Source organism: Osmia lignaria, chromosome 16 (assembly GCF_051020975.1).
Source record: "Osmia lignaria lignaria isolate PbOS001 chromosome 16, iyOsmLign1, whole genome shotgun sequence".
NCBI lineage: Eukaryota > Metazoa > Arthropoda > Insecta > Hymenoptera > Megachilidae > Osmia > Osmia lignaria.
Genome location: NC_135047.1, coordinates 3,682,408 through 3,734,673, shown reverse-complemented (window position 1 = coordinate 3,734,673; position 52,266 = coordinate 3,682,408). Strand labels below are relative to the sequence as shown.

Sequence of the window (52,266 nt, the reverse complement as noted above, 5' to 3'; positions counted from 1 at the left end):
CTGCATCCCTCACATCTATGCATGCCCTACATCGTTGCATTCCTTCAACCCTTCATTCTTTACAACTTTGTCACTCTCATATCCATGAATCGCATAGACATCTGTTTCCCTTATACCCCTGCATGTCTTACATGTCTGCATCCTTTACATCTCTGCACCCCTTACATCCCTGCATGTCTCACATTCCTGCAACCCTCACATCACTGAATTCATATCATCCCTACATTCTTTTCATCCCTGCATTCCTCACATCTCGTCATCCCTTATTTCCTGCATTACTTCTATCTCTACATTCCCTACGTATCTACATCCCTCACATCACAATATTCTTTACATCACTGCATGCCTAATATCCCTACATTCTTTTCATTGCCACATTCATTTCATCCCTACATTATTTTCATCCTAGATTCCTTACCTCTCTTCATCCCTTACATTATTGCATTCCTTATATCTCTACATTCCCTGCATCTCTACATCCTTTACATCTCTGTATCCCTTGCATCACTGCATGCCTAATATGCCTGCATTCTTGCCATCCCTACATTCTTTTCATTGCCACATTCATTTCATCCTTACATTCCTTATCTCTCTTCATCCCTTACATTATTGCATTCCTTATATCTTTACATTCTCCGCATCTCTACATCCTTTACATCTCTGTATCCCTTACATCACTGCATGCCTAATATTCCTGCATTCTTTTCATCCCTACATTCCTAACATCACTTCATCCCTTACATCCCTATATTCCTTACATCTCAACATTCCTTACATCTCTACATTCTTTTCATCCCTACATCTCTGCATCCCTTACATCACTGCATGGCTAATATCCCTGTATTCTTTTCATCCCTACATTCCTTACATCACTTCAGCCCTTACATCCCTGCATTCCTTACATCTCTACATTCCCTACATCTCTACATCCGTTTCATCTCTGCATCCCGTACATCACTGCATGCCTAATATGCCTGCATTCTTTCCATCCCTACATTATTTTTATTGCCACATCCATTCCATACCTACATTATTTTTATTGCCACATTCATTTCATCCCTACATTATTTTCATACCTACATTCCGTACCTCTCTTCATCCCTTACATTATTGCATTCCTTATATCTCTACATTCCCTGCATCTCCACATCCTTTACATCTTTGTATCCCTTACATCACTGCATGCCTAATATTCCAGCATTCTTTTCATACCTACATTCCTAACATCACTTCATCCCTTACATCCCTGTATTCCTTACATCTCAACATTCCCTACATCTCTACATTCTTTTCATCCCTCCATTCCTTACATCCCTGCATTCCTTATATCACTACATACCCTACATCTCTACATCCCTTACATCTGTGTATCCCTTACATCACTGCATGGCTAATATCCGTGTATTCTTTTCATCCCTACATTCCTTACATCACTTCAGCCCTTATATCCATGCATTCCTTACATCTCTACATCCGTTTCATCTCTGTATCCCGTACATCACTGCATGCCTAATATGCCTGCATTCTTTTCATCCCTACATTCCTAACATCACGTCATCACATTGATCCCTGCAGTCCATACATCTCTACATTCCCTACATCTCTACATTCTTTTCATCCCTACATTCCTTACATCTCCTGAACCTTACATCCCGGCATTCCTTACATTTATTTATTTCTTACAATTATTCATTTAATGTGCTTAATTTCATTAGCGAGCTGTTCATTTAAACATAAAATATATAAGAAAATAATTTTACAAGAATAATATAATATTTAAATAAAATAGCCAGCCTTGGAGGCAGTAAAATCGAACATCATGGACGATTGAGGATCGCTGTTAACCGTTCGATCTACAACAACGTCAGTCATCTCCAGACCGCCAAGCAGTGCGCATGTAGCTGCCGAACATACATTTACATCTGGGTTATTTTCTGTGCTTATATAATTTAATTGTTTTTGATATTTTTAATAAATTCACAAGAGTAATAAAATTTATAATTTCATACCTTTTACGCCTGCGCTAACCATCTAATTTATTTAGTATTTCTTTCTGTTCTATAAGCTTCTTAGAAATCAAACTTGTCTTTATAATCCTGCATCCCTTACATTTTTGTGTTCTTTACATTCCTGTGACTCTTACATTTCTCCATCCCTCACATCTATTCGTGCCTTACATCGATGCATTTCTTCAACCCTTCATTCTTTACAACTTTGTTACTCTCATATCCATGAAATCGCATAGACATCTGTTTCCCTTACACCCCTGCATGTCTTACATGTCTGCATCCTTTACCTCTCTGCATCCCTTACATCCCTGCATATCTTACATTCCTGCAACCTTTACACCCCTGCATGTCTTACCTACCTGCATCCCTTACATCACTGAATTCTTTTCATTCCTACATTCTTTTCATACCTACATTCGTTTCATTCCTACATTCGTGTCATCCCTACAATTTTTTCATCCCTGCATTCCTTATATCACTACATTCCCTACATCTCTACATCCCTTACATCTGTGTATCCCTTACATCATTGCTTGCTTAATATCCCTACATTCCTTTCAGCTCTTCATCGCTTATATCCCTGCATTCCTTACATCTCTACAACCCCTACATTTCAGTATCCTTTATATCACAGCATGCCTAATATCCCTGCATTCTTCCCATCCCTACATTCTTTTCATCCGTACATTCCTTTCATCCCTGCATTCTTTCCATCCCTACATTCGTTTCGTCCCTACATTCGTTTGATCCCTACATTCGTTTCATACCTACATTCCCTTCATCCCTACATTCCTTTCATCCCTACATTCGTTTCATCCCTACATCTGTTTCATCCATAGATTCGTTTCATACCTACATTCCTTTCATCCCTACATTCGTTTCATCCCTACATTTGTTTCATCCCTACATTCGTTTCATCCCTCCATTCCTTTCATCACTACATTTGTTTCATCCCTTCATTTCTTTCATCCCTACATTTGTTTCATCCCTACATTCGTTTCATCCCTTCATTCCTTTCATCCCTACATTCGTTTCATCCCATCATTCCTTTCATCACTACATTCGTTTCATCCCATCATTCCTTTCATCACTATATTCGTTTCATCCCTTCATTCCTTTCATCACTATATTCGTTTCATCCCTTCATCCCTTTCATTTCTACATTCGTTTCATACCTACATTCCCTCCATCCCTACATTCGTTTCATCCCTACATTCGTTTCATCCCTCCATTCCTTTCATCACTATATTCGTTTCATCCCTTTCATTCCTACAGTCGTTTCACCCCTACATTCCCTACATCTCTACATTCCTTATATCTCGGTATCCCTTACATCTTTGCATAATCCACACATTTCCAACATTTTTATGTATAATCGTGCAAAATTTAGTTCCTCTTTTCGCCGCCAGAGGGCGCTGATCGGACCTCGAAATTTTAGTTCGAATTTTTGCCGCTAGGGGGCGCTCTATTTTTGAGATTTTTCGCGAAAATCTCGAAAAAACAGCGCCCCCTAGCGGCCAAATTTGGAACTAAAATTTTCGAAATTTTTTTAGTTCGAATTTCTGCCACTAGGGGGCGCTCTTTTTTGCAAGGTTTTCGCGAAAATCTCGAAAAAAACAGCGCCCCCTAGCGGCAAAAATTCGAACTAAAAAAATTTCGAAAATTTTAGTTCCAAATTTGGCCGCTAGGGGGCGCTGTTTTTCGAGATTTTCGCGAAAAATCTCAAAAATAGAGCGCCCCCTAGCGGCAAAAATTCGAACTAAAATTTCGAGGTCCGATCAGTGCCCTCTGGCGGCGAAAAGATGAACTAAATTTTGCAAAATTTCTAAAACTAACTTACCTTTACTTACCTTTACTCGAAGCAGTCGTTATAATATAATTATTATAGGGTTTGCAGGGTTACAAGGGTTGTAGGAATATAAGGGATGTAGGGATGAAACGAATGTAGGGATGAAAAGAATGTAGGGATGAAACGAATGAAAGGAATGAAGGAGTGAAACGAATGTAGGGATGAAGGGAGTGAAGGGATGAAACGAATGTGGGAATGAAGGGATGAAACGAATGTAGGAATGAAGGAAATGAAGGGATGGAACTACTGTAGGGATGAAGGAAATGAAGGGATGAAACGAATGTAGGGATGATACGAATGTAGGGATGAAAGGAATGAAGGGGTGAAACGAATGTAGGGATGAAGGGAATGAAGGGATGAAACGAATGTAGGAATGAAGAGAATGAAGGGATGAAACGAATGTAGGGATGATACGAATGTAGGCATGAAACGAATGTAGGGATGAAGGGAATGAAGGGGTGAAACGAATGTAGGGATGAAGGGAATGAAGGGATGAAACGAATGTAGGAATGAAGGAAATGAAGGGATGAAACGACTGTAGGGATGAAGGAAATGAAGGGATGAAACGAATGTAGGGATGAAACGAATGTAGAGGCGAAACGAATGTGGGGATGAAACGAATGTAGGGATGAAACGAATGTAGTGATGAAAAGAATGTAGGGATGAAAAGAATGTGGGGATGAAAAGCATGTAGGGATGAAGAGAATGTAGGGATTAAAATAATACAGGAATATTAGGCTTGCAATGGTGTAAGAGATGCAGATATGTGAGTGATGCAGGAATATAAGGGTTACTGGAATGAATGGAATGCAGGTATGAAAAGAAGCAAGTCCGAAGCGGGGCCGCAGGGGACCAGGGCTGGGGCCCCGGTCTCCCCTGCCCGCGGCCCGAAGATTGCCAGCATCGGGTGTGGCCCCCGATGTCGGCGGAGGTTGGTACATAGGAGAGGGTCAAAGGTCAGGCCCTGCAGGCCACCGTGGTGGTTTTAGTGGGTAAAAATCCCACACTACCTCCTGCCCCTCCCCAGAGGGGCTGGAGGTGTCTTTCTGAAGATTTCCACCACGTAAAAAAAAAAAAAAAAAAAAAACCCGGACGTAAGGATTGCAGAAATGTAAAGGATGCAGGCATGTAGAGGATACTGCTACGTACGAAATGCAGGGATGTAAGTGATCCAGAAATATAAAGGGCGCAGAGATGTAACGGATTAAAAAATGTAAACGATCCCGGAGAATAAGGAATGCTCGGATATACAAGATGCAGGAATATAGGATATGCAGGTATGTACGGGATGCAAGAATGTAGAGGATGCAGATATGTAAGGGATGCAGAGATATAGGGTTGGGCCTCGTGAGGCCCTCAAGTGCAAAATAAAATAATAAATAACTGGAAAGGGTAGGCTTATACCCATGAAAAAGGATAAAACAATAAATATTTTTGCCTCTTACGGGCTTAGAAAACTCATAAAGTAAATTAAATAAATTTGATAGGTAGATCTGCACTCCTTGGCTGTTGCAGTAAGACTGACTTCGCTCAAAGTACAGTTGACTGTGGTGCCCGATTAGACGTGACGTTCCGCTTCTCAGCCGATGCAGCCAGCTACGTTTTCTCGAATTTTGTACTATTTTATTAAAATTTATTTAATTGAAACATTGTATTTTATAACTGTGGCATGAATAAATTATTGTCGCAGCTGTTAAATTTTGTTATTGTTATTACCTTTACACGTGAATATATTGCATAATTTTATTTAATTATTATTATTACGATTTATTGAATTATAATCTGTCAATTACAGTAATGTATTATTGTAGTAAATTATTACATCTATTAAAATTCAGTATTTTTATATCTTTTATGCATAAACCTTCTGCAAATTTGTATTAATAGTTTATCTTTTATACGATATTAAAAGGCAATCAGTAATTTTTAGTTTAGGTTTGATTTGTATGTATTTTATGATTATAATTTATTGAAGATCAAGTACTTGTTAAATGCTATATGAATAAATAACTGAGAAAAAAAGTCAGGTAAACTATCTAAATAACCTGGAAAGGAAATTTAGAAAATTAGATAATAACTCACTTCCTTTTGTGAAAATGATTTATTTACTAAGGTGCATAAGATGAATATAAGTTTTTAAACAATTATTTGAACAATATTTGTGCTGATTTTGAATGATTTCTAAAAAAAATAGGAATAAAAATCAAAAGAAATCAAAATTGTGTCTTCATTTGTGAATGCGATGCGTGGTACATCCGTCTGTGCTGCTTACATGCAGACTTGCTTCATCTGAAGGTGTTTTGCCCCCTTAAAACCATAACTCCTCGAGAACAAAGTCATGTCTATTCTTTCTGGATCTGTAGTCGCTGTTTGCGTTAAAGGGATGTTCCTTTTCCTGTGTCTCGTCTTCTACCTTGAGGGTGAAATTAGGGATGAGAAAAATTAGTACCAGTTTTTGGAATCGAAGTATCGACTGTTTATATAGAAATATAACAACTACGATACGGTGGACTTGGAAGAGAAGTTGAGAGATGGACAAACAGGAGGAATGGTGATCGGAAAAGAGACTTAAAAGAAATGATAAACAGAATGAAAAGATACTTTGAAAGAACAGAGTTAATACTAAACGCTGGAAAGTCGAAGATTATAATTTTCAATAAAGGAAGAAGTCAGAAGAAAAAGGAGAAATGGAAATGGAGAGAAAAAGAATTAGAAGAAGCAAAAGATTTCAAATACCTGGGGTATCACTTCCAGAAAAATGGAGGAACGGAGATGCACTGGAGAGAAACAGGGAAAAAGACGATGATTGCGATGAAGCAAACATGGGGAATAGGAGAAAGAAAGATAAAGATCTATAGAAGTTTGGTGAAAAGCATCATGATATCAGAGAGACTTAAAAAATTACATACAAAGTAAATAAAATGGATATTAGGCTTGGACTTCAATGCACCAACATATATAGTAATGGATGAAACAAAGGAGGACAAAATAAGAATAGAAGCAGGCAGGAGAGCAGTGAGGTGCGAAGAAAAAACAAGGGATGGACTTTCGAAAAAGGGTCACCCCCGATTTAGATAAAATTTTTATCAAACCTTATACCTAATTAGAGAATAAAATCCCTAAGAGGATTTTTGGCGACAAGGCCCCGTTTGCTCCCCACCCCCCTTCAAAGTTTGGAAAGTTTTTATTGTATATTTCTAAAAATATTGATTTTAGAGGAAAATGTTTCAAATAAAAAATAAAGCACTTAAAGAGCTCTACGAAAAAGGTTATATACATTTTTCTCGTAAAGTTATTATTTTTACTGTTATAACTCAAATTAACTTTTCATAGGTATATGTATATCGTGATACTTTACATTTATAGTTGGATTAAATTTGGGTTAGTATATATATAGTCGGATAGCTTGGAGGATGAGGATTACATACAGACAATAGAACACTTGTTAGAAGAATGCAGGGAAGTGAAAAGGGATAATGAATTAACAAGGCGGAATATTTTGCAGGATCAAAATATTTGCAGGGAAGAAAATGGATGAGGGAAATAATTCGAAGAAGGAAGGAAGGAAGGACAATATTGTATCATAATTTATAAAATATTGTAAAGGCAAGAAATAAAGTTATCTATCTATAACAATTATGAATTTATTTCGATGATTGCATGGTTCAGATATGGAAATGAAGAAAGAGGCAATAGATACTGGAAAAAGAAAGAGGACAACGTCTGTAGAATGTGTGGACTAGGATAGGAGACAATAGAACACTTGTTAGAAAAATGCAGAGAAATGAAAAGGGGTAATGAATTAACAAGGCGGAATATTTTGCAGGATCAAAATATTTGCAGGGAAGAAAATGGATGACGGAAATAATTCGAAGAAGGAAGGAAGGAAGGACAATATTGTATCATAATTTATAAAATATTGTAAAGGCAAGAAATAAAGTTATCTATCTATAACAATTATGAATTTATTTCGATGATTGCATGGTTCAGATATGGAAATGAAGAAAGAGGCAATAGATAATGGAAAAAGAAAGAGGACAACGTCTGTAGAATGTGTGGACTAGGAGAGAAGACAATAGAACACTTCTTAGAAGAATGCAGAGAAGTGGAAGGGGGTAATGAATTAACAAGGTGGAATATTTTGCAGGATTAAAATATTTGCAGGGGAGAAAATGGATAAGGGAAATAATTCAAAGAAGGAAAGAGATAGACCAGAGACAGAAGATCCGAAATTTACAGACAATATTGTATCATAATTTATAAAATATTGTAAAGGCAAGAAATAAAGTTATCTATCTATAATAACTATGAATTTATTTCGATAATGGTACCCATTAAATTACTCACCCTGTAGTAGAAACATTGCTGATCGTTGATCGTCACGTGTCCTGTAATCGATCTTCTATCAACGATTAATGTATCCAGCTCGTGTACGAAGTTGCCGTTCTGAAAAGAAGTGCCAAAGGGCGGAGAGAAAGAGAATTAACCCATGGGCAAAATGATTGATAGGATTAATAACGCTCGGCGGACAAACCCTTCGCCGGCCGATAAAACACCACCGAAGACGGAATACTTTAACCCCGGATTAATAGGCCTGTAAACGGCGCAATGATTTCCATTAATATTCATGGGCCACCGACGCGGAACGAGCGTATGATTTATGGTCTTTAATTTTCGCGCCTCGACACGCGCGTTCCCAATTTACTGCGAAACGCCTCGTTCGCTTTACGTAGATCCGTGAAAGATCGATAAAAATCGACTTGATTTCAACCGTACAAATCAACATGCCAAGTACGCAATGTTTGAAAAGAAAATAAAGGCTGATATACTGGTCGCTATTCTGAGGCGAGGGGAAACAGGCGACGACAGGGTGGGCTGCGTCGCGTCAACCCTTTTCCAGGTGCAGAAACAACCCACGACGTTAAACAAACATTTTCGAAAGACGCTGCTCGCAAAGCTACTTAAGAGGCGTCGTCGGCACCTTTGCGAAAGAGGACAAGATCCTTCCGCAAAGAAACCGCTACCCCTTTATAACAACCCTAGAAATACGATCTCCTGAAGTAGGAGATGGAAAAGTAGGTGAAAATTCGCGAAACATCTTAAAAGAAGCTTTTGTCTTACGTCTCAAATAATTCCCGTCATTTTTAATTCATGGGAAATAGGAGAAAGAAGATTAAAAACAACTGTGAAATAAGGATAAAGATCTATAGAAGTCTAGATAGATCTAGAGATCTATCGAGATCCAGAAAATCATAGAAATAACGGGTGAAAAGGGGTGATTCGAATTCCGCATTGCGCAGCCTCGGGCATTCTTTATCGCGTAACATTGTAAAGCGCGGATGACGGAGCGGGAAAACGGGGGGCGAATCGTGGTGGTAGAAAAGCGGGGGCGGTCGAGCAGGAGGGAGGATCGGGAATTCAAATAGCGCCGCCATTAAACTGAATAACGAGGAGTGCTGCCGTTCGAAATATGAACACGGCTATGATTTGCGGCCTCGTAAACCCGTTCATAACGAATAATAATGTCACCGTGCGCGACGCCGCGCGTCCCCTGCCCGAGGCTAGCGGGGGCGTGTTCTCTCGCTAGGAAATCCACCTACTACAATATCGCCAAGACTTTTTTCATGTCTCATAACGCGTACGAAGCTGAAATTAAATAATAAAACAAGAGAGGGGAGGCGGAAACGACGTTCGGGTCGTTAAATGGCACTTACGTTTCTTTTTAAAGAATTTCGCCGGATTTACCGTCAGGAAATTGTAAATTGTTGTCTTGGCTGAGAGTCCAAAGTAGAATGCGTCTTTTTAGAATTGGTACAAACGTAAAAGAGCTTCCTGAAACTAGTTCCTTCGACACAGAGCGCCTTTTTAAAGATATTTGCACCTTGTTTGATAAATCAAACCGGCATGTACCAGGTGCAACTAACGCGCGACGATATCGTTACTGTTAGATGTGAAATCTAGCTGTTAATAATTTTAAGAAAATTCCAACACAGGTTTAAGAATAGCCGACGAAGCTCACGGTCAGTGTCATTTGTTGAATAGTCGAGCGGAGACGATGATGCGTTGCGAAGCAGGTTTGTCTGCTTCGCAAGGTAACGAGAAACACTTTAACCGGAAGATAAGCGGGGCAGGTGCGTCGCGACGAATTGAATAAATATGCGACGCACCCAGGAACGTTCCGGGGATCGGGTAGGACCCTTCTGTGTATCTGGTTCGATCGGAAAACACGTAGCAATCGAATCGATAACGCGACCGCTCTGAAAATACAACATCTTTATCGAACGATTCCGCTCGCAAATTGGCGATTTTAATACACGCCCGGTCTGAATAACGTATAGTAATTACTTGCCGGGCTGGCACGCTAATATGAACCTCCTTTATCAGTTAATTATGCCGACGTGTCTGAAAAAAGACACGAGAGATCTGTAATTTTTCAATGATCACACCGTATCGATAAAGGAGGCGTATCCGTTTTCTGGATGTTGAAAGAATTTTAAGTAAGACTGTAATAGGGGAGGTGATATATTTTCAGATCCTTAAAATTAATAAGTTTATTACAAATTAAATTTAAATAGCGATCAAAGTTAGATAGGATTCGGCAAACATAAAAAATCGTATGATTCTACCCTTCGAGGATAAGTAAGTCTGTAATAGAAGAGGTAATATATTATAAGATCATTGAAAATCAATAAATTTATCACAAATTAAATTTAAATAGCGTTCAAAGTTAGATAGAATTGGACAAACTTAAAACACCGTATGATTGTACCCTTCGAAGTTAAATAGGCCTGTAATACAAGAGGTAATATATTTTCAGATCTTTAAAAATGGATAAGTTTATTACAAATTAAATTTAAATAGCGATCAAAGTCAGATAGGATTAGGCAAACATAAAAAATCGTATGATTCTACCCTTCGAAGATAAGTAAGTCTGTAATAGAAGAGGTAATATATTTTCAGATCTTTAAAAATTAATATGTTTATCACAAATTAAATTTAAATAGCGTTTAAAGTAGAATAGGATTAGGAAAACATAAAAAACCGTATCATTCTACCCTTCGAAGTTAAGTAAGTCTGTAATAGGGGAGGTAATATATTTTCAGATCATTAAAAATCAATAAATTTACCACAAATTAAATTTAAATAGCGTTCAAAGTTAGATAGAATTCGACAAACATAAAAAACCGTATGATTCTACTCATCGAAGCTAAGTAAGTCTGTAATAGGGGAGGTGATATATTTTCAGATCTATAAAAATTAATAAGTTTATCACAAATTAAATTTAAATAGCGTTTAAGGTAGGATAGGATTAGGAAAACATAAAAAACCGTATGATTTTACCCTTCGAAGTTAAGTAGGCCTGTAATAGAAGAGGTAATATAATTTCAGATCTTTAAAAATTAATAAGTTTATCACAAATTAAATTTAAATAGCGTTTAAAGTAGGATAGGATTAGAGAAACATAAAAAGTCGTATGATTTTACCCTTCGAAGTTAAGGAAAAAAAAAACGGATGTAATAAATGCAGAGATGTAAAGGGTGCAGGGATGTAGAGGATGCAGGTATGTAACAGATGCTGGGATGTAAGTGATACAGAAATATAAAGGGCGCAGAGATGTATGGGATTAAAAAATGTAAAGGATGCCGGAGTATAAGGAATGCTGAGATATACGAGATGCAGGAATATAGGGGATGCAGGTATGTAAGGGATGCAGGAATGTAGAGGATGCAAATATGTAAAGGATGCATAGATATAGGGGTGGACCTCGTGAGGCCCTGAACTGCAAAAAAAAAAATAATAACTGGGAAGTGTGAGCCTATAACCATGAAGAGGGATAAAATAATAAATATTACATCTCTTATGCGTTTAGAAAACTAATAAAGTAAATTAAATAAATTTGATACGTAGATCCGCACTCCTCGGCGGTTGCACTAAGACTGACTTTGCTCAAAGTCGAACGTTGACTGTGATGCCCGATTAGCCGTTACGTTCCGCTTCACAGCCGATGCAGTCAGCTACGTTTACCCGAATTTTGTATTATTTTAATGAAATTTATTTAATTGTATTTTATAACTATATATTGAATAAATTATTGTCACAGCTAATGAATTTTGTTATTATTAATACCTTTACACGTGAATATCTTACATAATTTTATTTAATTATTATTATTACGATTTATTGAATTATAATCTGTCAATTACAGTAATGTATTATTATAGTTAATTATTACATGTATTAAAATTCTTTATTTTTATATCTTTTATGCACAAATCTTCTGCAAATTTGTATTAATTTACACGATATTAAGAGGCAATCAGTAAGTTTTAGTTTACGTTTGATTTTACTGTATTTTATGCTTATAATTTATTGAAGATCAAGTACTTATGCAAACTTAAAAAACCGTATGATTCTACCCTTCGAAGCTAAGTAAGTCTGTAATAGTGGAGGTGATATATTTTCAGATCTTTAAAAATGAATAAGTTTATCACAAATTAAATTTAAATAACGTTTAAAGTTAGATAGGATTAAACAAACATAAAAAACCGTATGATTCTACCCTTCGAAGGGGGTAGTTTCGCCGACCTAGGCTTCTCTAGGGAAAATTTCAATCTAGAGGAAAAATTACCAGTCACACATTACACCTAGACACTATACTCTAATTAACTGACAAAGGGGTTAGAAGAATGTACCCTGTACCTATTTTGAGACACCCTGTAATTACTTGGCCCCGTGGTACGTTCACGCGACAGGGTAAATAGAAACGCTTTATCACAGCAAGTAAATTCTTACTAGACTGAAGGGAAGTTAAGTGGCTGAAAGTTGGTAGCCGTGATAACGCGACGGTAACGAGCTGGTAGCAGTCTCTGTTTACCAAGTTATTCCGTTTATAGAATAGCGGCTACTGCAAACGTCTGGTGTACGGGAGCTGACCCATCGGGGCCCTCTCTATATACACCTAATAATGAAGATGTTGTTTTAATTGCCGGCTCGCGTGAGCATCCCGCTAATTAACGCACTCGCCACCGGTGACTGCTACGGTCCACTCCTCGTGACTCCCTTTCGTTCTCTCTTCTCTCTTTGTCGAGCTACGAGTTACACGGCTACTTCGAACGGCTACATCGACGACTCTGATTGGCGTATAGCGCTTGCATAATCACTCGAACCATTAACACTTAGCTGCTCGTGTAATTTATTTTCGTTTTTTCATTTTCTTCTATTTTCGTTTTGACTGATCTTTGCACATTTATCTTTTCCCCGTTTCTATCTGGCTTTAAATAAACACGTTGTTAATGCAGAAATGATAACAAAGTTAGATGGAAGAATACTAAAATTAGTAGTTAAATAGAGGATGCGTGAACGAAAAGAATGTTTAATTATAATTAATGATGCTTGTCAGGCGTTAAATAAGATCCTGGTAATTCGAGCGATAAGATAAAATATTTTGTGTTGCAAATATTTCGTGAAAGAGGATAAAATCAGCTGCGAGTTTCTTGCAAATAACGCCTAGCCGCATTTTTTCCCCCGTGTCCGATGCGCGCAAGGGGTGCGATCGTTCCTTTTTTTTTTGTAATTAGCACGGTTTTCGCGTTGCTCTTTTATTCTTTTAATGAATTGCAGCGGCAGCCGCGTTGGAACGCTCGAGGAAAAAAGGAAGCAAGAAAAATATCGTTAGCGCTTCCCCTACGATGCTGGAATTGAGTGGTAATTTACGGCGACGCCGTTGTTAATGAAAACGCGGCGAGCGTGATATTACGCGGGCTATTTAAAAATAAATTAATCGAATACATAATTCCGCGTTTATTACCGTCGCTGCGGTGGCAAAAAAGAAAATATTGCATCAAGATAGCGTGTCAGGTTGTATCACCGGGCCGCCGGCAGATACATCTACATTTTTACATGCAATTACAGAAACCAACGAAATTAACGATCCGATCATTTCTACGACAATTTCGGTACACATTTTCTTTTCGAATAATGATTTCCCGTGTATCGGTGCGATATAATTGGTAAAATGTAATAAAGGGTGAAAGATGAAAGTGGAATTAAAAATCGAAGGAGAAAGCAATCTGAAACTAGAAGACGACGCGGCGTTCTCGGTCCCACGTCGCTGTCCATAAAATTTGTTTGCATTCTCCCGAAAAAAAGGGTTTCGCAGAAAAAGAAAGAAGGGAGAAAGAAGACCTGTTGGATCCAGGGAGAGGGAGTGGAACCGCGAAAAACAAAGGTGGGGCCGAAAACGTAGGTACGTTTCGGATCCAGCAGGACCCAACTCTCGCGAACGGAGCACTGGCATAAAAAGAGGGCAAAAAGAAGGAGGAGCAGTAAAGAAAGAGAGACAAGAAGAACGCGTCGAGGGCCGAGAGAGGGGCCCCGTTTGGCTAACGGATGATTTAATTAAGAGAGGCACAAATTACAGACCCGCTGGATGCTAATGCCCATCCATGCTCGACTCAGCCGAAGCTCCTTAATTAGACGGGCCTGATTCATTGAGAAATTAAGACTTGACGAATGATACCACTACCGCGACCCGTCTGTTTCTTTTGCGAGCGCGCGAGTTTCATTACGCTCGATCTTATTCCCCGTCGCCTCCTCTCGTTCCTTTTTCACCCTGCCCTCGGCTTTTTTCTCTACTCTCCTTTTTCTCGCATTAAGTAATGATATGTTTATTCCGTGAGAAGATGATCCCGAACTAATTGAAGAGTATGCTTGAAAAGGCGTGACGATTCAGCAAGAATGCGCGTATATTTTAACCATAACCTGATTATAATACGTATGTTCCTTTGAAAAATTCATACCGTTTACAATAAAGATTCTCAACCTGGAATGTATATATAATTTTCTACCTTTCATTCCTGCTACGATTCCCTCGCTAATTGTATTCTCTTTTCAACTTCGTTAACAACTTTCTTCGTTCCTCCTCTAAATCCTCTTTCCAGCCTGAACAACTCGCGTTTTGGACGTTTTGCGCAATTAACCACTCGGCCCGTCCCGTTGGTCCGCGCTGATCTTTAGTGCGCCGGGCATCCGTAAAATTCGCCGAATTTGCATCGGCGCGAGATACGAGATCTCTGGTCTACGCGGCTGCCGTTCGTGTCGATAATGGGAGCCGATCGGGAGATTACTGGCCCTATTACTTCATTAAGCTCACCGACGCGTAAATTCTTTCTCGCCGCCTGAAACGTTAACGAGCTAATACGATTTCAATAATTATTTTCAATTTTCTAACCACATTTTACGTAGAAAAAAAAACATTAATTGTTCTTTTAAGAAACGAGAAAAAATTTCCATCGACCATTCTCTGGTCCCGTTTTCATGTCGATTCGACAAGGAGCCTCGAAAGGGTCATCTTTGCGATCTTTTGCATCGATGCATACGGAGAAGAGGAAGGGAGCTGAAGGAGGACTCGATACGTTACAGAACCTTCCGCATATATCGAAGATCGGGACAAAAGTTAGCCAGGGACGCGGAGAAGACAGGCGGCAACAATGCCAAGGCCCCCCGCGCTTCGGACTCTAATATATTGCCATTGGACGCCGCGAGGGAAAAGTATTGGACCTTGTTAAGCCTACCTGTATAAGGGCCTCCGTTGGCCCATCCCTGCTCATTCTCGTACGCACAGCTCTTTCCCTGACTCGGGGAATTTTAATGCGAAAAATTGGTTCCGCCTGCGCCCCCGATGCGCCCCTTCTTTTTCGTTTCAACGCGGACAGCATGAATTTTCTGTACGAGAAAGAAAAGGGAGGACGGGACCACGTCCCCAGTTAAAATCCTTGTCTACGCGCTCTTCCGAGAACCATGAATTTTCGATCTTGATTGGACATCTTGATTCCAGATCCAATAAGCTAGCTGGATCGTCCCATGCCCATGGAAATTTTACGGAATACATTCGAGATAATTGGGCTTCCTGTTAATCCTTTCTTTTTTAATTTTTGATACTTTTAATAATTTCTACCGTAAAATAAATCTGTCTTTAATGAAAATGCAAGTGGTTTGATTCTTCAACCCTTCGAAAAGTGCACGTTTCAAAAAGGATCCACGAACTATCTTGATTATTTGGCAGACTCGGTGATCTATTAATCTTTATGAGCCTCACGTATCCCGCCGGATTCCCGTGAGGCTTAACATCCCTTGGCTAATAAAAATCCTGGCTAAATCTTCGAGCCGGCAACACGACGATAAATAAACTAATAAAGCCAACCCTCCACGGCCGAACGATTATTGGGGCCGGTAAACGCGTAACAGGGATATGATTTTTCGAAAGGAACGAAATTTCTCTGCCGGCTTTTTAATAAGCCCTGAGACACCCCTCGGTTAACCACCCTCGAAAAACGATCGAACGATTATTCTATTACCATGGCCGCCGGTGGGAAACGTATACAACGAAATCGTCGCGTGTAATCTCAGCCTGTAATAACATTCCCCCGATTTGCATACGGGCGGAGGTTAAGTCATGAATTTATTGCCACCCCGTGTGTGTTACGCGTGTACACGCGTGTGCGAGCAACAACCGCACGCGTATTAACCTGACACGCGTAATATGCGTGTCCGTTACTGTACACCTATATCTCGTGTCTGTCGGTCCGATTATTAATTTCTATGGACAGTGGGGAAGGGACCTCGGCGTTGAACAGGGGTGCTAGAATATTGGCTGATATTATATGATAATGAGACGTGGTTAATCGATAGGGGATTCGTTTGAATAACGCTCATCAACGGAGGGATTCTAAATGATCCTCTGGGGAGAAATATTCTTTAAGAATCTATACACGTTCTATAGGTTTCTGGATGAGGAGAAGATAATTTCATTTCGATATCTCTTAAGAATAATTGAATAAAAAGTAACCGATCAAAGTGTTGATATATCCTTTTAACGGGCACGAGGATTCCTCGAGGCGTTCCATTGATCGCGTCGACACCTCCGATTTCGCGATGAAATTTCAACGTCGTCGCACGCGTATCAGGCCTGTCAAATCGCGAGGCAAACAAAAGCCGAATCGACGCCGGTCCTGCCAAAAATACCGCGCCTATCGTTCGCCCAACAATAGGAGTCAATTGGTGGCCTTTTGGAGTACGGGTTTCTCCCTTTTCACCCTTCGTCCACCCCCTCCGATGAGCTTGACTCCTTAGTCGTGATCGTCGTGTTACATCGGTATCGTAGTTTTTCTATGGGATCGTTATTATCCTCGTGTCTCGTGGCATATGCTCACCCCTAGTCGAGGGGTTGAAAGAATCGGCCCACCATGAATCGCATTTCCCACCGCGGGGGATCTAAAGTGGCTGCAGAAGTTAATCCGCAGTTAAAGCCCCGGTAAACACGATTAAAACGTCGGATTTCGATACAACCGACCGGTCCTCTTACATCGTACATTCGGAGTCGTAAAAATCCTGCCCAATGTTTGCCTTTCGCACGATGGAAAATACTGTGCTTTCGAGGGGAATTTAGAAAACGACGGGATTTTTGGTGAGAAAACGATCGTTAAATATTATTCAAAGGTGTCCGAGAATAATACACGAGAAGCTAAGTTTTCTAATCTACTTTGAGCACGTACTTGGCACTGATTTACAGCAAGTGTGAAACGTTTCCGGTGTTGAAGAGCGGTGATAAATCGGTGAAAAATCACCGGGAACAACCACTCCAGGCAAAACGTCGATCCAGTTTTTCCGTTTCCACTCGAGGATCGAGGGAACCAAGTACGCGGACCGAGAGTGTCACTGGAAGAGGTCCTCGAACGGTCGTTAATTATTCCTCTTAACGGTAAGCCGATTTCACGCTTTGTACCGTGCCGACTCGCGAACGCGGGGCTCCCAATAACCGGAACGAAAGAGAGAAATTGAAAAACGACCTACGCTCGAGCCACGAAGAGTATTTATGCGCGTATCCGTTGCTCGGCCGCTTAAACGACATTCGAAAGCTAGATCTCTTCTTCTCACGTTGGATTACAAATCCGGCTGAACGTAAATTGTAACAGCCTCCTGGCTAATGTAACAAATACCAGAGGAAGTTGAATAAAATTAATTGCAATGGTAAAGAAAATGATTTACTCTTTCCTACCCCTAATTTCTATTAAAATCATTCAACTATCGTGAAGAATTTATTCGAATAAATGAAGGTGTGCGAAAATATTTAATAAAAATAAGCAGACGAGGGTAGAAGGGTTAAGAATGACTCGATGAGTTCTCTTCATAGCCGGGACAACGAATAGTGTGGGGAAGAAGAGCGAAGAAGAAGAATACGATGGTGAACACGAAGATACAGGTGGGGTTAATGCGGCTAATAAGAGAGAAAACAAAAGGCGAACCGAGACGAGGCCAAGAGAGCCGGCATGCGCGTCCGTACTAATTACGAGCAGCATTGGCGCGGGCCCTTCGGAAGAGAAAATTAAGTAGGCTTAATTAAACCGGCTCTAACAATATGTATTTAAATTGGCCGAGAACGTCTTCAGTTGCTCGATCCACGCAATGCGTTGACGATGCTGAATACAGTCCCCGTTGTTCCAATGAAATATCCTGAGGATGGGTTGACAATCGGACAGGGGAACAGAGACGACATTGTCTTTGATTAATCATCGATCGAGCTGGATCACCGTTCTAATTGATGTTTCTTTCTTTTGCCTTACGGATAAAATGAAGCCCCGAGATTATATTTATTGGACATCAGAATATTTCTATAGGAAGCATTTTAATTATTCCTGTATGATATTTAAGGGAGGTGATAAGAGGAGTTTAGTATTTTATAATTTTCATTTTTGGAAATACGCGTTCGAAAGATATCCAAGAGGCGGCTTTGGGCAAAAGTCTTGGCTAATAGAGTCGTAGCTGGTACAGTCGCTGTCAGAAGTAGCGGTCGACCGCCACAAATCATAAGATTAGAATTTTAAATTCGCCGCGGACCTAAGGCTCACCCGGCCACGTGGTGGGATCCGCGTCGTCGGATTCCCTCGAAATCTCGATCCACGATCTACCGTGGCGAGGAGAGACCCCTTCTCACGAAGTAAACTCCGAGCAGCCGAATAAAAATCGAACGAGCCGAGCGGAATTTGAATAACGACCATTGTACCAGAACGCAAACCCGACGACCATTCTGGACCGGTCCGTTTCCGAGCACCACGATCGATTGCCGATTCTCGATCGAAACGAGCCCCTCGAAATCTCCATTTTCGTAAAACAACGAAACATATACGCTGCGTCTAACACTTTGCCGTTAACATTACATTTTATCGAGTCGCTCCGTGTAATCGGCAACCTGTCCATGTACCGGCATCGCCTCGTATCTAAGCGCGGAAATCGTTTCCCAAGGAAACTCGCCTTTTCCGGTCATCGTTACCCGCCGCGGAGTCCGGCTAATTACGATATTAACATCGGGACCGATAGTTGAGGGAAAAGAGGGAAGGGGATAGAGGAAGGTAGTGCAGGTCAGCGCGAAGGAAAGCAGTCCGTAGCAGGCATGGTGCGTGTAACGATGGCATGCCCCACGTGTCCAATCAGCGTGTTTCTTTGGCCAGGCCACCACGGGCACCGCCGTTGCACCGTGGATCCCACAACGAGGGTAAAAGAAAAGCCTAATCAGCATGCGTCCCGTCCAGCCAATTAGAAATACTCTGTTTTACCGACTGTCACCGTGGATCGCGTATTGAGTTGTATCGGCCGAGTTATGTTCACTTCGTTAGTCAACGATCCTCGAGCTACCGGCTCGATCCCTTCTACTTACCCTCTTCATCCTTCTTCCACCCTATCGACCGCCTCTCTCCATCCCTCGCTCTGTGATACACACACATGGTTATCCACGTTACACCCACACGTACGAACGGCACACCAGAATCTCGTGTCTCTCCGTGTCTGTCCGTGAAGCGGATTCTGTATGGGCCGGTGCTTGATTTACGGCCAACGAGAGTCAGCTCGGGACTCTCGGTAGTAAGAGAGACTGCTAATAGTCCCTTCCATGGGCTCCGCTCAGCTTGGCCCGCAAATATTCCGCTCTCTAATTGGAATTGATTAGGAGGGCCCCGGTCTCGTTCGCGGAATAAAGACGGAATTGCTGACTGGCCAACCAACGATTCTCTTTCTGCTTCTCCCTTGTATCCGAGAAAAAATCCTACCAGACGGCGAACAGCGTACCGATCCGGAGGTCGTTGGCTACGTACCCGTCGCGGAGGAGCACGAGGGTGCGCGGACGGCACCCTATTAGCTCGAGTCGTCGCAAAAGTACTACCTAAGACAATCGTTCGCGTAGGAATTTGTTTATTTAATATTTAAAGAAATCTGTATATTTTAAATAAAGAAATAGTTACGTTTTAAATTTCATCTTTGAAGAACATCTGAGTCCGAAGGGGTTAAATTAGTTCCAATCGACACTTCTGGATTAATTCAGCACCCTTTTGATTTTCCCCTAAAACATCATAGAATTTATTTGAAATATTGATCGGTCTCTGTTCCACCGAATACGGTATTACCTATGGAACGAAGGGGAAGAATATCCAGCCCGAAGAAATATGCAAATGACGCAGCTCGAGCCTGATTGAGGTACTTCTGCCGTAAGCAGCGGAGAAGCGAGCCGGCTGGTGCTCTCGTCCTCTTTCATCTCGCGTGGCAGGCTGGTCTTTCGCCCGGGGAGCCGTCTCATTTTATTTTCGCGTGCGAGGCGCGCTCGTTTGCTATCTCGGTTCAACGCTAACGAGCCTGTTAGCGGCAATTATTCTAATTAATATCTCTAGCGGGCGACGAGAAACGGAGGGAGAACGCATCCTCTCGCGGGCAACCCTCCCGAACGGTTCGTTCCTTCTGCATCCCGGCTCGAACGTCGTCAGGTGGAACGAGGATGAAACGAAGAGAGCATAGCGAGCTTTACGACGCTCCTCGTCGTGGTTTTTGCGTTCGCCGCGTGATTGGCTATTACCGTCTCCTTCCTCGTCGGTTATATAGCAGCTCGGCTTGCCGCACCGCGCAGGATTGAGTCCTCTTCGCCTTCGTCTCCTCCTTTTGTCTCTTCCTACCGTTGCCACTCGAACGAAAAGGAACAGCATCGAGCACCTCGAAGTTTCGTCTTCTTCTTTTTCTTACGAAACGTAAAACACTCGGGCCGGGCCAACGCGAGGGGAGAAGAACAGGCAGAGCCGGAAGGGCTGCCTCTAATTGTGTTTGCTCTCGCGTTGAAGAATTCTTTTTTTTTTTCTCGACAGCGGTCGACTCCTTTTCGTTCGCGGCTCGACTCGTTATATGACTTGCCATGGGTTCAGCTTTGGGGTCGCGGCTCGTTCGTACCTCCTCTCCCTTCACCCCCTTTATTCCTCGTCTCTATTTCTCACGAAACGCAGGAGTGCATAGGCGCCACCTGTAAAAAAATATTTCTAATTAGTTGGGAATTTGAAACGCTACGCCAATGATCCTTATCGAAACTGGGTACCCGAACGGAAGCCCAATTGCATCGTGGACGAGGCACGCAGCCGATGCGATTGAAGCTAATTTGAAATTTTAAAGCGGCCGACTAAGGTCGGTGAAATAAAAGCGGGGGATGAGTTGAGCGCGGAGAAACGAAAAGGAGGAGCAGAGAAGAATGGCTCCGCGAGAGGACGAGGAACGAGCGTGAAGAGGCAGCCGGACAAAGACAGAGGAGACGTTGAGACGAGAAAAGGGAGGACGAAAGTGGGTGTAGGTTCGGAGACTGGACCTACAGGGGATACCAGAAGGACGAAGAGGAGGCTGCTGGCCGGGACAGAGAGGCAGACTGAATTATCGTGATATTTAAATTAACAAATGACATTCTGCATTACCATAGCCTGTCCGCGGCTCGCCCCCTATTGTAACAGTCTCGAATTCCCCGACCATGGCCAGGGACGGAGACGTCCAACGACTGCACCGACGACCCGCGTCTCTTTTCGTAGGATACGTTACCACGTGACAGTAAATCGCAAAGTGTCAACGTTTCTCTTTTTGTCCTGGCGTTACGGTGACGATTTAATGTCACAATCTGAAAAGATGATTGTCCAATAAGTTGAATAAAAGGTCTTGTTGAATCGTTAAGGTCTTTATCGAGATTACTATCGGGTCGATAAAGATTATACGCTACAAGTTGACGACATAGTGGGAGTCGATCCAGCTGGAAGGAATTCCAGGTAAAAGCAGGTCGATTTACAATCCGATCGGCGTTATTACGAGTAATTGGCCAGATAACTTTTACAGGGGAATCAATCGTTCCCGCTCCGACGATCATTCCGTTCGTTCGGAATTTTTCAACGAACCGATCGAACAGTAAATCCCTGTTAATGGAAAATAGGTCCAACCTGGAACGAAACAGTCAGGCAACCGGTCTCCGTGAGTGTTAATGTTCGCGCTGAACGGTAGCCAGCCCTGGTCAATAATTATTTTATCGCTGCCATTAAGAGCTCACGGTAGAAACCGACTTCGTCCTCGCACGGCTGTAATTACTTCATTCCGAACGAACGTTCGTCGGTTTTGCTGTTTCGACGACTTTGATGACCGTCCCGCGATGACGATTATTAGCTGTTTAGGGTTGTTGTCTCGAGATACGCGCTGCCAGCGAGGATCATTAAATCGGCCGAAAAAAGAACAGGTATCTTCCGGCAAGATCGGAGGGAAACATCGGTGCCGGTAGTAAACGACGTTCGGATACTGTTACGAAGACGGCGCGAAATTGATAACTACGCGTCAGATACATATTCTGTACGTACAGAATAAGTGGTTTGATCAATTAAATTAACACTTGCATATACGGCACGATACTTTGTACCCTGCAGCTGGAAACAAAATGTGGCCTTGCGTGCAGCGTAAGGAATTTTAAGCAGCAATTAAATTTTCCTTATCAGTAGGATATCGTTATCGGATCGGATGTAATAACATTACCAAGCAATAAATGCGGCAATTGATTAATTGCAACTGATTAAATTAGAATCTTTTCTGTTAAAAAATTACCTTATCTCTATCTTCCCTGATCCTTAAGAGGCACCCTCTCCGCAACAGCCCCGAATTCAATCAAAAAAAAACAGTACTCCCTGTAAGAGGATCAGGAATACCAAAAATAATCCGTCGCCGTAATTAACCTGGCAGAGACATAATCCAGCAGTGATCCAGGTGGACGTAACGACGGGCAGGCTTGGTCGACCAATCATCGTCGACGATCAACAAACGAACAAGCACCAGGAACGCTGTACCGGGCCAGCGCAGGATTAATTATTCTTTCTGCGTGAATCCCTTTTTAACAGCGGAGAAGAGATCGGCTCAGGGGTGGGCCGAGCAGTGAACGGATCATTCTGCCATCTTCGATATCGCGGCCCGATCGCATGGGCGGTCGCCTTTGACGCGGATGACTGGCTCTAATCCGCTAACTTAGACAAACAAATGACAATGGAGATCGTTTATCTGAAACGGAGGGTCGATGGTGTAGATAGGAGCCGAGGAAAGGACCTAAACCCGGGGTCCCGGCATCGTTCTACTTCTCGATATAAGCACCGTTTCGCTTTCGGACAGGTGGATCCAACGGATTGATCCTGAGTTTTAATGACTGATGGTACGCGCTAATTGGCGGCAATCCTGTTGGAATTTTCCCGGGGACGAAAGGGTGCTGTGCCTTGTATCAGACGGATAGCCGCGGCAGCATCGTTTCGTTAACCGGGCAGCGCTTTTATCTCCTGGGAAAATTGTGTTGACATCCCTTGCGGTATGTTTTAACTTCGACGACTAGATCGGGACAAGTTCGAAGGAGCTGGTATCGTAATTAAAAATTGAAATAAAGAAACCGACTCGGTGTTCTCGCGCGATCAGCTTCATCGACACGCTGCTACAAACGCGAAACATATTACCAGCCGCATCGTGCGCGAAATTAATTCTCATATCGACAGATTTACAGTAGAAATAAGGAGAGCAAAAGAGCGAGGATGAGGAGAGTAAGGGAGCAGCTGTGTACACCGGTCGATACTGACAAGCAGAACATATTAATTAACCGTTAGATATCGCGGTCTCGGTACGCGGTTGTACACCGTGGATCCGACGATTTATTCCGTTCGAACGGGGGCGCATTAAAAACCGCCGACATAGTCCGGGAAGCGTCGGCGTCAAGCAGCGTTTCAGGGCCCTCGTTTCTTCGTCACGATGGAACGACTTACGGTCCTCGCCGGCCTCTAACCGATCGTACATTTCCTTCGAATTCAAATGCGCCGCGATCTAGTGGCCGTAGGCCTGACTCCGATCCAGCATCGAAAGGGGAACACAGACAAGGAGAGAGGAAGCGAGTTCGCGAGCGTTCGTTTATTCACCGGCGATCGTAAATATGGTGCCTCGAAGGCATCATGGCCGATACAACGAACCGGGGATGTCTCAATCTTCAATTTTCCTTCCCGTACCGTCCAGATAGATTGATAACCACCTTTTGGTAGGCTGATGAGACACGATATCTCAATCGCAGAATATTTTTCCAATGATTCGACGAGGAAGAACGCGAGCTGACTTTCAGATTTATCCATGTCAGTTAGGGAAATGAATCATCTTCAGAGTTTCGATTCAATGATGCATGAAAATTTTAAGGTTTTAAGTCATTGTTTCTAAAAATATTCGAATATCTCACGTTTTCCTCGAATCCAAAAACCAGATTCCTGTTCATTGAACGCGATTGAATATGTGTCTATTATCGAACCAAGCGAGTTTCGGATGCCCCTCTTACCTAGGGACGACCTACGGTCCCCGGTGTCGTGTGGATCGTACTTTTTCTTCGAATTCAAATGCGCCGCGTTCTGCAGCGTCCGGCGAAGACGGAATGGAGGCGGAATAATAGAATGAAGAAGGATAGACGAAAGAAGGGAAGGCGGTGGACGGGCAAGCGCACGGTTACACGGCGTTACTCGTAAATACGGTGCTCCGAAAGCATCACGGCTGGTACAAAGAGGCCACAACGTCTCAATCCGAGGCTCCTTGGAGGGTCCGTGGAGCTACGTTAGCTGCAACACACTCCGCCTCCGCCACCAAGACCTCTTACCTCCTCCCTCGTTCTACCGTGTCTCTTGATCTCCTTCTCCGTCGTTGCTTTCGTTCGATGGCCCCTTTCGATCGCAGCCCCCTTTTGCGAAAGCGTGCAGCAGTTCGCGAAAGGGGTACCACACACCGGGCCTCACAGATCACCCCGCTATCTGAACGAGCAGATCTTTCAGTTCGGTATACAACCACGGTGTGGAGCACTCCGCTCTCTTCGACTCCCTTTTACCTTCTCTCTCTTCCATCTTCACCCTCTTCCGTTGTTCCCTGATCCCGTTCCCTTGCCTCCTCCGCTTCCATCCCGTCCTCCCTGTTGCAACGCAGAACCAAGCCTTCCCTCCCGAACGTCGCGAGGAACAGCGAACCGGGGCACGTCGCGGTGTCGGGTTTGTTTTGTCCTGGCGAATCCGTGATGAGAACGTATGTAGGTGTATCCCACCCTTTGTTCACGTGGCTGCTACGTGGGCAACCACGAGAGAACCACCCGTGTCCGAACGAAGGAACCCGGCCGAGTTTATGCGAACACGCTACCATCGCCAAGGACACGTTTCCTCGCTGAATCTACGAGCCATCGCGGCGTACAACTATTTTACCCTTTTCGTCCATCCTCCGTGGACCTTCCTCGTGGCAAACGATGGCTGCTCTTCCTTCGCCCTTCGGGGGCGGTGAAATTAGGGATGGATAGCGATCGATACATATTGATGATAAAAATTTTTACCAAATTTTGGATGACTGTACGAGTTGAATATCTTGCAGAGCTGAGACTCTGAATTCTTCCAGGTCACAGAGGTCACCGTCGTAAAGAGAAGTGTGCCAACCTGCAGAGAAATCGATGCAAACGAGGAAACGTCTAAAGCGTTGGCACGCGAATGGATCTTCCAGCGAGCAAACGCCACACGACTATGATATTAAATTACGAATCCAGCATGGCGAGCGTGAAACCATTCGAATGTGTATGAATCTTTTCAGAGGAATAGACTAGAGGCGTAAATTTGAAAGGTGCCATAAAGTATTATGCATCGTCTAGTTAGATCATAAATCTTCGATCGAAATTTAAGGGGTGAAGTGACCGTAGTAAAAAGATATTTCTATAGGATATAATATATATAAAACGGTGGGCATATCCGAGTTAATAGGATCAAACTAGAATTTATATTTCAACTCGGACGAAGTAGGAAGAGAACGTCCCGAACAAAGGGAATTATTTAAACGATGACAAACGACGCTCGGTCTCGTCTCGAGCCGAAAAAATTTAATTTTCCCGCTCCACCCCCTATGGCGAGGGAAAAAATACAAATTACCCGGTCGGGAATAAACGTCGTCGCATCGGGACGAGTTAAAAAACCATTTCTCTTCCCGCTGCCAACCATTGTCCAGTTCTAACCCCTCGTCCTACCTGCGTCCAAGACTGCCTAAGGAGCTAGTGAACGCGAAACCGGTCGTCCGGAAAATTTTTCCAGCCTCTAACAGCAGCTCCCACGCGAAGAAATGTCGTGGACACGATTTCATTAAACACTCTTCGAAATTCGACAGTTTCCCATGAATCCGAGCTCTGCTGGCTCTCTCGAGGCGTGTACAAAGACGCTGCAGGTCAACGGTGATGCGTCTTTTTTCCGAGGGTGAATCACCTGCTTGAATGTATTCTTCGAGAGTCTCGGGAATTCGAGCGCTTCATTTCCTTAATCGAGTGTAAAAGAGCCACTCGAGAGATGAAAAGAACCACTCGAGAACTCTGGAGGATGCCAATTTGATTTACTAGCGACACACGTGTCGTTTAGCCTCTCGATGATGATTCTACGGTGGCGAGTATAAAATTGATAATTTGTTTATATTAAATTTTAATAAGAATATTTTTGAACACCCTCTATCCTACCTTATCCGCGCCGCGAATAATATCCTCATAATTCTTCGAGGAAGAGGAACAGAAGAAACAGCAACTCTGAAGAATAAAAAGAAGCGGAAGGGAGAGGATGGCAAAGGTGTGTAGAAGAGAGGTGATCGCGGTTTGCGCCGCTTTCTCGTATTGAGCAATCAATAACAGGTCTGTATGACAGGCCACGCCACGCACACGGTCCGTTTCCGAGAGCGTGGCTTCGCGACGAAGATCGTGGGGTCCGAAGGTGGTGCAGGTGTTGGGTACCGGGAACAGGGCACCGCTCGCAGAGCCGACAAAGGGCCACGGCAATGGGCGAGTTGCATTCGGCATTTGTTTCTGGGGATACTTAGATCGTAATCTCGCCGGGGTTCTGACTTCGCTGGTAGTTATACGCGCCGACTACCCCCTCTTCGATTCACCAACGATCTCCCACCTCTATTCTTCCCTCGATTCTTTTATTCGCAGCTTCTTCTAAGAAGCTGATGTTTCGACGATAACGATCGAACAGCCTGATACCGAGGGTAAAATCGACATTGTAGACCAATGGACGTTCCGAGGGTGAATATTGAAAGGTTTCAAAATTTTAGCTGATTTTTTAAATTTACGTATCAGGTGATGATTATAATCGTTCCGACGAGTTTCGAGGTGAACAGGATCTAATTTTCGCGCGACTCGAGGTCATCCTCGCTTCACGAATCCGATCGAGTAGAGATAGAAACACGGCCGAGGTGAAATAGCCGCACACCGTCCGCAAGATTCACGGCCAGACCGTGCACCACTCATTAAGCATGGTAATGCTCGTTCACCTTGCAGATGTTGATCGGTAGGTACCTACTAATTACCCGAGGCTCGTTCTACCGGCGCTGAGGACGGTACGGAAACGACGATTTCGGGCCCACCAGCGTGCGAGATCGACTAATTAATTCTTCTGCGAGCGGATCGCCCTCTTCGTGCCACGAGCGAGCCTCGCCGTGTCTATCGAGAGGTTTCGATCAGCGTTCGGATTCGCGGATACTCATCCGATTCGCGTGGGTACTACGGGAACGCGCGCGAATTTCCTTACAATTACAGCATCGATATTTCAAGAGAAGGGAAGATTCGTCACGGGCGTCGATAATTGCCGAAAGGGTCAAGTGGCGAGCGCCGCGCGAGTCGGTGAACAGAGACGCGTTGATAATTGACGTGTCGGATCGTTCGTAGGAAAGGAAAGAGAAGAATGAGAAAGAGAAACGAGGCCCGACTCGACGAAACGGAGCTCGACTAAATAGCCGTGCGATGTTCGAGCGCGGCCTGAAAAGACATTCGTATCAATTATGGGAGGTAAAGTTTCAGTGCCCCGCTAAGGAGTCCGCCGCGGAGACAGAGCAGCGCCTTTCGAACCAACTGGCCCGCTATATATTAACCAGCAGGGGTCCATTTTACCCCCTCTCTCCTCTGCTGCCCTAACCTGCGCCCTCGACCAAGAACGCGGGCCTATTCTCCCTTCTACCTACTTCCCTGCACCCTTCCTCCTTCTCCCTCTCGCAACAATCCTCTTCTCTCCTTTCTCTCGTTAACCGACTCTTTCTCCTCGTCGGTTTCTAGTACAAATTAAATTAATTTTCGACCGTCCGACATTATTCTCTTATGAATTCCACGAGCCAAGGCCCTCGTGACCCGTGGAATGGAGATGTTTTCACGTCCCGCCACGTTCTGGGCCCAAGGGCTACGCACACCCCTCGTCTCGGGGCCATTAGTAAAGCCTCCTTTCTTCCCTCCCTTTGTTTATACCTTGTTCAATCCGCTCTATCTCCGCGTTCCATCTACTCTTTTATTCTTAGGTGTTCGAGCTTGCGGAGTAAGTATCGTGATTTATACTGTTAATTAGATTGGCTGGTGTGGAGCCTTTGATTCTGATTTCATTTTTTGTTAAATGAGGACGTAGATGAATTTGAAACTTCCTCTTTCCGGTTTCGTTAGACATACTCCAAGTTAAATATGATTTTTTCCTTTTAACATATTCGTAATCGGAGGCCCAGATTCTTCAACCATTAGCGCCTACGATTCTTCCCTCTTCTAATACTAATTTTCTTACGCTTTCAATTCCCGTCATACAATCGCTACCCCGTTATTTTGTAACGCCACGAGGCTGAAAGTTGACACGGCGTAAATATACGAGACAATAAATTACAGACCCAATTTCTTTTATCTTCCTTCGAAACGATTCCAATAACACCAGAAGCAAAATACTCGAATCTTATCCGGCGACCGCAATCTCGGCTCACCCCCTCGCGTCCCGGGAACGGGTCAAAGAACGTAACGAAAAAAACCGTCCCGAGAGTTCCACGAAAATTAATTTCAGCTCAATTTCCGATAGCTCGCGATCGTAGCGAGCGGAATCGTCAAGAAGTCTGGCGAGTCGAGATCTAGCTCGGAGTGGACGAGACGGGGTCAAGCGTCGCGATAAGACGATTCAACGAGCTGCCAACGCGGAGACGATAAGCAATTTGTAACGTTCGGGCTGAAACGAAAGAAAAAAAAAAAAAAGAAAAAGGAAAAATGGAGAGAAAGAAGAAGAAGGCCAGTTGGATGGAGGGAGCGAGAAAAAGAAATCGGTCGGTTTACAACGGACAGATATGGAGCGTCACGGTCCCGTCGGGTCTGGCTCCGTGATGAAACATAAATGTTTTACTCCCGCTTGTGTAATTCATGTCTAAACTATTTAGATAACGCGTTATCGCCTACAAACGAGCCACACAAACTCGAACCACCGTGCTGCCCCGTCCTTCGCCACCCATCCTGCCACTTTAACCCCTTTTCTGCCCTCTCTTATCCGCATTTACGTAATCGCGATCCCTGTTCAAAGCTTTCTACACCTCTCGTAAAACGTGTCGATGCTCTTCTTCCTTCGCTGTCGTCGCGATTCTTCGCTTTCTCTCGCATGAATCACCCTTTCGAAAAATGGGGGATGATCGGTGCGAAGTATTATTTAAGAGTTCGTTATTACCCAAGATCATCGTTATTTCGAGAGAGCGGTTGTTTGAGAGAGATAAAATTGAAATAAACTTCATCGTCATCCTTCACCAACACCACAACACTATGATGCAGATGCTAATTAAGACTTAATTTTATTATATCCGCCTCGTAGATGATGATTTATGTTCCATCTACGTCTTGTTCTGGACCGACGAAACGGAAACTCGATTAACTATTTAATAGGAAGAGAAAGGGGCGCGAGAGAGGGCTCGATGGATGAAGGAAATGCTTGTAACCGAGCGGCAAGAAAACCACGAAATGATGCGAATCAAATCTTACGGCTGGGTAGACGTTAATTACATAGTACGCGGACGAGCATGGGGAACGGCAAAAACAATCTCGACCGAGAGCCAACAGCGGTTTCCAGATTACGAACGCGAGCGAAACGAGTTCTTTGAGTCGATTAATCATAGATCGACTTCCTCCTTGCACCAGCGGGAAACGATACTTGGAAGAAACGGCGCGGAGCGTGAAGAAAAATCGAATTAGATATCGGGATCGATCGATCAAACCGCGTACGAACGTGATCTGCCGGTAATTGACGTCAAAACTTGCGCAGGTGGCAAGTTTGACCAGGAACATTGGTTAATTGACGATTATTAAGGTGAAGAAATTGATCCTTCGATTTCACATGGATCGTGGAATTATTTTATAAATTCAGAGGCGAGATTTTCAGGTTCTTTCACTGTCATTTTTATTTTAATTTTAATTTGAAAAATTATCTCAAGTGCAAAGGGTTAAACAGAATTCAATATAAAATTTACGATTCCCCGATAAAAGAGGAAACCTTGGAGAAGGAGAAAAGTATCACGTAAGACGTTAAACATAATTTATCTCTGTTAAGAATAATAAAATATTGTTTCTTGAAGAATCAGTGAACCATAAACGAGGGGTCAAGAAATGCCCGGCAGATAAGCTGAGAACGATCTGATTTTCATTCGAAAAGCAACATTAACGATCAACGATTTCCCAATCGTTTATAATTTTTCATAATTCATGCATCGTTTCGACTTTTCAAATTCATTCCCTCCCACACTCCCTCGTTAGAATGTCGTAATCGTTGTCTAAAAAAGTTTCTATACACCGACAAAGTGAATCGGTATCTAAAAAACAAGTCGAAGGAGGATGAGCGTTTCGTGGCTGTATTATTAAAGATGAGCTCGTAACAATATCGAACCGGCAGACAAATTGGACCACCCTGGGCCTACCCCCTGGTGCACACGACGCGCTGTCCAAAACAAAAAGCATCGCCGATGCTACCAGCTGAGATATCAAGATAATGACGATCCCGACAGAGGAGCCTGTCTTCTACCCGAGGAATTCGACGATTCGTTCATCCGCTCAACCCTTTTGAGAATTTCGTTTGAGTTTTTCATTCGTTCGAAAACGTGACGAGATGATTGAGCTATTTGGCAGATCATCGTTTCATTAGGAGCTCCTATCTTGATTGATTACGTATCATTTGGTGAATGAATTTGAAAAATTTGAAACGTGACAAATATTTGTGATGAATTTATAAATAATTAATGCTAATACACTTGAGAATGAAAAACATCGTAAGGGTTAAGCGGAGAATATTCAAAAGCGCCCCATCACCAAAGGGTTAATCACCTGAAAGACACCTTCATAAATTGCACAGGGGGTTTCTTAATTATTGAACAAAAGAAAGGTGTTCGCAATCTCCCTTCTGATGACAGAGAGACAGAACAGCGTAGAATGTTAATCTTCTATTCTCCAGAACAACCTTCCAACTTTTTGTTCCCTTTTCTAGCTTATTTTTCGTGATTTATGAGGCACCGAAACGCTTGGCCCGACTTTTTCTAGGACGGTCAGACCTGGAACCGACCAAGGTCCCGACTAATTTCGTAATACATCGATTCATGGTCCCCCTTTGGAAATTCATTAACGTGTCCGATAACCACCGGGCTCGATTGAGATATCGCCGCGAACATTTTCCCCGTTAACGATCCTTTCTCTGACCCGAAACTTCGAGCTCGATCGTTTTTCTTCACGATAATCATGCTTATTGAATTTCACCGGATCACACTACCCCTTTCTTATTTATGGGGCACCCTTCTCTGGATACGAAATTCGTTTGCAGACAACAAGAATCGTTTTGATTCACCCTTTTACAACTGTGAAAGGAGCACTTTTTAAAAAATTGATAAATTATTTATTTATTTCCGGGATTCCTTGTTCAACCCTTTCCGGTTCCCGGATTCTGGGTCCTCCCCGGAGGATTCCCTACCCCGGGTTTTCGGTCGTTTCGCATCAGTTTATTTTTAGTCGTCGAAAATTTAAAAATCTTAATTTTTACATTTTATAATTGGTTTTCAAATTAAAACGTTAATTGCCAAATTAAATCACCCCTAAAAAGTAGTTTCAAATTCAACCATTGCGCCATCTGTTTAAAAGCGGTTCAAACTACTCAATACCTTACCCATCGATTTTTTACGTGATCAAAATTAAAAATATGAAATTAAAATTGATTAACAGTGGCAAAGACGTGCCCTTTTAGTCGCCTTTTACGACAAGCAGGGATACTATGGGCGTATTCTACATCCCCCCGCCCATAGGGGGTAATCGATTTTTTAAAACATAATGAACCAGTGGAGTCATCTGTTAGAAAACAGCAGATGTTGCCTACCGACTTACCAATCGATCCTCCGGCAGTCGATAAGCCTCCCACGCCAGTTTAAAAAAAATGAAACCGACTCTTATATTTTCTACTGTACCTAAAATTGATAAGATAGATTTCTTTATCATCAACATTCAGTAATATAATTGCAAATGTGATTGCTTCATAATGAAAAAGCTTAGGGCTTAGGTCGACACTTATTCGAAGCATCGAAGACCCCTTTCGGAGGACCGAAGTGTACATCCTGGAGCTAAAAACTATCGATGTTTGTTGACACAAAGTTCCAGCAAAGTAATTCAAGGATCAAAGTTATCTCCAAGTGCCCCCATAGACACGCTTTTCTTTTTTTCCCACAGAAAGAAACGCTCGGAACGTGTCGGCATTAGACGTGAAATTTATTAACGAGATCTCGGTGTTGCAGCCACTTCAAAATTACAGACCTTTTTTCTCATGGAAACATCGACAAAGTGGCGCTCTGATTAACATCCAATTTTCCCTCTACCATTATATAAACTTACAGCATGTCTTTGACTGATTCAAGAGTTCATTAGAAAAATTATCCTACAACTTGTAATGAAAGAAATAAACTTATTCCTAAGACAATTCAATGGACTGTATTTTTTTTGAAATCCTTGAAAAGAACCATAGAATTGCAAAGGACCTAGGTCCCACAACTAGGAAGAAGAATGAAGGAAGAAACGAAGACTAAAATGGAGACAGGATGTTCGAAGAGACAGGGTAGCGTGTGGGCATTGTGTCGAAAGAGGACAGTTCGAAAGCGCATTTCTGCACTTAGGCGAGCTGGGATGACTTTCGTCGTTTTCTCACGAGTGGTCCAGACAATTGCGTGGATCTGGATGTCTAGACGGTCGCATCCTTCGTTTTATTTTCTGCGTTGCAACCAAAAACACGTTACATTTGCCAGAAACTTTCTGCCTCGGTTTCTCGATAATCCCTCGCCCACTTGTTCCTCCCGGTACCCATCGCATTCTTTCTCCTACCAAAATCATTTCTAATACAAAAATAATACGAGGATCTACAAGATTAAAAGAAACTCGGAACAGTAGAAGTACATAAAACATAAATAAGAAATGAAACGATAACAGTTACCCTTAATAAACTAAAGTATACGTCAACATGGAAGGACCTGCATAATCCCTCCATGTAGCAGCGAACTTCCGGTCGGATCGATCACATGCATTGTCTGAAGCAAGGTCGCATAGAGAAGAGCGTTCGAAGGAGAGAAAGAACAGATCCTGGAAACGCGGCCCGTCATGGGCGGCATCTGACCCCCCACGAGTCCAGCCAGAAGATACTCTACCGTGCGCCATGGGATTTTTTCTATAAACACGGATAGGGCATCCGAGGCCGCATGCAGCGGCTATTTAGACGCGAGTAAACGGCACAAAGGGCCCTTTTGTACAGCGAACACGGACCGTCCGTGTTGCAACTGGACACCACATTGCATCACAGACATACCGTAGGCTCGATTGCACGCTTTCGTTACACGCTGGATCACAGCGGTGTCGCGAGAGGAAGGAAGTGCTCGTTATCCTTTTTGCCATTTTCCAGACTAGGACCATAGCGTGAGAATAATTAATTTTTGGAGTATCCAAGTTTGAACGTAACTGAAAATACTAGGCACTTCAATTTAATTTTCATCCCCTCTTGAATACTTAATTTTTACCGACAAGAGGGGAAAAGAAAAGTGAAAATGGTACCGAGGTACGGTGGACATTTTCCAGAATCTTCAGAAAGAAGGAAAGGAAAATGCCGAAAAGCAAAGGAATTGTTTAAAAATCAAAGATCTCTGGAGCGGCGCCTTCACACGACGCTGGCCCTCCAGACGCCGGCGCCGCTTTCCCACAATTAAGAAGGCGCCTCGGTATCTCTTGGCGCCTACCACGCACCCGCACGACCACGCATTTACGCACGCGACTCACCCGCTCGTGCGTGTGTAATTGTAAGTACACGTTCAATGAGAATACGCCAGGAATAATAAACACGCGTGTCAGTTGACAAGCGCTGCGAATCACGGAGATCTCCATCGCGTATCTTACGGCAGTTTGCGGATCTTAATGAATGGGCCTCTTTGTAAATCGTTTCGTTAATTAATTTCATAAACACGAAATATCAGATTCCTCGTAGAGATGAAATGTTTTGTAATTCATTAAGAAGTTGGGAAATATTAAGTGAACATTAAAGATAACGCAAAAATTGAGAGAAACCAGGTGAAATTGAGAGACACAGGGGATGATTTTCCAAATTTCACGAACGGCCGTCGAGGGCTGTCAGCGTGATTCGAAAGACGTGTCTGGAATAAGTTACTTTCGACTCATCGATGTTGCAGAGTCGAGAAATGGCCCCGAGGATCTCGTCCTGCCGTCGGACGAGAAAAATGGATTGTTTTGTTTTCGTTTCTAACCCCGTTCGAGAAACCTATCCGCCCTGAAACCAATACGCGAGCGATCCGATAAACCGAAGACGCGTTTGACACCCTTGACGTGTTCTAATTTTCAGAAACTTGACAGACGTCATCCCCTTGTTACTTTCGAGAACACCCACATTATAATATCAATTAAAAGAATCGAACAATAATGGATCGTTTGACAAAGTATCTCTACTTCAGCTATGTCGATTTTCTGAAATTAAAAAAGATCGAAAGGTTGCTTTGAGAAATTATAAAGAAGGAAGTAATTAAATGAATCAGGATTTAATCGCTGCTCGATTTTAGAGGCATCGTTCATGGTATGACTGGATTGGTTCGGTTGTTCAGCCATAGGCGGGTCTTCCGGCTTCTCCTCCGCCCCAACGTTACTCACCGCGTTATGGCTGTCCCGAGGCAAAAACAGATTTGCCATCTCCTTAATCGTCCCCCCGCATTTCCGATCACCATAATTATTATCGTCGCGAGGTTAGTTGGATTTTTTTGGGTGAACCGTAGATCGATGCCCTGTGTGTCCGGTGGATCAGCAGGAAAAAAATCATGCAATTTGTCAAGTTAATTATAAATCATGGTGAAATATGCACTATTTATTCATTAGGATGATATTCAAATAAAATAAAATAAGTCCTCTAAATACCATATTGATTTCTCCCTTTAAATGATAATAATTTTAATTAAGAGCTCAATCTACCCCCTAAACTTCCAGAAACTACCCCAGAGATGCACTTATTGGAATCATTCAAAAAATCTGTCTTTCATCGAATCTAAAATACAATCAGCTCCAAAAATGTCTCCTAGCTGAGGAGAGAAATTAAAATCTCCAATCAGAAAATCAGTGGTACGACCACCCCGTAGAAGCCGTGCTTGTGGCGCTTGACAGGCTGATCGTGGCGTGGGTGTGCTGGTAAAAATCTCCGGTCTGGAACACCGCCACGAATGCACACACATATTCAGAGATGATTGGTGGTGGTGTCCCAGTGTACCACGAGACCAACACTTGACTCCCTCGGAAGACCAAGTCACATTATACGTCTGTCCTCCGGCCTGACCGTTCAACCGTGACCATCCCCTGCCAGATTCGATCTCGCTTGACATTTAAACTGTTGTAATTCGTGAAACGAGACGAACGTGTGTCAACATCGGTTCGTAACGAGCTCACTTGGATTTTATAGTTTCTCCATGCTGTTCGTGCCGCGTTTACGTCCCCCTTTTATGACGTTTCGAGTGCGATTAACCCTCGACTGACAACTGTTTCGATTCTCAAGAAACAGGTCTCTTCGAGTGTTCATTTTACGATTTTTACTTACAACTGTTCTTCGATGACCGCGTCGTAAAGTGCCAGGATTATTAAATTCTCAGTGTCGTCCTTTGTGTCGAAGATCGAAGATTATTACCCATAAATCGTTGGGACCTTGGATATTTGGATACTTCGATTAATTCTTCGTTCATCGAAATAACTTGTCAGTGTATTTTAAGAGTGATAGTGTTACTGTTTCAAGGATACCATTTTGTAAAAGTGAAGTTTGAACGCGAACAATCCTCGAGGATGCATTAAAATGTTGTCTTCCTCGATCTCCGGAACACCCTTCAGCGTCCGCGATATTCTCAGCGAGGATCAGCAACTCGGCATCATGGATTGCTACCCTCCACCTCATCATCAACACCAGATCCAACAGCAACACATGTCTCAGGACTATTACGGCTACAATATCGTGCCGGAGAACAATTGGGATGTAGAAAAATTTAAAGAACAATCGATGCCTAATTATCCTCATTACCCGGACTTGAGTCATGTTCACCAGTTGACTCAGATGTCTCAACCGTATCCAGAATCGTCGGTTACAGAGGATGGTAGGTGAAATTTGTCCTGTTTTATGGGGAGCGGTGTTTTTTTTTCAAGGGGTTCTCGAGTGGTGAAGGTAATATGGCACTGGGGGTTGTTTTTTAGGTAACGTAGTTACTTCGAGCAAGACGGAGCTGAGGAAGAGCCAGTCTGGGAAAAGGACCAAGCGGAAGCCGAGGGTGCTGTTCTCACAGGTAAATTTATTGGGAATATTTAAAAAATTTGTCACTTTGTCTGAATTAAATTATTGTCCGCCAAAAGAACCCAATAACCAACCCTACCATCATTCAAAATTTCTTACGATTCATTACAGACACAAGTTTATGAATTGGAGCAACGATTCAAGCAGCAAAGGTACCTTAGTGCCCCAGAAAGAGAGCTCCTAGCCCAGACGTTAAAACTAACCAGCACCCAGGTGAAGATCTGGTTCCAAAATCGCCGATACAAGAACAAAAGGGCCAGATTGGAAGACGCGGAGAAACTACAAGCCCAAAATATGAAGAATCAATCCCTGAAGAAAATCCACGTGCCAGTATTAATTAAAGACGGAAAGCCAAATTTGCAAGAGCCCTATAACCCTCCTTACTGGTCAAACATCAGGCCAGATTTGAGCGTTTCCATGCAACCGGACTTCAGGATGAACGATATTCGTCTCAGTTCTGAATTCAGGCCGACGAATGGCGAAGCGAACATAAGTCCCGAGTTCAAACCGGAAATAACCCCCGAGCTGTGCGGAAAATCGAACTTGAACAGCGAAATGCAAACCTACCCTCGACCTAGTGTTCACGATTGTCACAGACAGATCAAGACGGAATATAAGGCGAACGAAAATGGCAACGAGGTGTCGCCATTTCCGGATCTGAAGAACATCCCGACGGATACGAAACCGATGATCTGCGACGGAAGACCGATAATGGACGTGACCAGCAGCGACTATGGGTACTCGAATTATCTGGGACCAGCTAATTATCAGATGCAATACGTAAATTACATGGAACAGGTGCCCATGGATCAAAATTTGCAGCGACTATGGTAGGGTCCAAAAATTTGGTACCTCCGAACTCTTGTGTCGATAATTCAATGTTCGTTATAGAAATTTTTACATTCATATCTTCTCATTTATATACAAATCATGAATGTGCAAATTGTTTCATGAAATTGTAAATATTTGAGATTTCATCAGTTGTGATTAACATTATCAGGAATTTAATATCGTATTAATAAGCTACTATCATAAATTTTCCCAAAAAAGTACAATTTATAGCTGAAAATCTCAAATATTTGAATTATGAAATGGAGAGCGACGTTACCAAAACAGGTAGCCAAAGAATAATCATTTAAGGTGTAACTTTTAATCATCGCGATTCGATAGCTTTAAGTTCGAGATAGAAGTTAAGGCCGATTGGCAGCTGTGTTTTATATATATATTTTTTTGTTTTCTCTCTTTTAGTTAGATAAGTTACCCTCTTCGAAATAGTAACGCACCGCTCAAGAGGCCCGAACGGAAATTGCTTCAAGTGGCCTTTGCGGAAACACCAGAGTTACTCCGTATTCCGCAGACCTGGTGTTTCTTCTTTCTTTTTTCTCTTGACTAATTCTATTCGTGAACGTTTATTCTGATGTTTCCGATCGAAAAACTGCGATCTCATTGTATTGTCATCTTCCATTCATGTGCACGATTCGAGACACAAATAAACAATGTGACAATAAAGTATTAATAATTTACAAAGAAAATTATGTTTCCTATTATTTGTAGCATTGGATTTAAGCAAAATCTCCAATTTACCTTAAATTCCTTTCAAATCCCTCCACTAAATTCGCGCTAATTTCAAATCCATAAATTTCTTTCTTTATTTTAACTTCACCCATTGATTTCCTCTCATATGCGGCTTTTCCCTCGTGGAAATCCACCGCGAGACGGTCAGCTCGATAAAACCGAAAATATGGCGAAATGGCATTTATAAATAGGTGAGTTCTGACAGCTTGAGCGAAGCCATGGGTGCCTTTTAGGTTATCGCGCGAGCACGACGGGTCATCTGGCAGTCAAGTGCCTTCACATAGACGATTCAACGTCGGCGTAATCGTTGTTCATGGTGCTACCGCTGCCATAAAGGACCATGGGAACAAGCTGATAAAAATGTCGCTGCTGATAGCTAGGAGAGAACGGGGGATTCACGTGGCTTTCCCATACGCTCTCACCTTCACCGCAGACCACCCTTCGAACGGGAAATGCTCCGCCTCTGTGCACCTGCACGCACCTGCCAGCACTTGTTCCTCGTGATCTGGCCCGTTTTACTCTCTCGACGAGATCCAGATGCGAGCCACCGGTTACAACGACCTCCAACTAAGCGTTAATTTCAGCTACGTGCCGATCATACAGGGTGATAAGGTCGCTGTTATTAATCGCTGAATTTTAGGGGCTTCTGACATGATTTATGAACGTACTAATGATTTCTAATTGCTGCAATTGGTAGCTGCATCATTTAACAGTAATTGATTGCAACTAATTGCACTGCAATTAAATGCATAAATCGGAATTTCTCCAACGGCTATTTAGCTCGAATTCTAAAAGCCCCATTAGGATATCGTGTATTCGCATAATCAATCACCGGACGTTCAACGCTGAAACACGATCTTATTTGCTTGCAAGCGAAAAGGAACCATCATGGGAGAGGAAAGGCTGATGCTGTGCAAATAGAGACACGAGTGCATATGCATAAAATTGTACGCAGATCGTTTGGATTTATTTAGAGACGACCCTGTCTTTCCGGCGCTCATTAATCACCCCGTGTCGGCCATATCTCTTCTTTTTTTTTAGACTTCAAATCAATGCATTGTATTATGATGACCTCATTAAGTGCTTAAAATTGTTTTTAATTGATTTCATTTTGATTACGTAAAGTGTTGACAAAGTTGGATTATTAATTAATGATGAACCAATTTCGAATTCTTAATTAAGTGATTAATTATATTTGGTTACCAAGTTAGATCGTGACGTAGTGAACTATGAATGCACGTCAAAGATGAGCAATATGACATGAGCTACTAATTATAGTAATGAGGTTTGCATTCAAATTATTGTAGAAATTATATAATTGATGTACTCATCCGAAGGTATGTTTTAATAAAGACACGGGCAAAATTTTATCAATTTCTTTTACAACCTTTTTTAGAATAATTTTTCAAACTCATTATAGAACTATTTCTTATATCTACAGAAGATAGAGTAGGACCCTTCTCTAGAGAATTCTACGTTTTCTGCTGGGAATATGGTCGAAGGTCTACTTTATCTGCAGTAGAGAAGTTCTCTGTTTAAGTTTCCCCAATACCGTTCATATTCTACTGCACTCTATGTTTTGAATTCAGAAAGAAGACCTTCCAATATCATATTTATTAAACACTAAATTTTTATAAATATAAATATGCGGCTATAATTTGTTGAAATACAAATGCAATTATTTTTAATTTAAACATTCCATAATATAAGCTGATTTCTCGAACGTTAATTGGACACTGAAGTAAACTATTCGCAATCCGAAATAGCTTAGCTGTCATTCGCCTTTGAAATCCTCATTAATGCTAGAATCGTCTTACTATAAACGTCTGAAAATAGTACCAATAAACCAGCCTATCCACAAACTACCGGAACCATTAAAAGAACAGAAATTTCTGCTGTCATCTCAGCGAGGTACAGCAATCAACTCGTCTAACAAGCAATACAGAACGTGTTCCGATTTCCCGACTGAAATTTATCTCGACTTCTACCGCCACTTAAATTCAACTGACATAATTAACAATTTAATTATGAAACCTTCCTGTCTAAATAATTTAACCATCCATATTTACATAGACTTTGCGTACGTCTGATTTATGACTGACCTATCCCTGTTATTCAAAATTAATGAAAAAAAGAGTTAAGAAGCAAAAGAAAGAAAGCTGCACGAGTTAATCCAAACAGTATCGAAAGAAATCTGGTTTTTATAGTCGGGATCGCGGCGTAGGATTGAATGAACAGCAAAAGATCGAAGAATAAAAGGCAGGACTCAAAGGTAAACGCAAAGGAGTGAGGATGAAAGGAGAGGAAGAAGTAAATGAGCGAGAGCGGTGGCGGCAGCGTATACTAAGCACTAATATTACATCTCTGAACTGACAGACGTGCGGACTTTAAAACCCAAGACTAACAAACAGTTAGCAGTCATCCGGTCTTCTTGTTTTTATATTCTTATGCCCGCCCATAGAGCACACGCACCGCTCGCAGCTCTTTCGCCCCCCGATGTTCGTTACTTTCGTTCATGTCGTCGAAAATGCCAGTTACCCTCGCCCACAAATTTCCTGTCGATCTTCGAGGAACCGTTTCAACTATATTTTGCTCCTCGATCCCTGTCTCGACTCTATCAGCAAGCAAAGCAGAAGCAATTTATCTTTACCTCTCCTATCCGAGGATCCAATATTCAAAGACGTACATATACGTTCTTGACACCTGAGCGTCCACCGTTCAAGACCGTATATACACGTTTTGATAAGTAAAAGAATTAAAAGCACGCACCGTCGAATTTTCTCTCGATCCGACGGCTCGATCGCGCGTCTCGATCAGCTCCATCTATTTATAAAGCAACTCGTCAGTTTACCACGAGAGAGAAAGAACAATTTTAGAGCGGTTATTGTTACGACTGGCCAGTCGAAAGTGGCTCCAGTATCGTCGAGTCCCAGCTATCGCCCCTGTATTCTCAACGATTTCTCAGACAGGGGTGGGCGAAACAGGGGTGGGAGTGAAAAAAAGAAATATCCGAGTGGCGGAATCGAACTCGTAAGAAAAGCGAATCGCGAAGCAAGTACAACGACGAAGAGCAGAGGGGTAGAACTGGTCTCGTTCGAGGGTAACTGAAATAAGGTATAATTTTCCGCGCCAATTAAGGTCTTTAAGAATTGCGACCAATTGAGCGGGAGGGTCAGGGCTTAGCTTTAGGGGAGAAGATGTACCGCCATCCCCCTATAATTTATTATTGATTAGATCGAATCGAGAAAAAGACAACTCAAGATCACGAACCTCTGCTCGTCTTCGAGATCGCCTTTTCAACACGCAGTTGGCCTTCTTCTCTTTCCGATCCTGTGTTCATGGTTCTGAACCGAGTAATAGGGAAATGACGGACGTCGTTTTTCCGGTTCGATTACTCGCCACCTGTTAATTGCTGATCGACCAGTATTGGCGAGAGAATCTGGCGAAAGAATTCATTGGGAGTGTCGCTTTTCAAGGGTTGACCGTAGATTGTTGATTTCTGAACAATAATTTGTTTGATAATAACTTGATATAGTATGCTAAAATTCCACGCTTGGATGGTTTTCAGTGGACAGAAAAAGTAACAGCGAGGGAATTCCAAGAAATATCACGAAAGGAACGTGGAATTATTTCCTCGTCGATATCTGGAACGCGTACGAGGCCATCATCGGATCAAGTGAGGCGTGATCCACGCTCCTGTGGTTCACACTTAATTAAACCGCCATAGGAACTCGGCTGACAGCACGTGGCGGACAATGCTGCAAGTCTTTAGCGGCGATTGTTATGTAAAGCACACCCTATATATGCACCACGTTGCTTCTCTCGACTCGATACGAGACGAAGTACGTACAACTGGATGTCAGAGGAACTTTTTCAAAGTATTCGACAGAATTCAAAGGAAACTACTGTGAAATTGCTGAAGAGCTAATTCTCGAAGTTACTTAAACGATCAATTTTTATTCTACTTATGTTTCCTTCCATGTTTGTTAAAATTCTGTAAGTAGATTGTTCTTGATCAGACAAGTTATGATGTAAAGTGTAACAGAAAGAAGGAAAATTTACGAAGCCAAAACCCTTTCAGTAAAATTTTGTTCATTTGACTCCAACGACAAGTTGACTCATCTTCTAAAATGAACATCTTAATTTCGAGAGCATTGAATTTCAAATGATTTCAAATTCAAATTCTAACACACCTGTAACTTCGAGTAGTTACATGGTTGAAGCATCATCAAAATTTCCCCGAATCGTTTCACGCAAGGGGTACTTTCTGGAAGTAGAGCTCCTTTTGCGAAAGGTTCGTCAGATCGCAACCCTTCGCGACTGCCACCCCTCGTCGTCGCTAGCCGGAAAAAAGGCAACGGAGGATCCCCCTCTGATCTGGTAACGCGTCGCTACGAAGCCGACAGAGCTTCTAGGAACCGTGGATTGGCTCGATGGTAAAAGCGACGACGCGGAGAGTGTCGTGGATTGGTTGTAGGGCGAGGCTTGCGTCGTGACGGAAGCGTCGCCGAGCATCCGCGTCCAGCCTGGGCTTCGTTTCAAGCTCCACCTACGCAACGACCCGCGAAACTCGAATTTCTGCCAAGCGTATTCCGCTCGAGACGACGGAAGCGTAATCGTCGAGAGTTTCAAGCTAGAGCGAAAGGGGTGAATTCAGCAAGGGGTAAGTTAGAAACACGGGGTGTAAAAGGGTGTACAATTTAAAAAAAGATAGAAGAAAATGACAAATCAACGCGTGAATAATTCTTAATAATTATTTTCAGGGGAAAATTCATTAACACCCTTAATTTACAGACAAAATCAAACACAATTAACACGTCGTCAAATATAGATTAATAAATCTACAATGGACGTGTTAGAGAGCTTCCAGTGAGGGCTAATTCCATCAGAAACGTTCAACCATTCATCTGGAAGGATCAATTTAAGTCATCTAGTTAGGGGGTTAAGGAGCAGCGAAGAGACGCGTGAAAAACCGTGTTCTGAAGATCGAAAAAGGATCGGAAAGAGGAAGAAGAATGGTCGTAAGTCGCGATCGACGAGAGCCAGAGAGTGGAGGGATGTTTGAGCTGGTGGGGGTGGCTGGCATAGAAGGGGGAGATAGCGGGGAAGGGAAGAAGGAAGCTGACGGCGAAGTGGCCGCAGACTAATTCGAAAAATAAGTCTCCACGCGCGACAAGCACACTTGACCGAAGCACACTCGCCGCGAAAGGGTGCACGCGGTCCGCCTCGAGTGTTCGCGAGTGACAATTAATTAATTCGATCGACAAAAGAATTCGTGAACGTGAAAATTGTCGACCGGTCTCAATCGAACCGTGTCTGCAGTGCTTGTGACTCTGAAAAGTGTTGAACAATCGAACTAGAAAGATGTTTCTCGAGGGTTGTTACTGTCTTCAAAAGTGAAACATGTTAATTATTAACAAAATGAAAGAAATTTCCTGTTAGACTGTCGAACAGAAGACCAAAGGAACTTTTCCAAAAATTTTGTAGTAGAATTGTTTCTATTCGTTATAAGAAAAAAGGAAACATGTCAGAGATCATGGACGAAGAGAAAAGAAGCGAAGCTTCTCCGAAACCTTCTCAATTAACCCCCTTCAGCATCGCGGACATTCTCAGCAGAAGAACTTCTTATCCGAATCACGAACGACGGTCTTCGGAGTCTGAAGAAGCGCAGGGAACATCGTTCACGAAGAAACATCACCGAGAATACGATTGTTCAGAAAACGAATACAAAGAGGGCCAATCGGAACAGGATTCAAATCAGATGGCTCGGTTCTCAAGGCTGTCTTCGCCTGATTTGAGCGTGGCTCGTGAACTGGATATACTAACGAGGAACCTGGTTCACGCGAACATCACAAATTTTGGAACTATCCCGCACCTGCCACAGGGAACGTTCAAACACCTCGAGAATCTGGGGAACATGGCTGCTTATCAACCGATCAAGGAATCGAGGGAATCCTCTCAGAGGCAACAGGACGAGGCTCTGGACATGAGCAAGAATAAATACTTGGGTAAGTGAAAAGCTAAATTTAAAAATTAATCAATTAAACTATGTCTGATCACACACTGTCGTTTCTACTGTGGGATTCAGCAAATTGAGGGTTAATTAAGGAAAGGAATAAACTAGTGGTAAAATTACGAGGTCCTCAATCGGAAAATCAGTCTGATAACGATAACTAAACAGAGTTCTGAATGAATTAAGAGAGGAGGCAGTCGGTACTTGGATCGTAAGTCCTCGTTGCAGCCTCCATACTGTTTCCCTTCTGGGTGATCGTGTGTCTGCCACGAGGATACGAGGCTTAAGAGATCATTTAGGCCTCCCCGGGTATCCTTGTAACAGGCGAGCTTTTCAAGGGTTTTTTAAGTTAACCCGAGCGTAGATAACGTGATCGAATGTAATTTTAGTAGCATAAGTGGTGCTCGACCGGGCAGACGTCACAAGTGGCCGGCACTCGGCTTCTTGCACTTGTTCGATCCCTGGCCACACTGTTGCTCTGTCTTGAATCCTCGACGATTCGTGGATCGCCGCAAAAACAAATTTAGATCAAGGTTACCGGGACTGAATTCCAAGGAAATCATTTTTCTTTTTTCTTTTTTTTTTTATCGATCGTTCGAAATTCGTGGTCTTGCAAACAAGAAAAAGGGATGCTGGCACGACGATTCGAGTTCTGTTTGAACTAACTCGTGAATGAGAGAATTCGTCCTGATTCGCGATACATTTTGCTAACACGGGACCTGCAATTAAGTAATTCCTTCGTACCTGCGACTATTTCGTCCGCGACGACTCCTACCTTTTCTACCATTCGGGGCTGAAGGGAACAGGCACGAGCTGGCACCGATTCAAGACTCACTCAACAAATTACGAATCCCTCTTTTACCCTGCTACCGTTCCCGGGAATCACTTAATATGGTAATGGACAGGAAGCAGTTCTTAAAATTAAGATTCATATTAATTTAGATAATTTGATAAATAAACATGAGAAAGTGCAAAGTAAACCGTAGCGAAAGGATTGAAGCACCCTTTCCAACATCTAATGACAAAATAATTTTCAAAAATTCTTATCGAAATCGTGAAGTATCAAATCGTTACATATCCGACGCTACGGTACCGCCGTCGCTCTGTCCACACCATTCATCATGCCTCTAAAGAGACACTATAATATTACGCAAAAAAATCAGCATTCTTCTGGCCTGTTCTCTTACGACCCTCTTGAAGGATAACGTTTCATTTGACCAACGTTTAAGGTCCATATCAATTTATTTGAAAACGATGAGAGGGCGACGTTCGGGGAAGGTGTACGAAGAAGGGTCATCTCGATGTAATCGGAGTGAGAGCAAACGGCACTTGCTGCTCTCGAACACTCTCGATGTAGGACGCGTAGGAGAATGTTTGACGAGCGTCAGAGTAGGGACGCATTAGCTGGACGAGATGGCATACGAGTTGACGTCGAAAGTGATCAAATATAGATCTCTCTAAATGCTTTGCGTCCCCCAAACGGTAGCCGCTGCTGATAAACATTGACGCAGGACGAGGAAAACGACCTGGGCCACGTACGAAATAATTATGATGTCACCGTGTCGGTAGATCTTTTCAACTAATACCATTCTTTATTCAAAAATTCCAGTTTCATTCATTGTTTCTTACTCGAACTCGTAACGCGCCGACGTGGCACATAAAAAGTTTCTCGAACGAAGAAAAATAGCCCCAAAGTATCGAGGGGAATTGATAACAAAGGCAGAAAGTTCGAGCTAAAAGCGCTCCTCGGTGCCAGAAGCTCGGAAAACAAAGTGACCGATGCGCGGGGGTTGGTGAAGAATTTTAGGACGTACATACTGCACTCCGCGTTGCAACCGGTTAAACTTAGAGGAGAATTACCGTGGAACAGTAGCGTAAACATGTCGGAGTAGCGAGTGCACGTGTTAATGTTTGAACGAGACATCAAAAGCGGGCGGAACTCTCTCCGATCGTTCGTTCGCCGCTTCTATGGCTGTCCGAGGATGGTTACTCGTTGCTCCATCTTCCTCTTCGCTTTCTCAAACGGGAAACTCGTTTGATTTACGATCGTGGTAGATCATCGGTTGCCAATCTACGTGTTTGTTTGCGTTCGAATTTGCTGAACCTCCAATCGATTTTCTCCTCTTTTTCGTCTTTAAACTTTGCCTTTAACGAGATCCATGCGTCATCCGCGAGAATATCACACGGAGTAGGTGAAAGATTATTCCATCCAAGAGTAATTCTCGATTTCTTTCGCAGAGGATGGAGAAGAGGATATGTACGAGGCACAGAATCACGGGCAAAATCTTCAGAGTAGAAAAAAAAGAAGCAGAGCGGCCTTTTCTCACGCGCAAGTTTACGAACTCGAGAGAAGATTCGCGGCACAGAAATACCTGTCCGGACCGGAAAGAGCGGATCTTGCGAGAGGACTGAAGCTAACGGAGACTCAAGTGAAGATCTGGTTCCAGAACAGACGGTATTTATTTTAGAATTTAACGCAGAACTAAAGAGCGTTTACTAAAGGTACGTTAATGAATTTTGACTAATTGGAATGTGAATTTTTTCCAGATACAAGACGAAGAGACGACAGCAACAGGAATTGGGCGCCCTGGTTAATTCCGGAAACGCGAGGCGCGTGGCTGTACGCGTTCTCGTGCATCCGGACGAGCATTTGAGGGGATTGCCACTTCGTGGTTCCGGCCAACTTCCCGGACAAATGTCAACCCCGCAAATTCATCCGGCGAACAAAGCGCTCAGCGGTTTCCCGTACTACTGTCTCCCCTATCATCCCCTGCTCTGCCCACCCCTTCACTCTACTCATATTCAGGTACAAAACACGATCACGCCGGATCTCGATCCGAGCCAGTTGGCGAAAATGAACGACGAGAAATAAATCGGTATCGTTTCGTCGATATCGAAACACGCGTTCGTTCGCTAAACTCGGAAACTGACCACTTTATCATTTTCTAAATGGAATTATTTAAATTATGACAATTGGGGTGCTTGCGTGGGTGCCCTAATTAAGTAGCGTTAAAACTAGTCCATCTGGCGTTGCTCCATTCTATTTTCCTTTACTTTATTCTTTTAATTTTGTCTCGCTACTATTTTATTAGATATTAATTGAGGAAAATTTTTATTATTGATTTGATTTATATTTTTATTTCTAATTATGCAACGGATTGAAACTCTTTATTTATGTTATAAATTCAAATAACCGACGTATTCTAACCACAATGACACATCAATACTGCGAAGCAACGATTAAACAGCACGATATTGATTAGAACAATTCACCCCTATATGCGTTAATTGTAAACCTACTTATAAATATATCTAGGAAGAGGATCGTGTAAATTAGTGTGTAAATAATTGTATAAAATTGAATTCGAGTCGAATGGTATCGGTGAACGGAATATTTATTTATTCTGAAGCCTCAAGACGTTGTAACGTGAAATTGCTATCCTAGAAAAATCGCGTTTAGATTATGTCAGTAGTCCGAGGGTTAAATTAGAGCGGCTGGATATGTTAAAAGGTACGAAGAATGATGCGTCCATAAAATGAAACGAATTCAATTAAGAGATAAAACAGAAGCGTTTAAGAAAGGATCAACAACGTTCTTGGTGGCTCACGTGCAATAAAACCGATCATCACCGATACCGATTTAGCGTAATTACACTATTGTTTCTGCGTACCTATGTGATGATACAGATCTATGCAAATATACATGGTTCATTAAAAAAGGAAAAAAAATGCAAGTGTTTATTCATTTTTACCCTCTTGAAGAGGTCTCGCTCGAACGTCGTGGCTGAGATCGTAAAAAACTTGACGTGCTTGATCCGAGACATCTTCCAAAGAAGTAGCTCTTTTCTCCAGTAACGTCGTGTTCTTTTATCCTTATCTTTAGAGACGTTAAAGATTCACTGACAGAACAAAAAAAAAACACAATAAATAATAATTCTAACCGCGGGGACAATTAACCCCTTCAAAATAATGAATTTTAAATTCCACGATTCAGAATTTTTAGAATTAGAGTACTTTCGTGGAAATAACGATGTAGTTTAGCGAATCAATTAGAGGACAAGTGTCGATTTAATTGAAAAATCACCGTAAATATCTATCAGTCATGGGATGGAAGCGACTTTCCCATAAGAGTTTTAATAGCTCCATCTGGGTGGGCCCGACAGACATCAGATATGTTTATTCAGACGCGGAGACGAGCAGACTTAACCGACGGACAGAGGAAAAAAGGCTAGATCTGACACTCATCTGTTATAAACAAAGGAGTTACATTATCCTCCTGAAAAGGGCCTTTACGCTTCCTTCTCCCGATCTGCATAAAAAGGAGTGCGTGTTCAAAGAGCCCGCCGCTCATTTCGGACCCCTCTGGGATCGTCCAGAGTCATCTTCATCGTCGAAACACTTCTTGAAACATTTCTTTCTTTGCTTGCCTCGAATCAAGATTCGGCCAAAAGTATATTTGATGAAACGACAAACGAAAAAGGCATCCGATAATGTTTGAAAACGAAAGGAATTTCATCGCAATTAAAATCATTCGCCGCTGGCCCATCAATGACAAAGTTGACTCGTAGAAACGAGCAGAGATCGGTCGGAAGATGGATTTTATAGTCGTTTCTGCAGTCCATTACTGCTACGTTTATATCGTGTTCTAAACATTCGAAAGCCATAATGCTCTCGCGTTAAACGAAGCCTTGTGCTGACACACACGGTCGTTACTAGTTCCCGAACTAGCCGGATTACTTGCGGTTTCCATTAAGAAATTCACGCGGCCTATTGTATCGAATAAATCAGCCTTCGGAGACGATCCAAATCGTTCCGCGACCTATTTCCTCTGTCCTGCCATTTCGAATCTCAAAAAGCACACGGTTGATTCCAAAGAAAACAAAATCGTTAATCGTCGCGTTCGTAGAAACCTTCGAATCTTAAAATTATTGGCAGAATTTTGAATTCGTTCAATAAAAGTCACGAGCACTTTGCGTCAGTGTTCTTCCTCGAAATTGATTCGCATTATTTCCCTGATCTTACACAGAGTAATTCCCAATATTGTTGGTAAGAAAAATAAACAACATTCAACAGTAGCAGATTCGACGGAGAATTTCAAACGATTCATCATGAATTGTCCCGAAAATTTTCAAATTTCTCCGCAGAATAGACTGTGAAATTCTGGCGAATTTCGGGAAAGAGAGGCAGAACACTTTAGCCCGGAATTTCCTATCAGCGAAAAAACAAGGAGGGCACTGCGATTCGAGAGAGGAGTATATGTCGGTCTAACGACACCGGTGGCTGACTTCTCTCCCGAAACAAGAAAGGGACGATTTGACGCTCAATCAACCGACGAAAGCTAATTTTCATTAGCTGTTAATAGCGCTGAACGGTCTTCCGTCTGTCCAACCCTCTCCCTTGGTTCGCCGTTCTCACCCCTTTCGCCCTTTTCTCTCACTGTATGGCCTCGTTCCGACGATTTCACTCGATGCTAGGTCCGCGGACCAAGTAGCAGACGAGCCTCTCGAACGAAGTTAATTCCGAAGGACGCAAACCGTTTTAAAAATATCGTCTAAAAAGGTGGGGGGGTTCGTTAACTCGGTAGAGTTCGATGGTAATTAGTAATTTGCTCCAGTTGCTTTACTCTAGTCGAACTGTTACGAAAATTGATGTAGACGCGATGAAATAAAATTTTCAACCCTTTAACTACCGACTAAAAAATGGTAACCGTAGAATTTATTTGGCTAGCGAACTATATGGCGGCTATTATCAATTTTGCACGAGCCATTTCAGGGCGGAACAAAAAAATTCCCTTTTTTCCATGGCGAACACGCTGCCTCTTACAATAGCCGGGAAACGGGAATTTAAAAGTATAATCGACCCGTGCACGCCCTGCGAAATACTTTTCACCGTCCAACGAATCGTTTTCTCGTCAACCTTTCATAAAATCTCCCGCATGGGATGTCATCGAAAGGATTATAAATGGAACTAATGGAATCTTTAATGTATCTTTACGGTTTGTTTGAAGCTTGTCATCGGGTTTAAGTCGAAAATGGAATCGCGGTCCCCTTTAACCTCTTCAATAGTCCGTGTGACACTCTGGTTCCTGGGTCTCCTTGGCAACCATCCCGATTGAAACGCGTGTCAGAAGTCAGGAAGACGGTGTGTAAGAGAGATGAGGAAAAAAAAGGAAGAGAGGCCACGACTGGAGAGACGAAAAGTGGCGGCAGAAAATCTCAAACTTCGAACCGGCAATTCTGTCCACCTTACCAAGACGTGGCGTGCTTGAATAAAAATCAGCACGAATTCTATTGATTGCCATGGTGAAAATAATCGTATGTAAAACTCGTTACAAATTACTGAGAAAATTATAATGAGGAAACTTTGTGATGCATATAAAAACTCTGAAAATTTTTAAAAGAATTCAATTATTTGATCGTAGAATCGGAATGATCTTGTCAAAGGGACATTAAATTTCAGCTAACAGGAAGGATATTTTCGAGCTTCGAATTCGCGGTCAGAGAGAATTGGTCAAAGAGCGTACGGATCATCGAGCGGGTAACGATGCTTACTTTGGTCGAAGGAACGAAGAAGTTGCCGTAGGAAACTACGGAGGAAACCATTTCCTCCGGCTTTTTCCGGCATTTCAAAGAAGCAATTTACCGATTTTTCGTGGCGAAGCGACGTCGAGGAAAATTGGCGCACGAGCGGCCAATCAACAGCGTTTCATGCAGGTCCGCGGCTACGGAGTTCAGAAAATTCTTTCGCTCGAATTTCCTTCTCCGACCTCCGACCTGAAACGAGCATCCTCGAAAGCGTCCACTTCGTTCCTAATTCCATCGAATTAAGTGACGACGTCGGGAAAGACTTGTTGAAAATGAAGGAACGAGATGATTTACTCAAAGTGATTCGACGAAAGGGTTGAAAATTTTAGGACTGTATAAAGAAATTTGCAACCAGAAGTAATGGAAAATATTTAGAAATCAAGTTAACGCGTGTATCGACTGATAAGTGTGTACATTTAACGAATTACACGTGGTTGGTAACGAAAGGGTTAACAAGATTAAACGAGAGGTATCAATAGCAGTGGCAGATCGCAAACACGATCGCGAGGCTACTTTGTAAAAACTGTTCGGTCAAATAGGTGTGGGTGGTTATAGGTGGCCGCCTATAAATAAGTCTCAAATTACTCTCGCGAGTAAGACGGTCTTGTTTTAGCAGCCATTTTGGAAAAATAAACGACATAGCCGCGTAGGAAACAGATGACTCGGGTCTGCGGATGCCAGCTTCGTCGTCAGAGTGACAGCCGCCGCTCACTCGATTGTTTTTCAGTTTACGTTAACGTTTCGTTTTCCTTTCGATACGGTCGTTGAACGAACCACCGTGCTCGCCCTTTATTGCCGTTTGCGTGCGCCCGGGGTTATATCGGGCCTCCGACCGACTCCTTCCTCGGAATTATTTGATTTTATGAGAGATCGTCGCTTCGTCGCGAGCTTAGTCGTTCTTCTCGACGAGCAAAAGAACCGGGAGACATCGTTTTTGTCGCTCCATTCGTCTTGCCTGATGCGACAAACGAAATTGGATGACGGAGACGACCGAGGGTTGACAAACGACTTAATTTGCGCTCAACTAGATGACGTTTATTGATTCGGAATAATTTTTATTTTCTTATTTTTCTAGTTAACGAATAGATAAAGATATTAAGTAATTTTTACAATAATCTATAATCCATCCAACGAGACGAGACAGTATATGCGTAGAAATTCACGTGCTCGAAGCAGGCTCGGCTCACAGTACACAAACCTCGACCGCAACGGTTGAAGAACTGGAAACAACTGA

General features: G+C 42.6%; 2 protein-coding genes and 1 long non-coding RNA gene across 3 annotated transcripts; 2 read left to right on the top strand and 1 right to left on the bottom strand.

The window, feature by feature from the left end:
• Positions 1–6,026: 6,026 nt before the first annotated feature.
• On the bottom strand, positions 6,027–23,493 carry LOC117600837 (uncharacterized). The gene is made up of 7 exons (XR_004580528.2): positions 22,789–23,493; positions 21,630–21,826; positions 20,313–21,190; positions 20,151–20,248; positions 19,571–20,071; positions 8,206–8,304; positions 6,027–6,271 (listed from the first exon to the last, which is right to left on the bottom strand). It is a non-coding gene; the product is annotated as an uncharacterized LOC117600837 (long non-coding RNA).
• Positions 23,494–35,758: 12,265 nt separating this feature from the next.
• Positions 35,759–38,355, top strand: LOC117600645 (uncharacterized). The gene is made up of 3 exons (XM_034316334.2): positions 35,759–36,666; positions 36,764–36,852; positions 36,972–38,355. The coding sequence occupies exons 1-3, from the start codon at positions 36,372–36,374 to the stop codon at positions 37,692–37,694; spliced, it is 1,107 nt and encodes a 368-aa protein (XP_034172225.2). The 5' UTR covers positions 35,759–36,371; the 3' UTR covers positions 37,695–38,355.
• Positions 38,356–43,482: 5,127 nt separating this feature from the next.
• LOC117600875 (uncharacterized) lies at positions 43,483–48,155 on the top strand. Its single transcript, XM_034316852.2, has 3 exons — positions 43,483–44,443; positions 46,687–46,903; positions 46,996–48,155. The coding sequence occupies exons 1-3, from the start codon at positions 43,960–43,962 to the stop codon at positions 47,318–47,320; spliced, it is 1,026 nt and encodes a 341-aa protein (XP_034172743.1). The 5' UTR covers positions 43,483–43,959; the 3' UTR covers positions 47,321–48,155.
• The last annotated feature ends 4,111 nt before the right edge of the window (positions 48,156–52,266 follow it).

Excerpts from the sequence above, each read along its gene's own strand:
- LOC117600875 (XM_034316852.2), top strand. The coding sequence starts at position 43,960 with ATGTCAGAGATCATGGACGAAGAGAAAAGAAGCGAAGCTTCTCCGAAA. Across the intron at positions 44,444-46,686 it reads GAGCAAGAATAAATACTTGG|AGGATGGAGAAGAGGATATG; the intron begins GTAAGTGAAAAG and ends TTTCTTTCGCAG. Across the intron at positions 46,904-46,995 it reads ATCTGGTTCCAGAACAGACG|ATACAAGACGAAGAGACGAC; the intron begins GTATTTATTTTA and ends AATTTTTTCCAG.
- LOC117600645 (XM_034316334.2), top strand. The coding sequence starts at position 36,372 with ATGTTGTCTTCCTCGATCTCCGGAACACCCTTCAGCGTCCGCGATATT. Across the intron at positions 36,667-36,763 it reads ATCGTCGGTTACAGAGGATG|GTAACGTAGTTACTTCGAGC; the intron begins GTAGGTGAAATT and ends GTTGTTTTTTAG. Across the intron at positions 36,853-36,971 it reads CGAGGGTGCTGTTCTCACAG|ACACAAGTTTATGAATTGGA; the intron begins GTAAATTTATTG and ends GATTCATTACAG.